This window comes from Varanus komodoensis, unplaced genomic scaffold (genome assembly GCF_004798865.1).
Source record: "Varanus komodoensis strain SLA01 unplaced genomic scaffold, ASM479886v1 scaffold9, whole genome shotgun sequence".
Taxonomy (NCBI): domain Eukaryota; kingdom Metazoa; phylum Chordata; class Lepidosauria; order Squamata; family Varanidae; genus Varanus; species Varanus komodoensis.
The window spans coordinates 36,037,097-36,107,883 of NW_025336598.1; the positions used below are offsets into that span (position 1 = coordinate 36,037,097).

The window sequence follows — 70,787 nt, forward strand, 5'->3', positions numbered from 1 at the left end:
TTTGTGCTCAGAAGCGCTAAAGTTCTGGGAAGAGCCTACCATGTGCCTTTTCTGGATGTCTGAAAGGATTCTTAAAAGAAGGGTCTTTCCCAGTAGTTGGCCTCAGTCTACCTCTGGTGCCAGTCGCTAGGAAAACTGTTGTAGAGAATAGCTTGAAGAGTTGGGGATCTCCAGAGGCATAGCAAAGCCTTTAACATATGTATTGTGCTTGCTGAATAGAAAAACCAAAAGCATGGAAGGAAAACATGTGGCTGGACATTTACTGTAAAAAAAGAAAAAGTGTTGTGCTCTTTTACTCTTTCAAACCAGAAAAGGTGGGTGGCTGCTTTTAAATGCTCAAACACCTTCCTTTCCTTCTGGTTTCACAAATATTTACAGTAACAAAGAGGCCTGTTGCCAGCATTGATCATTAATAATAAAGGACTCATAATAACCAAAAAAAATCCCAAATCCCAGTTATCAGTGTTCCATTAGTTGCGCATGCGCGCACATGCACACACACTGCAGAGAGGTTGGTGGACAACTATGAGCAGTGGGCTTTTCACCACCCAGAAAGCTTACCCAATAAGGGTTCACGTGCTTCTGGTAGCTCTCCGAAGAGCCTCCGTGAACCAGAAAAAAATCTCTCCGTGCTGAAAGGGAAGATTTCAAGCAGGAAAGGGCACAAGAAAGCAGCTGCTAGGTAACCAATATGTCTACTGTAACATAAAACTTTCTGCCCAAGTGATAATATAGGGTCCATTACTATAACGGTATATGAGTTCATATTTAGTCCTAAACATTAGTTTAAAATTTGAAAAGTAAAAAGGCTTATTGGAATGCTTCCACCAGTTTGGAAGGTAAAAACTAAAGTGAGCTGTTTTTGTGAGGTCTGGTGACCAGTTGTATGAGTCCATGGAAAAACTTCCAATTGCTGGTTTTAACTGCGTCAGGATCACCCGTGCTTCTGGGTACCTGCAGCTCTCACCTTCTGGTTATCCCAGAGTTACTAGAGGTTGCAGAAATGTCCTGATGTCTGCAAAGGTTGGATGTTCTGCTAACTAGTAAGTGAAAGAAGCTAACAAACTGTTTGAGCTGTCACAAAGTAAGATTGCTAAGAGGCTGACATTCAGTAATAAGTCATTTCGTTCCTTCTTTAAAGAGCAACAAATCTGACTATTATTCAGGTCTTGGGGTTGAAGACCTACCCCCTTGCTTCCCCAAGCCTTGGATCTGAAAAGGGAAAAGGAAAGGAATGTATTCACCATTCATCATTTCTTCTGCCCATGCTGTGCCCATGCAAGTCCATGATCTGGCCACATGGACACACCAAGGGACACACTGCCACCTGCCTTTAGATACCCACAGGAAAGAATCAAATCCTTCAACTTCCTGTCCTGTGTCCCCTGTGGTTTCCTGTTAGGATGGAGCCAGCCAGAGAACACAGAGCCATTGCCATGGCAATATCATTCCTTCATGCCCTCCCCCATCATCACCATGGTGATGGGAAAGACAGCAGCTCTTTCACCAGCAGATCAGAGTCCTGGACAGACAAAAGCTGCCATGGATGCAACCCAGACAGGTATGAATGCAGGGCCGGGGGACACGCAACGCACACCTCACAAATTCAACTAAAAATGACTTTCTCAAAATGATTGATCCCTGAATTAGCTCTAACACATCCAAGGATTTACACCAGGAATTGCAGCCACTCAGTTGCTTGTTCTCGGAGGCTGCTGGTGTGGGTGAATGCAGAAATTCACAATGTAAGTAGACCTGCACATCCAGGTTAGGACAGTTTGCCACTGTGAGGCCAGTTTTAGCAACATCCCTACAACCTGTATAACAGCTGTAACCATGATGCAGTTCTACCAGCATTCATGAGACTATTCCACCATGAATGGCTAAATGGATAACCCTACCATTTTACAAGGATTTAGCTAAATGAAGGCACTCTGGCCCCCTCCAGATGGCTTGGACTACAAGTTCCAGCAGCCCCAGCATTTGGCCATGCTACTGGGCTCAAATGAGATATGGTCTGAAATACCTACATGGCATTCGGTCGCTTGAAATTCTGTTATTTGAGAAAAACTAGCCCTATGAACTTTTCAAACCATGGTATAATACACAAACATGTAAAATACTTTAATATCCACAGTTAACTCTGAACTCAAAGCACTCCATCCATGTCTCATCACAATGCCCAAGATCAGAATGACCTTAACAGAAGCATCTTTGTAATAAGTCAAGCTTTCTTCATGGCTGCAGCCTCACAACTTCAGATATTTCTCTGCTTGCAAACTGCCATGTTTCAGGGCTGGGCATTTTCTGAAAGTAATAAAACTATGCCTCTGTAAGCTAACTTTCAGACAGAAAACAAGTTAGCAAGGCCAGGACAAGGACAAAATTACAATATTTGTGGGGGTTTGCCTAGCTGTGTATATTTTTAAAGTACCTTTATATGTTTTTGTCTTAACCTGAGCCCTGGGGATAAAAATTCAAACAAACAAAAAAAGAGTAACTGGAGAAGAAGAAACCACTCTTAAAGTAAGGAGTATAATTATAGTTGTAAAATAAAGCAAAGTACAGCATAACCAAGTTATAAATTAAACTAGGAATCTGAAAGCTAATGTGAATTTTGCAGTGATCAAACCCAGATTAGAGTTGCAATACAAAAATGGAGGTGGTTTGAAGTTCTTATACAGAAGACAAAAATACATCTTTTTCCAAGAGACTTCTGGAAAAAAAAAGCAGACTTTGAAAAAAAAAAGTGGGGGGATAGTCTCTTTTATCTTTTATGTGTGACTAATTGTTGTGAACTGCCCAGAGCACTTCGATATAGAAATGAAATAAATAAAATTGTTCCTTATATTAGTTTGAATAACTTTACCAAACTTCCTCTGCCCCTTACAAGAATGCCCCTGGGATGGGCTTCTTGCCTAGAAACAGATCTTATAGGCCCAGGAGAAGGAATGCAAAAGTTACTCCATTTACAAAGATAACATCTAACTTGTAATATTCATTCTTCAGGACAGCCCTGGGCACTTTGCAGTGCAAGATGGCACACAAGATGACTTCTAACTCCCTGTACAGAAACTGACCAGAGTGGCTCTCAACAATGGTGACAAGCTCATTAGGACATGTGTGGATAGACCTCAGTTCTGTGCAAACCACTCTGTGTTTATTAGAAACCACAGATCCACTGCACAGAGCCAGCAGCATAAGACACAGCTGCCAAATCAAAGAAATTTGGGCCTGCAAATGTGTTTGAAGTACCAGAAAGTGAAGGAACTCATGCTCCTTCCACACATAAAAGTGCTTCTTGTTACATACACTCCAGTGCCCATCACTTCAGCAGTACAGTTTTGAGGTGGGTGGGAAGTCGTTTTGTTGCCAGTGTTACTATTTGGAACCAGAAATCTTTGCTGATCTACTTCACATGGCCAGTAATCTACCAGTAGATTAAAAACTACTTTCTGTACACTCCAGCTTAAGGGAGGTGGTGCGAGCTACCTGGTCTCAAGAGCTTTGTCCTCCAATACCTCTTTGTTTCTTCCTGCTGTCAATCATTTGCTGCCTTCATACTGCCTAATAGTAGGCCAATCCAGCTTTCCAGCTTGCCACTATTATTCACTGACTATATTCAACAACAACAACATTTGACCACTCCTTCATCTACAAACTGGCATCCAAAAGGAATGCTCAGACAATGTCCAAAAGCCTCCTTCTCAAAAGATCCATAATCAACCTCCTTCAAAATCTTCATTATAATCTTATGGCATTATATTTCGGAGGATCTCAAGCAGGTGCTGGAGCAGGGGTGGGGGATGAGAGTGAAGTATTCATTTCTGAACTGAGAAGCACTAAATATCATCAGTTTGAGACTAACACCCTCCAGATAGCAAGCTCCTACCCCAGTCTCGGATATGCAGGGGATAGTTGGGATACATCAGTTGTGTGGGAAGAAAGCCATCAGCACATGCTCAGTGAACTTTCGAGTTTATTATTGCATCACATGTCCCTGGGCTGATCCATGGAATGAAAACAGCTACAAAGCCTCGGTTCGGATAGCTGCTGGCTCACTTGTAGTAAACACCAAAGATGTAGGCCTATACTTCTCCCATACTCCTTCCTATCACTATGGCCGAAAGAAAACCTGTGGATCAGTGTCCAAACAAAGGGACGAGGGACTCAAAGCAACCAGAATTCTTGACCCGCAGCTGGACTGGCTCAGACAGGACCAAGCACTTTGCACCTGGCCAGAGACACCGTCGCCTTCCCACCTGTAACATTATCCTCGCCTTTCACAAAAGATCCTTCGTCTGAGCCCCGGCGGGTACAGTTCTCGGAAACTACCCGTCCCGGCTTTGGTCATCCCTCCTGTGCCCCTGCTTGGGCTCTGGCAGAACCACAGAGAGGCCCGAACAAGTTCAGAAGGCAAGGTCGCCGGATCCCGCCGCCCGCCGCAGGCACTTACACTGTCCTGGCCGAGCCCCTGCTCCTCCGACCCCGTCGCCCCGCTCAGCCGCGCCTCGCCGCTTCCCCGAACAGGCTCTCCGGCCGCCTGAGCTGGAGGAGCGAGGAGGAGTCAGCATCGCCCGGCAAGCCGGGCTCGGCTCCCCTGCCCGAGGCGCGCAGCCACCCACGGGCTCGCCGGCGCTCGCAGCCCAGGCGGAAGTACGCGAGGGAGCGGGCGCGGCGGAGGCTCTTTGTCGGCCCAGCGGCGGGCGGGAGAGAAGCGGCGCCCCCCCTCGCGGAGACCTCCGGCTGCTCCGATCCCGCGCCGGGGCCTGCTCGCAGCCAGGCGGCGGTGCCCCGGAGGAACCGCCGCCGCCGCTAGGCCCAGATGCAGCCGCCGCCGGCAGCGCGGTCGCGATTTCGAAAGCCCCGCCCTCGGCCTGTCCCTGGCCGGAACGCTCTTCCCGCGGGTCGCCTCGCGGCCAGCCGTTCTGCAGGCTGGCTGGCAGGCGCACAGCCGTGGCCGCTCCCCGGCGCGGGTCTGAGCCGCGTCGCGCTTACCTCGCTCCTGCCCTGCCCCGCACCGCCGCCCGTGCCCGTGCGTGCCGCTCCGTGCGAGCCGGCGGCACAAGGCGAGCGTTTTCTTCCCGAGCGGCGCCAGGGGGGCCGCCGCGGCTTGCAGATGAGCACAGATGGGCGCCCGGCCAGCGGCTTCCCTCGCTTCTTCGTGCCGCCGCCGCGGCTTCCTTAAGGCGTGTCTCCCGGAGCACACAAGCAGGTTCCCGTAATGTCGTGGGGAAGGAGGGTGGAGTGCCGCTTCCCGCTCCTCCCTTCCCACACACGTGTTAGTGGAGAGGAAGCCCGCAGATGCGCTCCGGCTGCAAGCTGTCCTGAGAATGGGAGCCCTGCCTCTGCGCACAGTGACATTTGGAGCCCAGGAAACAAGGCTCCTCCTGCCCAGAAAAGTGTCCCCAAAAAGAACTTCCTTTAAAAAGTAGAGACGGCGACGGAGGGAGAACCTTCAGTTCCAACAGCCAAGCCCAGACACTAGTTCAAATGTGTTCTTGGCAGGTAGGACGTCTGGTTTTGTTTTGTTTTACTCTAGAGTGAATCCCGAGGGCCCAATCTGGATTGGAGCACCTGGATCTGCACCACTCTTTTGGAGTTCAGTCTTCTGCATGTTTAGAGAGGAAAAATCTCACAACTCCCAGGATCTCTCCAGCCAGATACTGTAGGTGCATGGATTTCTCCCATGCTAGGGTGCTGGCTGGGGCATGCCGGGAAGTGTAGGGAGTTGTATGTTTACAGAGAAAGAAATGCATAGGATTGCATTCTTATGCTCTCTGGATCCTTTTGTAGGTAACATAGCACCACCTGTGAGGTCAGAAAGCTGACTTTGAGAGGAGAACACTAGGTGTGGAAAAGACTGGAATAGGGCACTGTGGAAAAAAGTACAGCTGGTTGGTTAGAATGTTGAACAGAAGCACTTCATACTGCAACATTTTGTTGCAGATCCCACTTGTATAAACAAATCATCAAATGGAATTAAAAATCTCCATAGAAATAACCCTATCAAAATTCAGTCTCCTTTTCCTGTATTTCACCTCCCCCAGATATACCCTCTCTCCCATGTCCTATCTTTTCCCTCGTCTTAATGATCCTGCTTCATTTCCTCCCCTCCAAGAGGGTATTCTACTAGGGTTGACATGGAAAGTTAAAACAAAATCACTACTTTAAAATTAGAAGCAAGCTAACCAAGGGTCAAAGTAAATCCTGGCATAAATCCTGGCGAAATACCACCCCCACCCTAAATTTGGATTTGAGCCCTTGGACTTTGGTTACAGTTTGATTTAATCACCAGCCTGGTCTCCATAGGTGATCAGGATTGTATGCAGGCAGGTGAGAAGGTAGGCCAATAAGAGATACCATGTGTTATCCCCTTTCTGTGCCCACCACAGAAACCAAGTAAGCTACCAGAGAAAGGTATTCCCTTCTGTGTACCAGAATAGCTGCAGCTCTCCACCGGTCCCCAGTAGGTTGGTTAAAAAAGATGCAGGCCAGTCACCTGTATGGGCTTTTTATATGGCTTTAACCTGTAATTTGCTTTTAGAGATGCAGTGCTATGCCAGTCAATACAGAAAATAGTCCTACAACTCCCAGTATGCCCCAGCCTGGCGTTCAGTGAATTGTTGTGTTTTGAAGACTGTTTTGAGCATTTTTATTTATGAAGCAGTATATACATGTTTAATCAAAATTTGATTAACATAATCTGCAATGCTGCTTCTTTTTGAGCTGAACAAATGTTACACTTAAATGTCCCCAGAGCTGGCACCCCTGATTCTTTACATATTTGCATAATACAGTGTGCCTTTGAATATCAGGTGCTGGTAACACAGAACAGAGGGAGAGCCATCCATCCATATTTTGCTGGTAAACTTCCCAATTGTTTGAGTGACCTGTGAAAAAAATGGACTGCTAGATTAGATTGACCAGTTCTTATAGTCCATTTCATTATCTTCAGTAGAACCTATTTCCAAAGACTGCAGCTCAGTCTTGTTTGTAGTCATCTAAAATCCATTTGGAAGCAGAGAAGGGTACCCTCCATGCTTTTGCAGGTAGTCTGCATACTTTCTTTTTTATGCAGGATGCTTTGTGACACATTGCAAGCATCTGAAGAACAAATTGCATATTTTGTTTCCATTTTGTCCTTTGCAAATGTTCCAGAACCTCCTGGGCATAGAAGCAGCAGCAGAAGAAACAGAAAACAGGAGAAATTTCAAGAGTGAGTAATACCTTGGGATATTTAAGGCAGCCATTTAAAGGCCAAGCCCCTTTGGAGGAAAGAGCCCTGGAGACTTCTAATGTGTCTATAATAATCTGTTTTTAGTGTGCTTTTTTAATATACAGGTTGAGCCACTGGAGCACAGCTGCAAGCACATATCGAGAGTACCAATCCCAAAGGCACTGCATCTATCTATCTATCTATTTATTTTTAAAGCTTTTATATACCATGTACATTATCCAAATAGGTCTCTGAACAGTTTACAATAAAAATTAAAAGAAGACCCAATACACTTAAAAAATACAACATCGTATACATAGGTGTAGACACACCAGTCTCAAACCAATTAGAATAAAATACATAAATAGATAAATAATAGACAATAAACAATCCATAGTGATCCAATGACAGTACAGAATACAATATAAAATTGCATTTTTCTTATTTAACAATTAAAATACTGGGGAAAATAAAGAGGTTTAGCCTGGCACCAAAAATCCTAAAGACTTGGCACCTGGCACACCTCTGTGAGGAGCTGATTCCACAGTCGGGGCACCACAACTAAAAAGGCCCTTGGCCTGGTGGCCTCCTTCCTTACATCCTTTAAAAGTGGCTCCCGGGGAAGAACTTCAGTGGGTGATCTTAAGGTCTGGGTAGGCTTTGATTTCAGTAATCCCTAAACCAAGCTAGCTCACTTCACAGGAACATTCAAAATTATTAATCTTCTGCATCAAAATTGGAAAAGATGACTAGAATCCCAAGATAAACAGTAAAAAGTAATCCACATAAAACTTAAATTTAAATTACCATGCCCACATCAGTGAATATTGGCATTTGCTTCGTTCTGTCAATTTCTGTGGGTTGGCACTCTACCATGAATACTTTTGAAAAGGATGCAACTTTTAATCAGAGTGTTGGTTTGATTTCCTTGAGCTCTCTTTATATCATTGGAGCTATTTGTTGACTTGTTCTAAATTTTGGTCTTCCCTGCTCCAATTAGACATTTCCCCCTGTTCAGTTTTGCAAGTGTCACATTTTGCAATCGATTGGGATCTTGATATACTGAAACTGATAGGGCTCCCCCTACACTTGAAACAGTAAGAAAGGTGTGGCACTCCATTTCACATTGCTAAAACCGAAATTTAAATGTTGGCAAGAAAATAATTGTTTGGAGGACTTGGACAAATAGGCTGATTTTTACTTTGGATCAGCTTGTCAGCTCTAATGATAACTTCCTGCCATTTTCTGTTTTGTGTGCTACATAAGAATTGCAAGCTGCCACTGAATGGCAACACATGCAGCTGAAACATCTGTGGAAATCTAGGTTTAGCCCTGCCATTTTTGCAGGTTCAGAGCCCACTTTGGAAGCATTAAGGTAAAACAGCTGTACAGCCCACAATCCACATCTATAAGTATATGTTATTGGTGAACAAATATGATGCACAGGTCTTTAACAAGAACTAGAGTACCTGTTCTCTCCATCAACGGATTGCTTTGTTCGCATCTATTTCAAAAGGGGTAATGGTTCTTAAGTTACATTTAATTCAGCAAAAACTGATGTTTTGAATATACTGAACAATGCAACATCGTTTCAGTAAGTGTTTATCTAAACTGACCAGTTGTTGGAGGTGGCATGCAGTTAACATTTCTCTCACTCATACATTTTGGTAATACCCAGTGACTGCCTCCTTTTGGGAACAGGTAATGTGATACATTTTGCGATAAAAAAAAATCATTACTATCTACAGATCATCCCATGAAGCTGGTTGAGGAGAGATTTGGGGCAGATAACAAAGGAGTACTTCTTCACGCGTATGCAGTTCACTTCCATTAGATGTAGTGATGGTCACCAATTGAAAGGGGATTGGACAGATTCATGGTGTGGGAAGCTAAGCTAAGAGCCCCTGAAAATCCCGATGCCCTTATGCTGCTTCTGCCAGAGGCAATGCACCCATGTGTCCTGCTTTGGGACCCTGTGAGCAGATGGTTGGCCACAGTGTGAGCCGGATGCTGGACCACACAGACCCACAGTCTGATTCAGGATGACTCTTCCGGACATACTTGGGAATACTTCTCTCCAGATGTAGTGATTGCCTTAAATCTGAGTAAGCTGATTAATGAGATCTTACGGGGCATCAGTAGGTGGGCATCATTGGATCTGGGACGCTGGGGTAGGGTAAATAAACTTAAAATGAAATAACATCTCAAATGGTTTGTTTTACATCACTTTCCTCTGTTTATTCCTAGCAAGTATTTCCAAAACCATAATGCTGTATTACATTTGTATAGATTCTTTTAAGGGTAGGATGAATTCATTATTCACTTCCAGGGAGCTGAAGGAAGCCTACACTATCCTTCTCCCCAGAGAATCATACTTGGCTGTTAATTTTTTTATATGTATCCATCAAGTATGATTATGGGTTTCAAACCACGACTCAAGGAAGAAGGAGGTTTCCCACCACCGTTGGTCCTCCATGTGCAGAGCACAGCCATTGGCCAGCGGGAGGTTCCTCCTAGTGGAGGGCCGGTGTGGTGGTTAGCGTGTTCATGGGGGACCTGGCAGAGACAAGTTCCAGTCCCCACTCGGGCATGTAGTTCAGGGGTGACCTTGGGCCAGTCCCTCAGCCTTAGCCAAAGCCACCTCACAGGGTGGCTGGTGCAGGATGAGATGGACTGGAGGGAGGAGGACTCTGCAAGCCACTTTACAAGAGGAAAAAAAGGGGGGATATAAATGCACTAGAAGAAGAGCATGTGCTTGCACAAATGGGGGTTCCTAATGACCTGCCTACTCTAATTGGGGATTGATTTTGTACCCAGCATGTCCCCAAATCCTCTGGGAACATGCTGGAGTTACTCAGCAGACATGAAAAGTTGCCCCTGAGAGCTTGTTAAGACTTTATGGGTGAGGGCAGGAGGTTAAATAAAAATACTTTATAAGCAGAACTTCTCCTTTGGATTTGGAAAGCCAAGCCCAAAAGGGAGGTTGCTGCATCTGAACCAGTGTCATTCCCTTCAGCTGTGTCCATTCCCTTTCATGTGATTTTGTGACATTTTGATGTTTCTTGACAGTTTCATCACACTGACTATTGTCATTCTGAATATTCTCCATCATAAAATACTTGCCCTCTGAATTTCTCCACACACACAATTGCATTTTGAAACTCATTACTGCAGGATATGATATCTGGCAATCTATTAGAGAATAACACTGTTCTTTTTCTCCATCTCCCCCCACTTTCTGTCTCCCAAACATATGCAGACACGGCTCCAAATACTTTTGTCCCATTTAATCCGGGTGTTATTTAAACACTGTGTAGTTTATTATACATCTCAAACTGAATTTTAGCAAACTTCTTTGATTTGCCTAAAAGGAAAATGTCTTTCTGAAATGTCTGAAATAACAGTAACAAATATTTGGTCAAATTTCAGTAGCAGAGAACACTACCACTGGCAAGCAGTGCCAGGCTGGAGCATTGAGGAAACTAAGCTAAAGCCTGGTAAGCATTGTCTGTCTTGTGCCCCGTGTTATTTTGCACTCTTTCCATCTAGCAAAACATGGTAGGTTCTAAAGGAGCCTCTTTGTGGCCACAGAGCTTATTCCATAGCACAGCATTGGAAAATTTAGGTTTTAATGCACAGGAATTTAGGCAAACTTTAACACCAAGAATACTATTCTTTTCTGGACTTGCATTCTTGTGTTCTGGCAACTAAAGTTGAAATTCTTGCCAAAATGCAACCTTAAAACCATGTCCAGTTTGGAATACGATCACCTGGAATATCATCCAGCCAAACATATCTATTTTCCTGCTGTTTTTTTAAAACAACGTGCACAAGCCTGGACATTAAGTTACAAAGTTCTCTAGGATGGCAATGCAGAGAGAATTTCCCTCCTTATCTACCCATATAATAATTTTGTTTGCATTCCTGATCATCCCTGAACTAAAAGGTAACCAGCGATCAAGACGATGGCTTTGCATTAGGGACTGAGATAAAAACAGATCTGCAGCCCACCTCCTGTCAGCAGCATCTTAGGCAAGAAGGGGACAGCCACTCCCTGCTGCAACTCTTCTGCTCAGTTCTCTTTCCTTCCTGATAAGTATTCATTCAGCAGCCCAGGAACCGCATGCAGCTGCCCACCAGGAGTGCTCCTCTGCCCTCTTGCCACACGCCGGCTTTGTACAGGTTCGGGGTGAGCATTTGCTTGTGACCTGTTGGTGAGTTAACATGAGCAATATTATTATTGCTTGTTCACGCAGGGACCATAATGTTAAAATAGCAATAGTATCTTAAATTTACAATGTTTTATCCATTTATCTGGGGGGAAACCCCATTAAACCTAGTGGGACTTACTTCTGAGTAGACATCTCTGCAGTAGGACACGTCTATGTTCTTCTCAGAGAGAGACGAGTTAGCAAAGAAGGAACCAGATACTAGCCGTTTTGGAATGCAACTCCCATGATGCTTGCCCATTGGCCTTTGCTGACTGCGGAGGAAGGGAGCTGTGGTGTGACATATCTGGAGAGCACCAGACTCTTTGAAGTACAGACTCTTTCAAGAGGAGTCATATCTAGTGTGAGAAAATGAACAGTAAGACGAGGCCTATTTTAAACGTTTTTTTTTTAAATATGCTAGACTATATTTACTTCCTTGTGTCACAAGTTGCGCAGTTCCCTCTTGCACTCTTGTGGTGTCTGGGAGCCCTATCTTCCTTTAGTGCTGGTGGTGCTAATCATATCCCAACACAGAGTTTAACTTACATCAACACCAGATTTAGAATATCATGATGCATTTTTTTAGCACAGAATGTACACAGCCTGTCTAAAAGTACCGAAAACAAATATTTTATGCCTCTTGACAATTTCTTTTCATGACCTTTTTTCATGACAGCAAAATGCAGCTAAAAATAAATCTGTATAAAGAAATCACGGAGCGTCCATTCAGTGGCTTTTGAGTTTCTAAGAGAACTAAACAGAAGTGTCTCTATATACATATTGGTAGCAAAAATTTAAGCAGTCTCTAACATGTCGGGTACTTCTTTGACCTTTGACTCAGCAATATATACTTGTGAGCTCTTAATATGGAGAAGAAAGAGTAAGTGTGGGTATCACCATTTTGATCATGCATTCTAAACAGCCTACAGCTGCGATCTAATGCATGCTTACCTGGGGTAAAGCCAATTGACATTTGAGTAAATGTACAGTGGTACCTCTGCTCACGAACGCCTCAGTTCACCACCAAATCAGGTTGCAAACAAATTTCATAAAAATTTTGACTCAGGTTGCGAACTCCGCATTGGGTGGTGACTGTGATCGCGGCCATCTCACCCCCCCACTCCGAGTGAGGAGATGGCCGCAATCATGCTGGGGGGGGCGGGGGGGGAGATGGCTGAGATGGTGCCCATCTTTCCTGCACGAGCACAACCACAATCTCGGCCATCTCCCCCCCACAGCACGATCACACCCGTCTCCCCCCCCACAAGTGCACCCACGTTCACGCCCATCTCTCCTCCCTAGTGCACTCGCGATTGCAGCCTTCTCTCCCCCTGCCGGTATAATGGTTGCATGCAGGGATGATGGGTGTGATCATGGGCATGCTGGGGGAGCGGGGAGATGGCTGTGCTCATGCTCGGGGTGGTGGGGGGAGATGGCCGCGACCTTTGCTGTTCTTTGTCACTTTGCTTCATGTTTTTGTGATTAAAAAAAAAAAGTTACAGAACAGATTAACCTTATTTACATTGAACCTTATGGGGAAATTTGACTTGGCTCACGACCAATTTGGGTCACTACCAGAGTCCTGGAATGGATTAAGTTCGTGAGCCAAGGTACCCCCGTACATGGGATTGTGCTGTTATCGGTGGCTCACAATACTGCAAACTGCCAAATGTGTATTATTGGCATCTGGTCCCACCCACAAGCCTGGATTCCAACAGGACATTCTTTCCCTTGCTTAATTCCATAAGAATTCATGGTTAGACCTGGAGCGTAAAGCAGCAGCAGTCTTAAGCATTCTTAGTTAGAACTAGGTTGAAATGAAATCAACTGGAGTTGTTTCTAAGTAAGTGTATCTGGAGCTGGGGTGTTTGTGACCTTTTACTGTTTCATAAGCCTCTGTGCTCTCGCTGTGCTTAAAGGGACACCGTCAGAATAGGTAGGCCTAAAAACTTTAAACCACACTGACAAGTTCTACATGACAAATTTTACCGAGAACGTTGCGGCAATTGCCTTGCCGGCTTCCTGCATAAACCAGGCCTTGCTACAGGCTTTGCCCTGCCTATTTGTTTTGTTGTCTCCACAGATAGGTAGAGGGAGGCCTTTCCAAGCCTAAATCTCTGTTAGCTGTTACAACACAAAGTGGATGTACCTGTATGGCTCAGGTTATTATGGCGCAGCTGATATTTGTGATTTCCAGGGAAACAGTGTCAATATAATGTTCTAATGGAGGCCTTGAATAAATCTAATCGCCACCTAACATCTGTGTCATCTTGTTAAAAGATTTTATCTAGTACTTGCCTGCTCAAGCTTTGTAACATGTGTCAAAGTGAAGTGCCAAGGCAGGAGAATTCATTAAACAAAAACAACAGATAATTAAGCTAGACTTACAAAACACCTGGTACTCAGATATTGTCTCCAACAGCTGAGAAATGCTTCTACGAGCTAGGAGAATACCCACAAGATAGTGGCATTGTGTGAAGAAATGAGAACAAGCTATCGCTGTGGGAGCCGGCTGCAGCGCTTCAGCTTCTGTTCTTAGTCCTGGCGCAGGTGGCCTCCCCTCTTCCTTGCTAGTCGTCTCCTGGCCGCCTGCTTGCCTTGGCCCTTTGCCACCGGCCTCAGCTACCCCTTTCTTCAGCTACCCGAGTCGCTTTCTCCTTGCCGCTGGCTCCTTCCCCTGTCCTTCACTTCACTGGCCACCCTGCTTTCCACAGTCTGCCTTGCCAAGGGCCCACCCTCCAGCAGAGGCGTGTGGACAAGGGCCCACCGGAGTTGATCGTCCTTGTTGCCCCTGCAATTCACAGCATCGCCCTCCAACCCTCTTGTGCCGCCCATGACGGTGGTGAGAGGGAGAAGCAGCAGAGCAGCTGCCCACTTGCTCACTGCCTCTGTCCGCCATGCCAGCGAGTGGCAGCAATGGAGAGAAGGCAGATGTGGGACAAGAGTGGCAGGTGGCCCAGGCAGTGGCAGGCAGGCACACGGAGGGCCCTTAAACATGTGGAACCCCCTTTGCTCTTTGCACTCTTCCCCTTAGCTCTGCCATGGTCCATGGAAAAGATGGCCTAGGGCAGGGATGGCAATTAGAGACCGAGTGCCCAAACTGCAACCCAAAACCCACTTATTTATCGCACAGTGCCAACACTGCAATAAAACCTGCAAACTGAGGCTTCAGTTTAGCAAAAACAACGGACAACCAGTCCAAGCAAATATACATACATCCTTGCCAGCGCACTGACTGGCCATGCGAAAGCTCGGAGCGTCACGACTAATGAGTCATGGCACATGATGTCATCGCCTGGCACCGCTACTCCTTTCCGAGCAAGCACATGGCCCTTATGTGCACAATTATCTGATGCTGGGCTGCTCGGGCGGTGCTGGGGTGACTTGGCTCAAATACGGACAGAGAGGGCCCTGCGTGACCACTGTGGCACGCGTTCGATAGGTTTGGCACCACTGCCCCAACCCTACCCTGGTGCACACCCCTAACCCTAATATACAGCTAAAGTTCCATAGAAAAGGGGGCGATTTTGAAAAAACTTTCCTTGAGTAGCTTTTTCTGCACAGCTCATCATTTCTGCCCATTCTAAACACATTCCAACCATCAAAATCATACCAGGACAGCTCGTTTCTCTATCCCTAACCCAGTGATGGTGAGCCTTTTAGAGATTGAGTGCCCAAACTGCAATCCAAAACTCATTTATCACAAAGTCCCAACACTTGCAACAAAACCTGAAAATGGCCGGCCCAAGGAAATATGTGTATATCCTTGGCAGCGCACTGTCCAGCCGTGCGAAAGCTTGGACGAGTCACGGCTAATGTGTCGCGGCTCGTGACGTCCTCGCCTGGCACCGCTACTCCCGTGTGTGCTGTCCTCCAGTGCTCGGCTGCTGGGGCGATGCTGGGGCAACTTGGCTCACATGCTCACAGAGAGGGCTCTGCATGCCCACTGTGGCGCGCGTGCCATAGGTTCACCACCACGGGCCTAGGGAGAAGCAAATTATTCCAGGGGAAGCAGAGTTCCTTGAGAAAAAAAGAAAAAAGAAGCTGACTGTTTTCCAAAAACAGGCAATACTAAACCATTGGAGTCCAGGCAAGGGCTCTGTCGGCTGCTGGTCAGTTCTGTATTTCCCCTTTCTGCCTCGATCATTCATTTGCAGATGTTACGCAGAACATAGCATCTGAAAGGACCCTCGTAGAATGCCCAGCAACTTCTTGCCCCTCAGGTCTAGATGTTTGTACTATCGAAAACCTGAATGGATAAAAAGAAAGCTGTCTGCTGCTTTCACAAACACACGTTGATTAGGTTGGCATACGGCTGTGATTTTCATACTGGAAATGGCTTCTCCAAGGGCTATTAAGCACAGACATGTTTGCATATGGAAAGGATCTCTGCTTGGTCCTAGCAATGTTCACCACCACATTGCAGAGTACAAAACAGGTTTACAATGGCATAAACCAGCCTTCCCCCATCTGGTGCCCTCCAAGTGTTTTGGACTTCAGCCAGTGGTTAGGAATCCTGGATTCAAAATATCTGGAAGGCATCAGGTTGGAGAAGGCTGGAGTAAAGTTGCCATTTGCCACATGTTGCGGCCTCTATGCGATGGCCCCCATTCTGCCATTTGTATGTCTGAATCAGGTCACAAATTCCTATGTGTAAAGAGGGAATGAAACACACCTGCCTTTCAGTGATACTGTGAAGAAGAGAAAGCGTTCATTATGAAGTGGATAAATGCTTTATGAATGGAGTATTTAATCGTAGTAATCGTGTCATCATACAGATTGGGTAAGCGGAAAGTACACAAACTCTTGCAGGGCTATGCAGAAGTGCCCAAGAATGGGCATAGCATCGTATTGAAATCTCAGTCAGGTGTGCGCTACTGACATGACTCGATCTTGTGAGAGATTGCATGATTCTGTGAACAAGAACATCAGTAACATGGCGTCAGGTATGCAAGGCAAGAATATATGTGATGCCATGATTTGAGGAATAGTTCATAGTTCTTCTCTCATGGGCTTGGAACAACCCTCTTTTTTCCATTGTTTTGCAGGTTGTATGCTAACCTATCTAATTGTTGGCCAGCTCCTGAAATCTAATGAGCTACATACTTAATTACTCAAGTGTCAGTTTCTTTAAAATATTTTTTTTAAATCTAAAAATATTGGAAGATTAAAAGATATTGTTCATTTCTGAAACAAACAAGTTGACCAAATTACCTCTGCAACAACACTTTCCTGGCAGACCTTCTTGTTTCTCTTCGGTGCACCTCACTTTTCTATGCTTTCCTGACCTAGTCCATTCAGACTCCTCAACTTCTCCTGCTCCCACTTGTCCTTATTCTCCAGGCCACCTGTGGCACACATATGTAGCTCTCCACTTCCAGCTTTTTCAATTCTTCTCCAATTTGATAGCTTCATTCCTATTCTGAGATTCCTACTGCAAAGCTGAAATTTCAAGCATGAGAAGTTGCACAATGAAAGAAGAATGAGTATGAATGAATGACATAAAATGATATAAACCAAGCAGAAAAGTTTGTTTTCCCTAAGGAATGGACCCACTGCTCATTGTCCATGATGGAGACAATTTTGAATAATAAGCTAGATTTTAGATTTTCAAAAATGGAGGAGAGTCCACTTTTCTTGCCCCCAGCAATGTTCACATGAGCTCCAACAGTTCCAGGTAAAATCTGAAACCATCACATGATCTGCTAGGGCCTTGTGTGGATGCAGACCATTCCTCTATCTCAAGACTACGATCATCCAGGTGCCGTGTCTTCAATAGCAAGTCATGCATGGGGCGGGGGGGAGGGAGAAGGCCGCAATTGTACTTGCGGTGGGGTGGGGAGATGGCTGTGATCGTGCCCGTCTTCCCTGCCTGAGTGTGACCGTGATCGCACCTGTCTATGGCTGCGATTGCAGTTGTGCTCGGACAGGGAAGACAGGTGCGATAGTGGTCATGCTGCGGGTGGGGGAGATGGCCGCGATCATCTGGGGGGGGGGGGGGGAGATGGCCGCAATCTTTGTTGTTCTTTGTTACTTTTTTGTTCTTTGCCACTTTGTTTCAAATTTTTGTGATTAAAAAAATGGTTACAGAACGCATTAACCTTATTTACATTGAACCTTATGGGGAAATTTGACTTGGGTCACAACCAATTTGGGTCACAGCCAGAGTCGTGGAACGGATTAATACTGTACTGGAATTGCAGCAATATGGATTTTAAAATATATCAGACAAGAGCACGCTCCCAAATGCCCAGCTGTCATGTGTAGTATTCAGGTTCCCCAGTCTCCTGCTTTACAGAGGGCAATGCTATTTGGAGAGCTGCCAGAGGACTCCCTCTTTTTAAAGCATCTTCTCAAGCCTAATTTAAAGTTAGGATCTGCAATAAGAAGCAAGGGTGGGTGGGGATCCTGCAGTTCTCCGCAGCAATTAGCACCAGGGCAGGAAACCAAGCAGGTACAAAGGTTCCATGGTCTCAGCCTTCCCTTCTCTATGAAATATATTTCTATTTAAATTTTAATAATTCTAAATGTACAGCTATGCACATAAATTCACGAATGAAAATCTGTGTCCTCCTCCTCCACCACCTCCTTCTTTGGGGGTGGGGTGCATAAATGGCCATCCTAAGGGCGAAAACAGAGACTTCTTTAAATGAGTGCCTAGCTGTGATGCTTTCTTTTTTGCTTTTTACTCTAGAGTAGGTGATGGGACTTGATGAAAATCTTAAAAGTTCCCCTGCCTTCCACAGGCAGGTGTCCTATTTGGATAAGGGCCCCTGTGCCTATTCTACAGTACAAAAGAAGCAGCAGCAGCAGCTGTAGCTTCCAGACACATACTTGCATAATATCTGTGTTAACCTGAAGTTGTATGATTGTGTACAAGTAGCAGAAGCATACCCCAGCATGAGAAATCCATTCTGCTGGAAGGACTTGGGAGTAACTGACAGCATTTTATTCCAGCCTACACACTTTAAAGACGTATCTTAAGATCCATATGCCAGAATCTGAAGTCCTACTTCAGGCATACCCGGTTGGATATTGTTTTGCACAACATCTCCCTGCCATACAACTGTTAGTTCAAAAGCGTTGAATGTCTCCTGAGCTTCTAAAGGGTTTCATGAGCAGAGGGAAGAATGCTACTAAGAACAATCCCCAAATCCCTGCAGCTTGTAGAATTGGTGTAGTTCTTTGTATCCAGATGGTAACTCAAGTGTAGGCAACTGGTACCTTCCAGATTTTTGGAGTCACAAGTCCAGTAATCCCTGACCATTGGCCATACTGCCTGGGTCTGAAAAGACCTGTCTTCTAAAAGCTCTGGAGGGCCCCATTATTCACCTGAATTAAAGATTTGTTTTGTTTTTTTGTTTATTTCATTGGCAATGGAATCACTTTTTTTACTATTCTCTTTTGTTTTTCATTGATCATCTTCATGCATTTTGTCCAACAAGTTGTCAGCTTCCATTACTGGAATTTTAGGAGAGCAGCTTCCATTAGTTTCCAGTATTCCTCCCCAGCCCCCCTGTTATCTTCGTGGGGGGAAATCTGCCAGGTCAGACTTCATTTAAGCAAGTAGCAGAGCCCCTTTGTTGTAAAGGGAAATTACTACATCTTCAGGAAGCGGTTGAGCTGGGGAAAGCATCCTGCTCCTTCATTATAATGCCCCGTGATCCGACGTTGTGCTGCCTTATCTCAAAAGAGGATGTCTGTTCGCTGTGTGATTTAGATACGACAAAAATCAGCCTCAATAAGATTTATTCTTATTAGATGACTCTTTGCCCTGTGGCTTGGTTTTAGAGAGAGACTTCTATGCTTCAAGCCACAATTATATAGACATTAGAAAACCTCCCACCAACCCCATTGGAGTGTGCTGTATTGTTTGTATAAAATAATATCAGATCGTTTATTTCCTTTGGTCTACCCTACATTATTAACACAAGACCCATTTCTGTGTTGACGCTGAGTACAATTAAAATAAATCATTGCAAAGACAGAATTTTACATGTACAGCAGTGATAAGAAGGGTTTTTCTTTAAAGGACAGCTGCATTCGTAGAGCTGGAATCTCTCTCTCTCTCTCTGTTGTCTGTTCACTGTGTGTGTGCGTGTGTGTGTGTGTGTACACGCTTCTGAGAAAATTAATTCCAGTTGTTATAATATTTAGCATTTCTGTAGCACTTTGTTCAAAGCGCTTCGTATACTTCGTCCTAGTAATCTTTACCACAACCCTGAGAGGTATATTATTATCTCAATATTACAAAATAGGGAAAGGCCGATCAGTCTGCGTAATAGACTCATGGCTGAAGTGAAAATCAAACACAGAAGTTTCTGCCTCAGGGCTCATTAGCTTACCTACTATACCATGCCAAATACTTTAAGTTACTTAGATGCCTCTCTAAATGTTAGGGCAGCACCTGTCTAGGGCTTAAGACCTGGCTACCGAAAGGATTGTCTGCTCCCATATAGACCTACCTGCCCATTAAGACCTGGGCAGGAGGTTCTTCTAAAAGAGCTGTCTTTCAAGGAGATAAAAGAGAAGGTAAATAGAAGAAGGGGCTTCTCAGTGGCTGCCCCTCAACTACAGACCAGGCTTCTCAAAGAAATTTGCCTGGTGCCAACCTTGTTTTCATTTTGGTGCCACTTTTCTTTGAACAGTCTTGAAGTTTGCTATTTATTCTGACATCTAGCCAGAAGATAAAACAAAACAAGCACTTTATTAGATTCTGCATATGCTACACATGGTCATGCAGCTTGTTGATTAAGCAGAACTTCGCACAGTTTTCCATATGTGGTGGGGCTGCTCAACTGTGGCTGCAGTTTGGAATAAAAACGGAGAGGAAGCAGGGCAGGGTTGGAGGCTGGCAAAGCATGAGATTATGGAAATCTGGGGACTAGCCTTTGGAAACATTTCGGATCTCAGGGAAATTTGATTCTGTATTGCTGCCTGCCACTTAATCTGCATCAACCTCTCAATCTTTCCTTTGCCCCGTGTTCTTCATGAGGAGCAGAAGCTCATGGCACCAGAACAATATTGTAAAAGAGAATACTCCATTAACTACTTGCTGAATAACCTAGTACCAAAAATGACCAAGGCATCTATAGTTGCTTAATGGTATAACATTTCACAATGGGGTCTTTGAGGAGAGAGGCTGAATTTTGTATGCCAACATATGACTTGGTTTTGATGGACTACTTTTTGTTTATCCAAACCAGACACCCTTCCTGTTGTCACTGTTCCCTGCTCTGGGTGCCCCCATATATATGGATCTGCCCCTATACATGTTTACATCAACCCAATTAATTTATGCCAAAAGAAGATCTCATTAATTCAGCCAAAACAGAAATCGTTTAAGGTCTCCTAATTCCATTTATTGCTTATAAATGTATACCTTCCAAATAGCAACACTTGTGCACAAAGATAAACCGCATAGATCTTACAACTCACAGCTGTCAATCTGTGATACAGATCTCCTGTGATATAATTAGATTTTGCACTGATTTCATATTTTTTAATTTGGGGGGAGCACCCTCCCAAATTTCTCAATCTGCTGTGTAAAAACATCGAATAATTAATCCAATACTTTTACTCTCTTTCATGACACACACAACTCCCAAACTCTGCATGTTTATCATTCTTTGAATATCACTCAGTGCATCACTGTGTTCCAGATGTCTGGCAGGAATTACATTTTATGATTACAATGAGCATTAAAAAAAAAAACCTGGATACCACAGTACAAACCTAACATTCAGATTTTGCAACAGTTTTCCCATTTTTTTTAAATGACCTTTTGGTGTCTGGGCCTCTATGATGACATCAGAAGGAAATGGTGCTTTTTCTTCACTGGTAGTTTCTCTGATCCCATCCTATGATGATCCCCAAAACAAATGTATGGATGGCCAAGGGACATTAGTTTTTTCTAAGAAGATAAGGCCTTCGCACCTTCAGCTAGCAAAAGCGCTGCAACTCTTGCCAGGAGGGGCTCAGTGGCAGTTCAGCCTCTGGAGCACCAACCGTGCCATGGGATAAAGGGAGTTTGTCCATGGGAACGGTTAGCACAGTTGTTACTGCAGCTGACTCTCCGGCCATTGTTTATACACAGAATAGTCCAAGGGAGGAAGCCTTTGGCTGCCGTGAGACCCAATCTCCCTCTGCAGCCCAGATGACCAGATGACTCAACCCGTGCCTGGGTACGTTCCTGCGACAGAGGCTCTTGTGAGCAACAGCTTGGCAGCTTGACAGTTAGTTTGATGAAATTACCAGGTCTAGATTTTTACATAGCTATATCCTGATATATGTGGGTGAGAGGAAATTGGGCAAACAAATGCTGAAGAGTGGAGGGCCGTGGGATGTTCCTTTTAAGGAGGGTGGAAGGAAGACCTTACATGGCCTGCATTCACGGGAGGAGTTCAAGGAAGGAAGGAATGTTCATTATTGCAAACAGTTGAAAGTTAGAACCACCCATTTGGAACATCTTCAGAAGAATCAGTTAATCAATACCATATCACATTTGTTTTCCAGATTTCTGGTATCTTGAGCACAGCTGTTGTCGTTGTTGATGATGATGATGTTACTTTATTTTTGAATTCAGACCTTCTTTACTCCACTTTTTAAAAGCATATGTATTCAATACACTCCAGCTAATAGGCAGGCATGCGCCTTGAAATTCTGAGATCAGCCAAGGCATGTTGCTTCCCAGCTCTTTTGCTTCCTACAGAATCTGTGGCTGGGCTCAGGACTGGGACCAGGCTTTGTGGGCATCTCTTGACTGTTAGAAGGGAACCTTGAACCACAGAAGCCACCCAAAAGAACCATCTCAAGGAGCCTGCAGAGACTGGGTCAACACCGTCCTCCATGACTTCCAATGATCAGGCAGCCAGGTATCTCTAGACCCACTTGTAGAATGGAGTCTCCCAGTGCCAGTTCCAGAGTTCTGAGGGCTCTTAGGGAAGACCCTTTAATGAAATCCTCCTTCCACCAGCTGCTCTTAATCCTCCTCCTCTTTCGCCTCACCTACTTACTTGACAGGCGGAAGGCCCGTAAGCAAGCAGGCACTGGCAGCTACTGCTCCTCCGTCTCATCACCACCGCTGTCTGGCCCATAGCGAAAGGCAGGCAAAGAAGTGGATGTCATGGTGAAGAGGAGGAGCAAGTTCAGGAAGCTGGAGTGCGGCCCATGGCTCCTAGCCATGCCTACACAGGACACCTGCACCAACAGCCACAGAAGAGTGGATTCCTAGTTGCACAGGAAGCTGAGGTATATGCGGTCATCCCACAGGTCCATGTAGCACAGTACTGTTAACTATGACTGGCAGAAGCTGTCTGGGGTGGCAGGAATTTCCCCAGCCCGTCCCAGAGATGCGGGAGATGCTAGAGACCTGAGACTTCCTGCGTCAGGGATCCAGGGTCATTTCTCACCATGGGCACACTTCAGCACCTCTTGTGGGAGCACAGTTGGGAATCCTTGCTATAAAGAATCCTGGGAATATTCACCCCAAATCAGCGATTTAAAGGCCCAGTAAAGAGAACTCTTGATTATTCTTCTAAAGGGGAAAAACCCAGTCTGAAGGCTTTGCTAGCAATAGAAATGTAGCTGTAAAAGTCATATATAAAGAGGCTGGGATAGTTACACAGATTTACACAGATTATAAAGCAGAAGTTTCCAGACTGTTAAATGATACTGCTTTTTTACAGGCCTTTAATTTATAATCTCACATTTGAAGGCAAAAACAGAAGCTCACTTGGAAATCAACACAGCATTCCAATTATGATAGATCATTAAACAGGACATTTCATATTTGATTGGAAGAATACCTAATTAAAATACTCTTCAGTACCCTCTGCACAAATCCCGGAGAAAATATACAATTATTTACAATGTGTAGGTGTCATTTTAAAGTCATCAGCCTGTTTTATTGACATTCTTAAATTATACATCTGCAAAAATGGATATACCACACAATATTTTAAAGCTATACTGCAGATGTTTCTAATGAAAAAGCATATCCTCTACATTTGGTACAAATAAGTAGGTATTATATGTGCAATGTTTAGTTACTGACTGAATGTAAATTAATACTATCCCCTTACCAAGAATTAGTCAATTTGCTCCCCTGCAAAATTATTTACAATTTTACTAATTCAGCTACTTTATATTGGTGGATTGACCTATAACAAAAGCTAGTGGATACTGAATATGGGTGAACACTCTAATCCTGTGCTGCGATTCAGATGAGGCCTTTATAGCTCTCTTGCCTGCCGCACTTTACGGAGTGCCTATGTTCCGTGTTCTTCCACTAATCCTCTTGTGTTTTCCTATCATTATCCACACCACAGAAAAACCTATGCAGACTTCCAGGGTTATCTCAGGGTTATCTCTAGTGTTTCCTAAACTTACATGCTACTTTTTTGAAGTTTCTCCAGTTTGTTTTTTGTGTTTGTTTGTTTGTTTGTTTGAAGAATCTGCTGGGGAGATGATAGTGAGGCTAGTGCTGCTGCTTTATTTTACTGGATATGCCATTGTCTGTTTTTCCTGCTTTCTGTACACCCTTTTGACTTCTTAATATTGCCTTTATTTTAAATTTTATTTGCTGTAAGCTTCTTTGGTGAGGATGGGATTTATAAAAGCAAAGCAGGATTGTTTAAAATAAATTATTTAGGCAAGCCAAGTTTTTGGAGAAAATCTGATCAGTTCCATTATTTTGCAAGATACCTGACAAAACAATTTTCAGATTTGTTTAAAAACACTTAACTATATTAAGTAACTGGATTTTTAATAAAGATAAGGCTTAATTTTCAAATCACATACACATTGCTGAGTTGTGAAACATAACTTGAAGATTGCCTGATGGGAGCCGATTGTGTATTTTTCAGTTCTTTTCTAGGTATTAGGCACTAATGAACTAAAATGTGCCGAGGGGGAAGAAAACCAATTTGCTGTTTTGTATAACCCGTAACACGCCTACACCAGTTCTGCACATTGACAAATACACATTACTTTGTAAATCCGTGGCATTGTGAAGGTAACTCCAAAAGTGGCACTATTAGGCTATCCATGAATATGCACAGATAATTTCAGTAGAAGGCCTTTACAAGGTACCACATAGGTCAGTGTGGTGAATAAGTATGAGGCTTTCTGCAATGAGAAACACAAGACGAAATCCACAGACAAGGGGATTAGAACATGGAAAACAAGGAGACGACTGCCAAGTAGATGTTAAAAATACTTAAGGACTAGTATGGTTGAAAGTCATGAGTTAAAATATCAGCAAAATATTGATATTAGCCACTCAGGCCAAAATGATAATTCCCACAAAGTTACATAGGGAATGAGGTACGATCCAATCAAACAAAAGTCACCTACTACTCCTAGTCATTCCTTCTTTTTATCGCTTCCCAGATGCATCCAGAAAATTCGACAAGAGCAAAACTGAGATGTATGTGTCCATGGGGGTGGGGGGAGGGGAATCCTCAGGCCTAGAGACCAAATTCCGCCCCCTAAGTATCCCAAACTGGCCCCCTGGGGTATCCCAAAGAGACACACCTCCTTCCCTTGGCGCCACACTCGTTTTCCTGATGACTAATTATTTGGTGATTTTGCAGGTTTTGTACAGCTACTCCCCCACTTTCTAAAAGGTGGCAATGCCACTCCTTAATTACTGGCAGAAAAGGCTAAACTATGCTGGTATTGTTTGTATTTTGGCCCGACCCTCCATTAGAATGCAAGACCTGAAAACGTTCCAGAATGCGATTCACTGCTTGGACTGCAAGGAGTTCTACACGCGTGATGTATAAGCAGAAAGATTTCCTTGTCTTTTTTTATCGACTCCAGTGATGTCCTCCCACCCACGTGTTTGCTTTGAGGGGGGCAAAACATGAACCATACGCCTCAAAATCAATGCTTTTTAGAGAAGTTGCTGTGATGCTTTAAATCCTGGTTGCCTTCCTGCGTTGGTTAAGAACGGAGCCCTGTCCTCTGTAATATGGAGATCATTCTCAGATGTTTTCTTCATTATCGTTTGCTGGGCAGCCAATAATTAATGCAGGGTTGAATGAGCTGTGATTCTGAACAGTGGACAAAATGTGAATGATATTTGTTCAGAGTTAGTAGTGCTTTTTCTTTCAGATTATGCACTTTGCAAAGCAAGCATGTTCCAGGATGTTACTAGAAGCCTAATTAGGAATAATATGGTCTTAGCTTGAAAACTGTGGGCTAATTATAATTGGCTACTGAAAAAAACAAACCATCGCCCCACCAACTGATTTAATTTTGCTTTCTAATGATCTCGAGTATTGAAATTTTGTGATAAGGAGACTAATGCATTCACATTTGCTTATTGTATCAATAGAGTCTAATTTTGTTGGCTCTTCTATTGAATTATCTGATGGATATAACAAGCACTTTTGATTTAGTGTCATTCATTTTTTTTATTTATTAAAGTTCTTTGGTCTGAAAAGCAATATGTTTGTTTTCCGTAATAATATTAAATAGGAATCAATTTTCATATCATCATTCATCTGTTTTTTTCATATTGAATAGCCTGAACTCATTTAACTGAAGTATAACAGATGTGAGCTGAAGTTCTTGCTTAATTCCACATACACTTTCTAATGCCCCCAGCGATCAGAGGCACCCTTTGGCAGCAATATTGGCTGTTGAAACAAAATGCCATCACTTACCATGCCTCTGCACAGCGCTGCAGTGGACACGGTATATCGAGTCTTCCCAGATCATTTGATTTGGCATGAGCACACCCAAAATCTGCATTTGCACACGTGTTAAAATATTATAATAGTCTGGTATGGTTTGGATTCCAGCCAACTCTTTCCAAATGGGTGATCAGTCCTGTAAAAACTGACACCACTAGCCATCTTTCAGAAAAAGGGCACAGAAATGCAGTCATATAGTACACAACCCAAGCCCTTTGTTTTGTCTGTGTATCACTCAAAATGCATATGATGCACCAAGCTGAATGAATTCTAGTAGTGGTGTGTTGCGGCCAGCTTCCTCGTTGCTACTGCAGTCCCAAGCAAAGGGCCAAAGCAGGGAGCGTCTAAGTCCTGAAAAGCCAAAAGAAGTGTCTTTAAAAATCTGAAAGTGGTTGAAGTAGTTGTGAGTTGGCTGAAATGGAAGTCTCTTTAGTCTCTTTGACGATCTAATGAAGAATTAACAGCTATGCTATCTGCTTAGAGAAGACTGTTTGCCCCTACTATTTTGTATTGTGCCTGCAAACACAGTAAAGACTTCAAGGTCCCTAGTGCTCCCTTATCCATGTGAAATTAAACCCTATGGATGTCTCACCACCAAGAAAGATGAGCAAGCACATAGAAGAGGATAAAATAAAACCCAGCCTGCTCTTGACACCAGCATATTTTCTGCTACCTACAATTATAGTTTAAAATCTATAAACTTGTTTTCTCAGCAGTACATCACTTAGATCTCCCATTTTCAAGTTTTAGAAATAATTAACTACTTTAGCTAGAATTCCTTCCCATTGTGTATTCAGATGTTTTATTAAATGATAGCAACAATGTTTAATACCTGTTTTCAATAATGTAATTCTATACATAAATTATCTAAGCAATTTCCTCTTTTTCCTAGCTAGGATTCCAACTTAAAGGGTTGAAGGTGCTTCCAGATGAGGCTTTTCTTGTGCCATCCCACTACTTCAGTCAGCAAATTTTACCAGGACTCCAGACATCACCTTCCATTTGTAGCCCTCTTCTGTTTCTCCACTTCTTCCATCCTTTTTCTCAATGGCAAAAATTCCATTAAGGAAGAACAAAGAGAATAGCTGCACAATTCCATTTGATTAGTAGTAACAGGACAGCTGCATCTGGAATGCCCTGATTCTCCTAGCCATTTATGAATCTAGCTTTCATTACCTCTAGTGGCAGCTAAGTAAATACTATGCACCAGTTCAGACATTCATACTGGTATGCTAAACTATGGTTTATCAAGCCAGGAATGAGTGTCATGCCTCAGCACACCTACATTACCTCCATCCTTGGCATGCTGGCTTTGGTACTTCAGTCCTGCTCTATTTCATAATGTTTTCAATCACATCTGAAACAGAGAGATGACATTTTAAATTACAGTTCACCAAGCAGGATCTTAATCTAGGAACAAACTGGTTATTGGTAGTTAACTGACGTTAAATCAGAGCTGTGCCAAGTCTAAATCAAGCTAGGATTTTTGTTTCATACAAAAGAGGACTTCACAAAGAATCAATACAAGCTTTTTAAAAGGACTCCAGAATATTTGTCAATCAAAAAGCATTGTCCGTACCTGGAAGATCTCACACAAGCCTCCTTCATTTGATCCGATACGGAAGTAATTCATGCCACACAATAAAGTTTGCTTTCCGTGTTCCTGCATGCACAGATATTGGAGCCAGGGCTAATTCATCTGCATGATGATGAAGGTGGGTCCTGCCCATTTAGCACACAGACCCCACTGATGCAAGTGAGATGTGAAGAAGATGAGGATGCATCTTTTTTCTAGAGCATAATATTGTTAAACACCCCACTTTCCTGGGCAAGAAGTTTTCTGCGCAGGGCAGCCCTCACTGGATTTAGTTTCCAGTTGAGGTAAGATTACTGGGGCCATTCTTATCCCCGGCCATTGCAGCACAGTGATCAACCAGTTATTACGAGCTCCCCAAGTATATTACAAAGTCACATGTTAGTTTTGGCACAATAAATTCTATGCATGAATGGTTCACCCTATCATTTTCACAGTGGAAGGCATTTGTGTGGGGAAACCCCGCACAGGAAAAAGAAATGAAAATGTTCTTAATGTCGACTGCTTCTCCTGTGCATATGTTCATTGCAGACAGAACTGTGCAGATGGAACGAGGAATCAGGGCCGGTCCTCCTGGCTCCATCTCCAGCTACTACAAGTTCAAGGTATGAGTTCCACTTGAATCAGTGCATGAACTTCCGAACTCACGTGTACCTCCTACACAGTCTGTTCTCTCCAAAATGGAAGGTAACAGATTATGGATGATAGGAAGCCTGCACACATAAGTTTTTGTGGACCCATCTGACACATTAAACATTGATTGATTATCTGAACCATTTTAATCCAACTCTTCGGCTAAAGAACTCTCCAAGAGCTGCTTAACAAAAATCAGTCATAAGGCAGTTCTTGTCCTCAGTCTACAATCTAAAAGTCATGACCCAAATGGAAAAGGGAAAAACAAACTTAGGCCCTAGTCTTATTCACAAAGTTCTTAGAAGGACCAGCTGAAATGGAGAACAAGTGGAGGAGCCAGATGCCAGTGGTCCTTCAGTTGCACTGACAAAGGACTCCAGTTTTCTTTCTCTTTCAAATGGAATGGCAGACTTTCCCTGATGAAAGAAGAGAAATGATGGAAGAGGCTTCTTAGCAGAGCTGTCACTCTTAGAGCTGCTACTACTGCAGCATGGTGAAATGGTTTAAAAACATGCGGAGGCGGAACACATTTTTAAAAATGGGATTGAATCGAGCTTCTGCTTTCTGTTGGCAAAAGGGTTCCTCTTATGGAAGGTGCCCTTGCCCATCCTGTGGGAATTGCCCCCTTCCTCCACACCCATTGCAGCTCAGCTCACTCTGCAGGTCTCCCCAGCCCTTGGTATAGCATCCCAGGGGCATAGAACAACTGCTGTTGGAAGGAGCAGGTGAAGAAATCTACTTTTGCCAGCACGTGTCTAGATCTAGTTCTGACTGGCAGCTAAGAAATTGGCAGTGGGCAGTTGAGAGAGTCAGTCTGTGGTAGTCACAGAGGGAGGTTTGCTAGTTGGCTTGTGACGTCTTGGAAGAACAAAGAGAAAATGACTGACTAAGGCTTGGAGATTAAACTGTTCCTTTTCTGCAGGATCACCAGAGACCTGAACTTCACCAGCCATATATGACCAAGTAAGTCATATGAAAGCACCACATGACCAAGTAAGTGTATGTAGGACTGGAGCCCTAAATATTGAATATTTCTGGTTTGGTCCTCATCACTCAATGAGTATAAAACAAATACGTTGTGCGCATTGCATGGTAAGTCGTCATCATCAACATCATCATGACAGAATCAGAGTAGTAGAGCTTGAAGGGGCCAGGCGCCCACTGGGTCCAACACTCTGCTCAGGGACTCCACACTGACCATTCCTCTCAGATGGCTGCCCAGCTGCATCCTGAATGCTTCTCAGGTGGGAGAGCCCACAACCTCCCCAGGTCATCGGTTCCACTGTTGTACTGCTCGAACAGTCAGGAAATTCTTCCTGATGTTCAGCCAGAACCTGGCTTCCTGTGACTTGAGCCTGCTATTCTGTGTTCTCCACTCTAGAATGATTGAGAAGAGACCCTGTCAAGTACTTATAGAATGCTATCATATCTCCCCACAGTCGTCTCTTCTTGAGGCTGCATATGGCCAGCTTTTTCAATCTCTCTTCACACAGCTTTGTTTCCAGTCCCAGGATCATCCTTGTTGCCCCTTTGCAAACTTTTTCCAGCTTGTCTACATTTTCTAGATGAGGACGAACCATTGCTGAGAAAAGTGGAACTAGTAGTTCACACAATTTGAAAGTGATACTTCTATTAATGCAGCCTAAAATAGCATTTGCCCTTTTTGCAGCCACATCACATTGTTGACTCATATTCAGCTTGTGATCTTCAACAATTCCAAGAACCATCGTCATCAGTATATGGGCGCACAGTGAAGCAATCATGCAACCTCTTCTTCCTAACCCCAGACTGGCCTGGAATCACTCAATTTATCTGCCCTTGCTGCGTTTGTTTGGTTTCAGGAATTGGACCCAGTTTTTCATGCTGATATACATTAAGGTTGAACAGTTGGTGTGATTATTCTCTGTTTGGTTCTGCTTGCAAGTACTAACATTCATTGCCAATCTCTTGTGAGGCTTAATTTCACTCATTTTATTTAGCTTGCAGAGAAACTTCAACAGAGTTCTGCAATTGATGCCACAGCTTTGCTTCTTGTGGAACTTATTTTACATACCTTTGTCTTGACTAATATTTTGTGAGACAGACTTAAATATTGCAAGAGTCTTGCGATGACGTGGGAGTAAAGGTTTACTAACAGCACACATATGTGCACCAAGGATTATAATCCATCATATGAAATGAACTCTAGTCTCCAAAAGCTTTTGCCAGGGCAAATGTGAATATGCCAACATTTCTTACTACTTTTCTAAAAGTTGCATTCACATTAGGAAAGAAAAAGCTACTGACTAACCTATTAAAACAACTCACTTTTCCTTTCACTCTTACTAGGTGAGATAAATCTGCCCCAACAGAAGGGGGCTATCAGAAGGCATTAAGATGAAAAGGTGATAGAGGGATGCGGTGTGGACTGCTACATAGTAGGACAAGCATTGTTTAGTGATTGAAAGAAGAGTTACTGGCTTTCAGGCATATTTCTGTGATCACAGATGAGTTGTACTGGATGTACATGCTCAGTACTCAGTACACGCTCAACTATCTTACATGTCATTTTACAGGCTCCAGCCAGAGTCCTGCCATTTAAAGTTGGCAAGCAATAATTCTTGTGGAGGTTTCAGCACTGCACAATGAGTTATTGAATATAAAACAGACTATTTCAGAGGGAGGCATATATATGTCCCTCTCAAAACTGACTGCAACATCCAAAAATCATTCTTATTCATGTACATATTTATTTATACAAATGCTAGAAACCCACAGGTTTAAAGGACCAGAGTTAAGCCTAGCCTGGAGAACCTTGATCCAAACTCTCAAAAGCCAGGAAATCGAAAGCTAAGGCTGATGAGAACACCCTATGATCAGTGATGATATTGTGCAACATCACAACTTTTGCTGGCTTGTGACTTATCCTACAAGCACTCCATTTCTCATTTAAGTTGCATATCCAGATTGGGAGGCTTAAGAACATAAGAAGAACCATTCTGGATGAGACCAAGGTCCAACATTCTGTTCACACAATGGCCAACCAGCTGCCCATGGAAAACCCACAGCCAGGACATGGGTGCAACAGTGCCATATTCCTCAGCAACTGGGGAACATAGGATGGAGTATCTGGGACCAGCAAAAATGTTCCATGTTGTCCATCTAGCATTTCTTGTATTAGGTGCTTCAAGAATCCACCTAATAGCACATATGAGCCAGATGAAAGCTATCATCAAATGCTGCGGCCTAATTCACATTTTCTTGCTATATCCACAACTTGAGATTTGGGTATCCTTTGCCTGCAACAGATTTAGGTAGGAGGCCAGCTTTCAACCACACCAAATGATCTACGTGGTCCAATCAAATATGATTTAAAAACTGTTCCTTGAAGTTAAGCAAAACATAACAAAAACAGAAAGCCACTGTCTATCTCTCACAGACATCATCATCATAACATTATATTTATGCCTATGTACAGGCAAGGGTTTTTCCCTCTTATGCATGCATGAATTTCACCTCTCGTGCATATATGAGAAAAAGGATTTGACTGGATGACTTTGCCAGTCATATACTCTCACTTTAACCTACATTACAGTGTTGTTGTGAGGATGGGGGGCACAGAGGCAAATAAACACAAGAAAGCTTTACTGTTCCAGTCCTCTGTTGATCTATCTGGAAATAAATCCCTCTGAAGACAAGAGAATTTACTTCCAACTAAAATGTACATAGGATTGCAGTGGAAATAGAAGAATCAGATTAAACAAAAACTCTTAGACAGGGATAAGCAGAGGTTGGAAATACTATTGTGAGGCAGTGTGGTATAGTGATTAAGAGCACAGGACTGGGACTCAGATGATCTGGGTTCTAGTCCCTGCTTGGCCATGGAGCCAGCTAGAGATATTGGGCCAGTCACAGACTCTCAGCCCAACGTACCTCACAGGGTTGTTGTGGGGATAAGGCTGAGAGCAGCAGGAGGAGACTGATGCAAGCCACTTTGAGTTTGTTGTAAGAAAAAAGGCTATAAAACTAATAAACAAATATTTATAGCACAATCCTACGTGCATGTAAATTAGCTTGCACCAGAATCCACATCCTAACAAGTATAGTTAGAAATGTAACTTAAAAACATTTTCACCCTAACCCTAAAAAGGCAAATTAAAGCTATGATCTGAAGCATACTACTAGGGAGTGAGCCTCACTGAACTGTGGGAATCACTTCTGATTTCAGATGCTTAGGACTGCACTTGGGCACATGGAAAGCTACAGGTGAGGCAGCAGTAAGGGCGGAGGAGCAGCTGAGGGAGGCGACACAGAGGAGTAAAGGACTGGAAGACACAGACAAGTGTGGGGAAGGGGCAAGTGGCACACTTGGGCGAGGAAGAGAGAGGGAGCACAAGTGGCGAAAGGGTGGAGACCAGAAGCAGACCTAGAGGGTGGTTCACTAGAGCTGGAGCCCCAAATATTTCACGTGGAGCCCCTAACCTTACTGAAATAAAGGTACAGAGGCCCTGATGATCTCTGTTGCATCCGATCTTCCTGGATTAGCCGGCATTTTGCCCACATGTGCTTCACCTGATGCCACTCAAACCTTTCTGGGTTTTTTGTTTGTTTGTGCTTGCTTTTCTGAAATCAAATGACCTCTCCTCTGCCCATAGATCTCTTAGAAGACAGGGTCCAGTAAAAACAGAACCTTTAGAACACATGTAAATTAATGTATTTGTTTGCTTATTTATTTATGTCACTTCTGTGGGCCTCTTTCCATACCTAGTGGGGATGGAGCCAAGCACCAGGAAGGGAATCATGAGCAGATGTGGACAAGGGAGGAAAGCAACCAACGGAGAAAATTGTGATGCAGATGACCGAACAGAAGAGGTTGGGATGAACTGCTAGAAGAAAGGGCGGTGCACAGGAAGTAAACATTTCCTCCTTTCCAAGCCACCCATGTGCCCCAAAACAAGGTTTCCCTCCCTCCTCTAGCCACCCTTTCCAGCTTGGGCAGTCCAGGAAGGCACTTTTCCGTGACAGGGAAGAGGCTTTGCACCTACAGGGGATAGCAGAGCTGAAGGGAAGAGTGAAAGAAGTGGGGATCCAGGAGCCTCTGGATAAAACACCTTCGACAGGCCCCTTCCCTTCAGTGCAGCTGCTTCTCACCACCATTGCCAGTGGCTGTTCTTGTTCCGCATCTTCGCTTTCTTCACATTGCTACCACTTGTGTGCTTGGCAGTCGATCTGCTCCAAGTGAAGAGAAGTGCAATGGTAGTGACTTCGAGCAACTCCAAGGGCTCTTGCAGGGCCCTAGGCAGATGCCTTGGCTATCCCCTTCTTTGCCCTTGACGCCCGACGTAGCCCTGATAGCAAACCAGCAGGGAGGAGGGCGAGCCACCCGCGCGAATGAAGGCCAGTAGGTGAGGGGCTGCCCTTAACTCTTTAACCAGTCTTTGACTGGGGGAGCAAGAATTGACACTAGCAAAGGGCAGATCTGAAAACGTGCATCCGAGCTAAGATTCCGCGCAAAGATTTCTGTAACCTGACAAGCGCGGGAGGAGGAGACGCCCTGCCTGTTTTAAAGGACTGTGCACACCTTGTTTCATCCCGCGTGGCCTTAGCCAGAAGCGGCCGAGCAAACTGCGGCGCGCACGACTGAGGACGAGGCAGAGCGCCCTCGCGAGCCTCTCACTTCTGGCGGGAAAGCGGAAACGGGGAAAGCCCTGCAGCGCGGAGCTGGCGCCGGGCCAAGAGCACGGCTAGGGCGGCGCGCGCGCTCCCGCCCGCTCCTACCCCAAAGCCATTGTTTCTTTTCCTGGCGGTGTCAATGGAAACTACCCCCCCCCCCGCACGCCCGGACTGGGCCGGGCTATTTATACAGCTTGGCGCTGCCGTCACGGAGCGCGGCTTCGCTGACGGGGGAGCTGACGCTGTTGGCTGCCGGAGCCGGGCGCGCGGCGTCTTTGGGGCGGCGACAATGGACGCTCTGTGTGCAGCGACCGGGGCGCTCGGAGGGAAGGCGGGGAAAGGAAGATGCCCCCTCGGCGCGCCGCAGCTCTGTCGACGGAGAAGACGCGGCCCGTCGCCCCCTGGAGGTGACCGCTTGGCCCCGACGCGTTGCGCTGGGCGAGGAGCCGAGTCTAGCCGAAGCCGAGCCGACCGGGCGGGGGAGCGCGCGCGCGCCTGGTAAGAAGGGCGCCAGCAGGCGGGTGCCAGCGAAGTCCGGGCTCGCTCGGGGCGCCCGGGACCAGGTATTGCTTGGGGTGGGAAGGCCGTTCGCTCGGGTCCCCCCGGAACAAGCCACAGGAAACCAAGCGGCACAGGAACTTCTTTCAAAAGAAGCCTTCTTCTTATGGGGAATGAGGAGGAGCTTCTCTTCCGTCTCTCCACCCCAGAGAAGCCCCACTTCGTCGAGATCGAGGAAGTCTTCCCCCTTGTGGGGAGGAGGGGCTTTTCGCAGCGCTGAGAAGACGGACGAGGAAGAGCCTTTTCAGGACCGGCCGCGTCGCAGCGGAAGGCGCGCGCGCGCGTTATTCCTGCCTTGCGAGGGGTGGGGGTGGGGTCGCGAATGCACGCGTCCGCATATCGGTTGCTCACGGAGCCCAGGCTTTTCCTCGTTCTGCTATCATTTCTTCATGTCCAATAGAACACTTGGTCTCCCTTTTACGTTTTGGTTTTTAAAGTCCCCTTTAAAGGCTGAAAGCGTATCGAGATCTTAATAGCGTTAAACCCAATTCTTCTGGTACTGTAGGTAGTTCTGTCCTGACAATAGTTTTCGGCGCAGCTGGATTTCCACTGGGTGCAGATGTTGCTAATGGCAGCTTAAGCACGGATGGGCAGATAACATATGGAATGCAACATGTTGCCATATGGTCCCTTTAGCCTTTCACCTCCAAGAATATCAATCAGATATATTCTGGGAGGAAATTTAATGACTCTGAACAAAAAGATGAATTGCTCTGTACAATTTATATTCCTTGACCTGAGACTTTATAGGACAGTAAGTGGATCTTGCAGTCTGTCTAGTAAAGCATGTGAACTAAAATGCAGGAAGACTTAAAATGCTATAAACATCTATTTGTCAGGTGGGATCCAGGAAGCTGTCAGACGTGTCATATGGCCTACTTCCCTATAAAATAACCTGACAGTATAAAGAATAATTGCATTAAATGTATCTATAGGCATCTTATTAAAATGTTATTAACACCCCTTTCTTATTTTGTGTCTGTATGTAGAAATTCTACACTTTTCTGTGTTCCTGGAAAGGGGAAGGAGAAAATACAGTACAGGAGAACAGCGGGAAGATTTAGAAAATGAAATTGATGTTGCCAGATAGCTCTGTTGTGTTCTCATCTACAGCTACATTTTCAGAGCAGTTTTATAGCTGTTTAATTTTTATGCATTTATCTTATGTTTCAAAATGGTTAAAATTTATTAGGTCTAATCATATCAGTTAACTTGCCTTAGAAGTAAAAAGGTATGTATGCATTTTAGAGATCAAGGTTTGTTCATTGGTGCTTCTGTCTTGTATGCTGGAAATAAAATATTTGAAAACTAATCCAAAATGTTACCTGTCCTTGGGTACAGGATAGCATTCATTGGAATTCTCTTTCTTAGGATAGTATTTCTAAAATGTGTGATTGTGTTGTCTTTGTCTGCCACAACCTCTGTGCAAGAGAAGAAATGCCCCTCACTTATGAAACCAAGATTTTGCAGACCTCAGAATTCATAACAAGGATTTTTGCGTGGTGGTGCTATCAAGCTGTAAAGCTTGTAGGAGCTATACTAAGAGCTGCAATTCTTTTTCATCTCTGCCTTAGACATTCTACCTAAATGAGGGAGAAAATAGTATTTGAAGAAGATGTTGCAATTATTCATATGCTCATGTACAGTGCTGTACATTTCTTTTACTTTGTATTTTTGGAAGATGACATAGAATATAACTGAACACATGCAAGTATAATGATAGTTTACATACTATACAACCTTATCACAAAACCAACCGGATAACTTATTACAAGAAACACTATCAAATATGTGCATCGTATTAGGTTATTAGACTTTGGCAAACAGGACACTCATGCTTTGTACAGTAGTCATATCCAGTACGTTTGGAGAATCAGATACTGAATTCTGATATAAAAATGGTTAATGAAGAAGAGAAACTGTTTTAAGCAGTTTGAAGCAAACTATTTGATTTCAGCAGGAAGGTGGATGAAGCTGTGCTATTAGTATATAATCAGATATTCTTTCAGAGCACTGTAACATTCAGTTTTGTGGGAGCTACATTATTGATGTGAAAGCCTATTGCCTACATAACGAACTATGGAATGAATCATTTAACATCCAGAGATATAAAAAAGGAGTTGGTGATCCCTGGTCCTGCTTAAAATAGCAATGTAGATTTAAAGATTCACTTGTCTGTCTGTGCTAATGACAATGTATACTGTGTCATGCAGACCTCTTCTTCACTGCGAAGTACCCACAAGATGTGGCACTTTGCAGCAAGGAATGGGTTAGAACCTCCTCCTTGCCGCCCTTCTGTGCTGCAGAACACCTTTCGGAGTAAGCTTTACTACAGGGAAGACACTTAGGGCTGTTATGCATAGGTGCAATGTAATGTGTAGTTTAGCTACGTAAAGCATGGTTAGGTCACTCACCCATAATAAACAGCCATTTATGATTAGCCATTTATTATTATTTATTTATAGAACTACCATTAATAGTTCTATATTGGAGAGTCCTGACCTGGGAAGATTTTTAATTAGATTTTTTTTCTTTAAAGAAGAGTAAAATTTGAATTCATTAGGTGCTTGACTGCAGATTTAGCCAATTAAAAGGATAGAAAGCAATTCTTGGTCCTAAGAGGAAGCGCTGTTACTAAAGACAAGCATGAATGTATTGATATGGACCTTCTGAAATGTAGCTTCCAGTGACCCAGGGGAGTTCATCATTCATGGTTTTTATCTGCTAAACTGTCAGGAGACAATAATGCCGATGACACCGTGTCATACACTTTCCATTATGAGGGAAAGCAGAGCAAACTAGGGAAAAAAGTAACAGTTCGTATTATGGTTTCTAAGGGCATAGTTTTATTGGTAAGCATTACTCTGATTTCATTACAATCACAGATGTTGTCTTCCTGATATTTCTATTTAAGCATTCCTGCCTTTTCTTTTATATTAATCATCTTAATAAGTGATTAGCATCCTTTCAAAAAAAACATGCAGTTTTAGGACTTTCCTCAGTAGAACAGAATACATTTCTACATAGTTTTTGTTTCTAAAATCAAGTCATTCTAAATCATAATTCCACATATAACCTGTCAGGTTTTAAGTGTCCTATGCAATCTTAACATATAATGCTCAAATTTGAGGGGGTTGCTTTTACAGGACCAAAATACAAATTGTGAAATTGTACACAGCTAATATTTTCAACAGATGGTTACCATTTAATTGTGTTATGTGTATTTAGATCCCAAAATGCTAAATTTTGCTACACCTATAGAACTGTTTGCATTTATTTAATATAGGTTTCTTTTTGAAGCATAGAGCCATGAATGTTTGTGCTCCCTCTCTTTTTTTCACATCATTACTCTGATACTGCTTGATTAGCTCCCTCCCCAGTCATGATTGGTAATTAAAATAGGCATTAAAATTAGTCACTTAGCAATTTTGCTGTTCAATTGGCAATTAAATTACTTAATTGCAATTAAAGTCCTAATTTTAATTGGCAAAATGATAGATGTAGATTTAAGATAATATGTATAAATACTTTAATAAGTGTCTATATAAGGATTACTTAATGACTCAACTTCAAGTTTATGTTGTTAACTTCAGAACTTTAAAATGAGCAATGAAATTTTATATTAACATCTATTCTAAAGATATGGTAATTAGGTATGCAACTTGTCACTATAAGGGCCCAGCTATAAGTTACTTCTGTAATGTACTCCTACAGCAAGGGATAACCATCAGGATAATCAGCAAGGCTTGGGCCTGCTTCTTACTAGGCAGCACCATTTCAATGAATAAAGCTTACTTATGAGCATACAGTTCCAGCATGTAGTTGCTAGACAAACTCTAATAACTTCCTCACTGGAACGAGAGCCTGCATTGCTGAATCACATCAAATGCTTCCAAATAATAGCCATATAGCAGTGATACATGGGCAGACTTTCACAGCTGTCTTTTCCTGTTTGGTCAGTACTAATACATTACTGGGACTCAAGCACTTCAGAAGTTGTATAGCAGCTGCTGTATCTTTCATGTAAAACAGGATATTTGGATGGAACGGAATTTGGAGAGTTGTTGAGGGGATGGTGAGGGAAGAAAAGCTGTACCTAATGAAATTCTCTTTTCTGGAGAAGTTAAGGAGCTCTTTTCTCCTTTGTTCTTTTGCATTTGTTCTTTCTTCTGTGGACACAGTTTATAAGTATTTATTTCTTACAAATACATAGAGAAAAGATTGGAGAGTGGGTTAAACATACAGACTTGCCAGTAATAAATAATTTCAGCTTTTCAAAAACAATGAAATAATTTTCTGGTGAGCTTTTTTTTTTTTTTTTAGAATCCAGCATCACTTACCTCTAACAGTTTTTATTGGGTGTGCTATTATTAACTTTCTATAGCACGCAATTCTCCATTCAACTTATTTTCTGTGATGTTTCATATTTTTTCCATAACTTAAATGTGGAGCTAAATATTATTAAGCTGATTGGTCATAATTAATAGTATCAGCTGCATACTACATAAATATGCATCAGGTAAAATTTTGAAGGTTGTGGTTTCGTTCTCAAATCTTAAGAGTCAGTCCAGATTTTATTGTTAAATTGACGTGCACTGCTTGTTTATGTTGAACTATGCCAAATAAAACATGCGTCAAAAATAACAAGTGCAGGGTTGCATCTTATATACTTATTCATTTATCCTTGACATACAGATTGTCTTATTATACAATAGTAGTCATGCTGTGTTCACTTTCACATATCTCTAATCATGTCTATTCCTAGATACTACAAATAAAGCCCTCCTACTGCCTATACTCATTTATATTTCAGTGAAATTAAAATGTGCTTATATCTGAGCATAAGTCAGTATAGGAAATGAATTCAACTCACTCCTATGACAGGTCAGTGTTTTAGATAATACTTCTAATTTGCAGAGTGCTATAAGACTGCTGTGCTATACCAAATTATGTGTGAGAAAGTGCCGCTGAATTCAGTGATGCTTCTGAATAACATGCATAGGATTGTTCTGTTATACATCTTATCACATTCATCACTTGAATGAACCACAGGATGGTCTGAACCTGTCTGCTGCTATTGCAGAGTTTTAAGTTAAACAGGGCCCAGTCTGGTCAGTGTTTGGATGAATGACTGCCCAGAATCCACAGAAGCCACGCTTGTGTTTTCTGAACGAATAAATAAATAAATATGCGCAGTAAATGTGCATGGAATTTACATATAACAGGGAAGGAACAGTCTTTCATAGACTCAGAATAGCAGAGTTGGAAGGCGCCTATAAGGCCATCAGGCACATCCTGCTCAATGCAAACCTCCAGTTAAAGCGTCCTCAGCGGATGGCCGTCCAGCTGTCTCTTGAACGCCTCCAGTGGGAGAGCCCATGATCTCCTCAGGCAACTGGTTCCATTGCTGTACTGCTCTAACAAGTTATTTCCTAAACTTGCACTAAATGCTGTGGACCAATATATTCTAGATTGCCAATCTATGTATAGCATTTGGATACTCATTTATATTTTTTTAAAGAGAAGTATGATCTTCATTTGTCCATGCCTCATTTTTTTTACAAATTTTGTCATGGAGATACGAACACACTTCTCACTATAGCACTCCTATCTTACAGCCTTAAAATTTCACTGTTTAAATTACAAACTGAAGCTGTGATCCCAGACAAGAGGTAGATCCTAGTAAGTGCTACACAAGCATGTGCGAGGGATTATGAATGGATACCTCAAGATAAATGCTAGCATAGCTATCTTTCTAGTGAAACATGACAGTCTGGTGTTCTAGTGCTTGCTTTGTGGCACTGCGAAAAGACTTGCAAGCATAAATGTTTGAAGAACTAGCTCTCAAGTCACAGTGACACAAGGGCATCATCCCTATCCAGTTACTCAAGGCGATGTGCCATAAGTGATTTAATAATTGAATAAAAACACCTATTAAAACCATAAAATAGACTGGCAATAATGAGGAATCCAGCATCCATAGTGTAACAGCAAAATAATATTTCAAAATGATTGTACAGACAAGGTTTTCATGACACCATGCTGCACTAGTGGGAAAAACTGACTTTCTCTTAGAAAATGTAACATCCCTCCCTACCTTTTCACTATTTATGCAATACTTCTGTGCTCTCAGCTGAAACTGTGATTAAGATTCAGAGGTCAAAAGAAATACAACCAGACTATATAAATGATCCAAAACAAAAGCTTCAGATAATAAGACGTGAGATATCTGAGTTTCACCAAAATGCAAACAGGGTATATACAGCTCTATCTTGTTCAGCTAATAGTCAACGATTTACCAGAGCACATTAGAAACATCACTCAGATTTTATTAGGCCATTCAAATGTAGTCCTTACTTTGATTGTAAAGTCGAGCCCCCTACTGCCAGGATTGCAGAAATGCAGTAACTAAGGACTATACTAGCCAACTGAAGTATTTTTAGTTGGGGAACTTAGTATCAACCTCAGATTGTCTTCTATGTGACCAAGAGAGAACAAAAGGCAAATTGCCTGACTGGCGAAAACTTCAGGGAGGGGGGGCCGGGGAGTAGCCTTGATGAATAGGTCAAATTTTGGATAACTGCAGATACCTGTAACTTCTACAGGCTAACTAAGCTCTTTTTTGCGAACTAGAATTGCTCCAGTACACAATACTGAAGACATATTCTTTCATCCGGTTGAACTGAGGTAAAGAACAGGTTGCAGCCAGCTACTGCAGTGCAATTCTGCTGCATGTGTACTCAGAACTTCTGAGTCCCATGGGTCTGACTCCCTGGAAAGTCTTGCACAAGGTTGCAGCTTAGTTTTCCAGTGCCCATGACGGGCTGCTTGCAGAAATTATTTCTGCGTAGAGAACTAGACAACAGAGTTCGCGTAAACCTGAGGCGCGCCATTCGAAGCCCTGCTCAGGCCTGACATCCACCAGGTGCCACAGGTGCCAGGACAAAGAAGAGGGTCCCATCGACAGTGCAATAGCCTAAGCGCCTTCTGGGGGGAATGCAGTGCGCGTGCCACTTTTCGGAGCGGCCGCAGACACACACATTAAGCGCAGCTGTGTTTCCATGCTCGCTAATCATGCACAGGATGGCGCGCTCAGCCTTACCCCTGCCTCTGCGCACCCATCTGCCCTTAGGGGGGCGCCAAGCGAGAGGGGCGAAGTCGCGGGCTAGGGCCGCCCGTACGTGTCATCTGCGCCGGTGCGGGGCGAGCCACTTCACATCCACGCCCCCGAAGACGGAGCGCGACGAAGTTCCCCGCGTCAAAGCGCCGGGCCAGGAAAAGGTTTAAAAATAACCCCTTTGGGCTGCTTTCGAGTTTCCGACTCGGGGAGCCTTAAAATAGCCCAGCCCACTGCCAGGCTGTTGCTTCCCCCTCTCCGAGCGCGCAATGGAGCAGCCGCCGCCGGGCCAAGCTGCCGGGGCCGCTACTATTTTGGGCGCATCCCGACCCTGTTGCGTCAATGGCCCCGTCCCCTTGCGTCACGCGCGCGCCGCCCCGCCTCTCCCCCCGCCCTGCTCTCACTTTTTCCCTTTCGTTCGCTCCAGCCCACGGGCGGCGGCTGACGCGGCTGCGCTCATGCTAATGAGCTCGCGCTTTCTCTCTCCCCCCCCCCCCCCGCTCCTTCCAGGTCCTCTCGCCCGGGCCAGCCAGAGCTGGAGGAGGAGGACTTAAGGTGGCCGCTCGAGGTTCCCCTCCCTCCCTCCCTCCCCCACTTCTCTCAGCCCCTGGCTGCGGCTCCCTCTCGCTATTTATAGAGTCCCTAAAAATAGCTCGGGGGGAGAAAGAGACTTGGCTCGCCTGGGAGGGAATCCCACTGGCCGCAGCAAGGGAAAGGCCGCTAAAGGAAGCTGGGCAGATGCTCCCGAAGAAGTTGCCATCCCAGCTGGAGAGCGATGCGCCGGCCGCTCTGGCTCCAGGGGGCCTGATTGCTGCTCCGAAGTAAAATAGAGGGAAGTTGACGGGTCCACGCGTACTTCCCGGGAAGCGTGCTTAGGATCCGGCTGCACGGGGGCTCTTTGGGCAGGCGGGGACTATGCCATGCAAGACAAGACGTTCAAGAGCCTTGGACTCAGTGAGGCTCCTTTGAGAGTTTCCGAGCAGCTCGGCTTGCCCTGTGCGGCCGGATGTCCGACGCGCTCCCTCTTTCTGGACTTGCCGGACGTCCTCCCGCAAGCCAAAGCACGGCGGTGACCGGCCGGCTGTCTTTGAACGGGTCACGTGCAAAGACGCCGGAGTTCCCCGGCCGAGGCAGCCAGTCGACCGACTGCGGGGAGACTCTTTGACAAGAGAGGGCGAAACTTTCTCCGCCTGGGCGGGCGGGGGAGGAAGCCGCAGGCGCGCGCGGGGGAACTGGCCCGGCCCAGCCTCTCGCTGCTCCCAGAGCGTCCCAGGGAATCCACGCGGCCTGGCAAGCCAAGCAGCTCGCTCAGCCTAGGTAGTGGAAGCCTCCCTCCTCCCTTCCCACAGCTCCAACCATGCGCCCTCCTTTTGCCCGCTCCCGATGTGGCCAGCGCCGAAAGTGGCGGGACACGCGGCCCCGAGATGGGCTAAAGGCAGTTGGTGGTCCTACTTGGAATAGGCCCATGACAACGCGTGGGTCTGAACAAGAGTTACGACGAACTCGCGCCCCGTGCATTACAATGTAGGACTAACGGATTCAACTCTGTGGTCCCTTCCTGAGGCAGCAATCCGTACCTGGATAAACATTTACTCCCAAGTAACCCCTCACAGCTTAACTGAGCGGAAGTTCCAGCGTAACCCCTCGCGTGGTTACTCGGAAGTCAATCCCAGCGTGTGCAATGGGACAGAACCCCTAGCTGGCATGATCGATGAAGCGTACACCGGATCGGACTGCACCGATCCTAAGCGCGATCTTCCCCTTCCCGCCCCCACACTCGCGCCCGCAGTTCTTCCTCTGAACTCAGCATCGCAGCTCAGCTACGGGCAAGTGGGGTTTCCCCTGGGCAAGACTGAAGCGCCGCTCCGAGGCTGGCATGCAGCGCCCGCCGCTTGTCAGGAATCCCGGGCGCCAAGGAGCGCAGGTCCTGCAAGCCAGCGCTCTCCGCGGAGTCTGGGCGCGCGCGCGCGCTCCCTTTCCTCCAGAAGTGATGGCTTCCTGGACAGTTTTTTAAGCAGTTGGAGCGCAGCCGGCGGGGATGGGGGAGGCGGGAGGCGGTTATGCTTCGGGACGTAAATCGGGCTGGGAGAGATTGTGCAACTGCTTGAATACGTGGTCTCGGCTTTAAAAGGCTCGCTTGGGTGCGTCAATGCATTCCACGGGTCTCTGTACCTGTAAGGCGCCCTGTTTCGAGTGAACGGAGGAGGGGGAGCGGATCCGGGATGAGACGATATACGCCCGGGAGGGATGGGTGAAGACCGAGTCTCCTGAATGAGAGAGGAGGAGAAAGAGGCAGAGCAACCTCAGGCATGTCTACTCGGGAGTAAACCACACTGCGTTCAATGGGAGCTACTGCCGGGCAAATGTGTGTATAGGATCGCAAGCTGAGATCTGAAAAGCGGACGTACCTGCAAAGATGCGCACGTGCTCCGTGTGGTCTGGCAGCCTAGGGAAGAAGAACACGTTCAAACAGTGGGAGAAGGGGAGCGAGGGCGAGGGGGGTGGACTGGCCGTGAATGGAGACTCGCAGCGGCGCGGCGCGGCGCGGCGCGGCGGTGGGGGCGGGGAGAGGGGAGGCGAATTGTTCTTTGTTTACAGCCCCGGACATCTCGGTGTCCCAGAATTTGGAGCGGGGGCCGGGGGAAGAGGAGGGCCCTGCCCCTATTTTGGGAAGCGCGGCAGCGCCAAGGTGAAGGCAGCCGGCGAATTGTTTCCCACCTTAAAAGCGCCACGCTTGGTGATGTCACGTCGGAAATTTACCAAAGCAAGAACTAGCCAACTGTACCGAGAGATCCAGCCCCTTGACTGGCTGATTGGGCGGGCAGCACTGACGTGCACTGACGCTTGGAGACTTGAGGTGCATGTTGGCTGTGGCTGTGGCAATACGGAGCCCACATAAACAAAGGCACATTGGAGGGAAGGGCCAGTCCGTCCGGCTCGCTCGCCCCGCGCTGCGCTCGCCCCGCACTTCCTGGAGAGCTCGGGAGCGTGTCTTCGCCTGTGCGCGTCTGCGTGTGTGTGTGTGGCTGCGTGCGTGAGTGCGTGCGCCTGGTGCGAAGGGAAGGGAAGCGGAGGAAAGAGGCAGAGAGGCAGCGAGAGCGCCAAAGCCGAGAGGAGCGGCAACACCGGCGGCGGCGGCGGCGGCGGCGGCGGCGGCAGAAGGGGCTCCCGCTCCTCTTTCTGCGCTCCCCTCGCCGATCCGCCCCAGGGAAATCTGAGCTGCCAGCAGTTGAATGAATGAAAAAGACGCCGCCCAATAAGTAAGTGGATCGCGCCGCTCGCCGTGGCCGCTGACCGTCGCCATCTGGATGGGGACCCCCAGTTTTCTGGAGGCAAAAGCACATGGGGCGGGGGGGAGGAGGGGGAGGCGACGGAGAGCAACGAAACTGCCTGTCCAAATTTCCTAGAAATCTGCTCGGCCTTTAGGTGCGGGGATTTCTCCGGGGCCCCCGCCCCCACTCGGCTCCTCCATATGCCTAAGCTGCTATTTATCACGTAATAACGTGGGGAGGGTCAACTTTGGGCTTAGCCTGCCCTCTGCACTTTGTTCCGTAAGGTCCGAGCGTGTGAATAGGAATCCCCGGGGCGGGCGGCTGCGATTTTGTCCAGGGTTCAATTGCAGGAGAAAAGTTGCTGGGCGGATATGTGTTGCTTGGGAAACGACTTTGATCTCCGCCGGTTCCCGGGCTTAGCTAACGGGGCCGGCGCTCAGTCCTCAATCCCTTCGCGGCCTTTCATGTTTATGACTGCCGGAGGTGCGGATAGTAAATGTGTGCATCATACGCGACTTTTATAGAGGCGAGGGGGAGGGGGGAGGGATGCCGCCCCCCGGACTTGACTCGATGGGGCGGGAGATAAGCTGGAGGGGACCCCACCTCTCCTAACAGCCCCGGCCCGAATTTCCGAGCCCTGCGGAGGCGAGCAGGCAGAAGCGGGGCCGGGTGGGGCAAGCCAAGAGACCGAGCGCTTCGGGCGGGATGCGGGTTCCGGGGACGAGGCTCTGGAGCGGCGGCGCAGCGGAGCCGCTCGGTGGGCTTCGCGACCACGGCTTCCCCGCGTGCTGCTTGGGAAGCCGGCTGGCCGGGCGGCGGGCGGCCTCGGGCTGGTCGCGAAGGGATGCAGCCCTCGCAAACGCCCGACGCCAAGTGGGTTTTCGTCAGTTCCGAAGGCGGAGAGACGTGCCCCTCTGCAGGCACATCGTAACGGGCATCCAGGGACGGGGGCACGAAACAAGAAACTTCTTCCGCTCCCGCGAAGGCGGCCGTGTGGCTCCCGCTGGCCGCCGCGCTGGCCTTTAATTGCCTTCGCTGTGCGCGCGCGCGCGCGAGCCTCTGTGCTTGAATTCAGCCACTTTACACCGGGCGCGCTCCTTTTGGAGCAAGCCTTTGGATGCTATCCGGTCCAGTGGAATTCCCAGAAGTGGGGGGGTGGGGTGGGGTGGTCTCTGTTTCTGTTATTTCCTTTAATTAAACTGACACCCCGATCCTAAGTGCAGATTTCTTCCTTTTTAATCACCCTCAGCATCAAGCATCTAATCCAGTTGATATTTCAGAAGACCGACTTCCTTTTAAATGAGCTTTCTAAGGCTGCGGTATTTTATACTTATAACTGTGCCTTTGCGTGTGAAAGCATGCACACGTGTGCACGCGCACACGCTACTTGGGAGTGGGAGGGGAACCAAACAAAATTTTGGTATACTTTTGTTTGACAAGCAGGACCCTAATAATGGGGCATGACGGCGCTTTAACAAAGCAACGAGAGAGTTTCCTCCTGCCATCCTCATCCTCATGAGCATTTTAACTTCTCCAGGAAGCTATGGGCAGATTATCCGCTGGTTTTTCTAGAAGACCGTGGTGTTGAGCCTGGCTTCCCCGCCAGCCTGTCCCAGGTGAGGCTGAAAGAATACTAAGTTTCCCCTCTCCCGTGTTTGCATTTCAGAGAGAGCACCTCGAGCAGACTGGACTCCGCAGCGCTTCGCTCAAGTCTCAGCAACTCGTCCCTCCGCTGAATTCCGACGCTGTCCGCCTTTAATCCCCCCGAAAACGCCTCTCGCTCGGCTGAAGGTGGGTGCTGCTCGCTGCGCCCCCTCCTCCGCCAGCGCCCCCAGCACGGCGGGCCCCCGGCCTGCAACCTCTCCTGGTACATCCCAGGAGTGGGGCTGTGCTCGTGCCAAGCCTCGGGTGGGAGGGGGCCGATCCGATGCTACGTGGGGGTGGGGAGCACAGTGGGGAGGGAGGATGCATGCTAGGGGCTGCAGTGCTTGCAAGGCCCCAGACGGCCCCTCTTCTGCGGGCTCAGAGGAGGGCTGCCCCCCATCTCCTTCCCACCTGCGCCGCTGCCCCGCTCCCCGCGCTCCCCCCCTTTGCCCCTCCTCTCCCCATCCCACCTCTATATAGTACGCCCGTTTCCCTGCCTTCCTCTGCACCTGTCCCGCCACTTGGCTGCCTCCCTCCGTCCCTGACTGCTCCCTCCCTCGACACTCCTCTCTCTCTCTCGCTCGCTCGCTCGCTCGCTCGCTCCCGCGACTCCTCTGGCTCTCGCTCTCGAGCCAGGTTCCCCTTCTGAGCAGCATCTCCCTCCCCGCTCCTCGCTCGCTTCCCTCCAGCCCCGCCAGCCACGCTTCTCGCCCCGCTCTCCTCCGACTCCTCCCCCACCTCTCCTAGCCTCCTCTGCCCAACCCCAGGCCAGTGCAGGATCCTCATCCAAGGAGCGGGCGGTGGTGAGGGACGAGGGGCAGGGCAGGGCAGGGCAGGGCAGGGGAAGAGGCGGCGGCGGGGGGCTGGGGAGGGTCGCCCTGTCGGGGCTTGCTGTTGCCAGGATCGCTGAGCCATGTTGTTGTTGTGCCGTGTTTCATTTGCAGCCATGCCCTGCGTCCAGGCTCAGTACGGGTCCTCGCCGCAAGGAGCCAGCCCGGCCACGCAGAGCTACGCGTACCACCACTCGGCGGCTGCCGGGGAGTACAGCTCGGACTTCTTAACGCCCGAGTTTGTGAAGTTTAGCATGGACCTGACCAACACTGAAATCACTGCCACCACTTCTCTCCCCAGCTTCAGTACCTTTATGGACAACTACGGGGCCGCCGCCGCCGCCGCCGCCGCGGGCTACGACGTCAAACCGCCCTGCCTCTACCAAATGCCCGCGCAGCCGCCGCCGCCGCCGCCGGCGCCGCCCTCCATCAAGGTCGAGGAGCTGCCCCTGCACGGCCACGGCCACGGCTACCCGCCGCCGCCGCCGCCGCCGCCGCCGCCGCCGCAGCAGCAGCCCCCGGCCGCCGGGCCGCCGCCGCCCGACGAGCTGGCCGTCTACTACAAGGCGTGCTCGCCGCCGCCCGCCGGCTTCGCGCCGGGCCAGAGCGTGTGGGACGAGGCGGGCCCGCTGCACGGCTTCCACCACCACCACCACCCGCACCACCCGCAGGCCTACGGCGGCGCGGCGGGCGCGGCGGGCGGCGGCGGCGGCGGCGCGCTGCACAAGGCGGCCCCGGCGGCCGTGCCGCGCCTCTCGCTCTTCTCCTTCAAGCAGTCGCCGCCCGGCACGCCCGTGGGCAGCTGCCAGATGCGCTTCGACGGCGCGCTGCACGCGCTGCCGCTCAACGGCGGCGAGCCCGCGGCGCACGGCGCGCACCACCACCACCATCACCACCACCACCACCACCACGACGGGCAGCCCTTCGCCCTGCCCAGCCCCATCCGCAAGCAGGCCGCCGCCGCCGCCGCCGCCGCCGCCGCCGGGGGCTTCCCGGGGCTGCAGATCGGGCACGCCTCGCAGCTGCTGGACGCGCAGGTGCCCTCGCCGCCGTCGCGCGGCTCGCCCTCCAACGAGGGCCTCTGCGCCGTCTGCGGGGACAACGCCGCCTGCCAGCACTACGGCGTGCGCACCTGCGAGGGCTGCAAAGGCTTCTTCAAGGTGAGCCGCCGCGCTGGCCCGGCCGGCCGGCGTGGGAGCGCGAGCGAGCGAGCGAGCGAGCGCGTCGACCCGCGTGTCTGGCGCAGCGTGCGCGGGAGGCGAGGAGCGGACTGCCCCCTGCCCTGCCCTGCCCTGCCCTGCCCTGCCCTCCGCCGAGGCACCCTCTCCTCCCCGCGCACCCCTTTCCCCTCCGTGTGGCCACGTTCTTTCCGTCGGGACCCCTTCTCCCGTCCTCTTGACCCGCGTGAGACTCTAGGCAAGGCTGTTCTGCTTTCCAGCTTCGGTCTGGAATGGTAACTAACCCACCATGATTACCCCGACTAGGAACTCTGCTGGGATCGGTGGTTTCGCCCAACCTCTGATCAGGGACATGCCCACAAGACCAGGCACTTTCATGCGTGTTAATTACTCCAGAATAACTATCACCATCTGGTTGCCTGTCTGCAGATGTGAATTTAGTTCAAGGCCTTCGTTTCTTTTTCTTGCCTTTAAGGGGCAGAGACAGACAGATCATGGTCATGTTGACAGGTGCCGTGTAAATGGCCTCAAATTGTACAGGTCTCAGACTGTAATCTGCTTCTCCGTAGCTCCCAGGCCCTTTAATATTGTACTGGCATTTGCCCCAAAAGGCCTGAAATGTTCACTACTCTGCCAGGGGAAATAGCAGGACCTTCCGAAACACCATATCTTTCTATCCCTGTCTCAGAAATTATCTTTATTCTCTGCTCCCTCTAAGGAACACAGATGTGTTCCCCCCCCACAACTCACACTTCAGTCACTCTGAAAGAAGAGCTACACCCAGCCTCCTCTCCTCTCCTCTCCTCTCCTCTGCACCTTTTGCCTACCCTGGTGCTCTGATGGGCAAAGTAGAACAGGATTGCTTGGATGGGGTTGTGGAATCATTAACCACATTGGCAGATGATTCTGTAAATATGGGGAAGGGGAGAGAGGCCCTCTCTTTCTCCAAATCGTTTGCTTCATGAATACAGAGCAGACAGTGTCAGGCCACTGTGCAGACATGGACCTCAGAGGTCAGAAAGGTGCTTCATGGGTGGGCACAGGAATAGCTCTTCAGTGATCTTGCAGATGTGTGCATGGACAGGAGGGAGAAGGTGCTTCCCGAGTCCAGATTTCTTCTCCTGACCCCTCTTCAGGCAAGTCCCAGCAGGAACCAACCTGCACAGTCCCAGGCAGGAATTACAGGAGCGCCAAATACCACAACTTGGGCAATTGTTTTCAGCGTAGTTGCTCCTTTCTAGTAATGCGCTGGGTGCTGTCTTGGGCCTGCCCTCTTACGCAGAATATATTGAAGCAGACATTGCTTGGGACAACAGCAAAAGCTCATTGTCAGTGTAGTCTTCATCCCCTCCCAGCTGTCTGTGGAGGTGTACATTGTGTCCAAGACACCCTCTAAAAAGTAAAGGGGTCCTGGAACATTCCCCTCCCTCCCTCCTCCCAGGGAGGAAGAGAGAGAGAGAGAGAGATGCCAAGACCTTATTCAGAAATGTACAGAAACAGAGAGGGCTGTGAGCTTTCCATCTGCATGTGCTTCTCCTTTCGCCTTCGGACTGAAATTGGTTAGGACAGAGAACCGTGTCTAAGCTAACCAAGTGGAACAGAATTCCCTATGGTCAAATTAAGTGATCTCTTTATTCCCCCCCCCCTGCCCACATCCTGATTGAATAATCTTATCATTTGAAAGAGAAGAAGGTCTCCGAGGAATGTAAATAGTATGAATGCCCACGGATTTGTATTTACTGAGAGTAACCTTGTTCCTCTGCTTGGCATGTGAGGCATTGGCAGGGGGTCCTGCAGGCTGAGCTGGGAGGAAGAAGGGGCCTCCGTTTGTGTCTTCCTAAATGTTTAGGAAAGAGAAGAAGGACTGGAGGGGGAGGGAGGCGGGGGAGGGAGAAAGATGGTGGAGGATGAGACATCCTAGCTGCAAATGCACTTTCACCAGTGGCGCATTCCTCAGGCTTTTTCTCCCACCTCCTACCCTGTCTTCACAGCGCACGGTCCAGAAAAATGCCAAATATGTTTGCCTAGCGAATAAAAACTGCCCTGTGGACAAGCGCCGCCGGAATCGGTGTCAGTACTGTCGCTTTCAGAAGTGCCTTGCAGTCGGCATGGTCAAAGAAGGTATGGCCTGCGTGTGGGTAGGTGGGTGGGCGGCCATTTCCCCCATTTGGACACCCCCAAATAAAAAGCAAACACACACACACAAACACACACGGTCTCCCTTGGCTGCATCGGAAAGTGCCTGCTCCTTCGCCTGGTTGGACCAGCAATTCCACCGAGGCTTGGGCTTAGATGGATTCGTGATCGTATTTATACCCTCCCCTTTTTCCTCTTGCAAGAACCCAAGGTGGCTGACCTGGCCCGCCTCCTCTCCATTTTCTCCCCACAATGACCCTGTTAGGTAGGTCAGGCTGCAGGTCACTGACTGGCCCCAAGTCACCCAGTGAGGTTTTTAGCCAGCTGGGAAGGAGGACCTGCCTCTCCCAAGTCTCCAGCTGAAAGTCTCACCATGACACCCCGCTGGCTCACCACTGAACTGAGTTGCCAGACACTGCTCCTTGATGTGCTGTGGATAAGTCTGTGGAAAGACACTATCGTTGCGCCTCCTCCCTCCCCTTTAAAAAGCTCTGCAAGATAATCTCCTGACCCTGGAGCCCAGTACTCCTCTTCCTAGACAGGCAGATTCCCACTGGGGTTTCCCACTGGTGTAAGATAAAGCAGGAAGGGATTCCAGGAGGAGCAGAATAATGCTATGGCAGGCTCGGACTGTTGTGAGGGGCTGCCAGCACGCTTGGGCTTAGAGGCCGCCAGCACAAGCATCTTCCCCCTGTCAGTTCTAGCGGAGCCCCAGCACTTGAAATAGGGGTCTGTCTGTCCCCCAGAGCCAGGGCAATTTCTGTGGGCTGTGGGATGGGGCCTTGGAGGAGGGCCTGCCTGAGAAAAAGGGACGAGTCCTCTCACTCTCCTGGGTGTTCTGCCTCATGCTTGCAAGGGATGCTTCCCAGAGTGAGGAAGAGATCAGAAAAGCACCCATCACCACTGGGAGGAATGTGTTGTTCTGCTCCTTGCTGCTGCTAGGAGAGCTAACCTCGTGTCTTTCTTGCAGTGGTCCGCACAGACAGTTTAAAAGGCCGGAGGGGTCGCTTGCCATCGAAGCCGAAGAGCCCCCAGGAGCCTTCTCCCCCCTCACCTCCGGTGAGTCTGATCAGTGCCCTGGTGAGAGCCCATGTCGACTCCAACCCGGCTATGACCAGCCTGGACTATTCCAGGGTAAGCTGGAGACAATATTCACCTAAGGGTCCTCCTTGCAGGGAAGGAACACGTGGCTAGTCCCTAGCAAGGCCGGGGCTCCCCAGGGAGGAAGGAGCTTCTGCTCTGAGAGATGGGGCAGATGCCATGGAGAAACTGGCCTCCGATAAAAGCCACCCACTCTGAGGGATGTGGTGTGGGGGGGGGCGGGTGTAGGTGGGGAGGGCTTACAGCAGAGCTGTGCTGCAGCCCTGGATGCATTCACCTGGGAGTAAGCTCCATCGAGCATGTGGGACTCTAAAGAAGCACGCAGAGGGACAGCTCTGTGCAACACCCCCCTTAAAAGTACTTGCCCCATTTTCTGTTTTGTACTCTGGCTCGGATGTACTTTTAGGTGTGCCTGCTTGACGTTGATAGGATTTACTCCGTGCAAGCTTGCTCAAGGAATGCATTTCCCTGAAGCTCGCCAGGGCCTTATTCCCGAAGGAGGTTACTGTAGGCTGTGATCCTCCAAGCCCTTCTGGCCTCAGTAGGCTTCCTGGGAAATGGAGCCTGTGCCGCGCTGGTCAGGGCAGGTGTGCGTGTGCCCACTCCCATGGGGTGGGGAGAGGCACCTTAATGTCCAGAGCTGCTTTTTTCCGTCACCAGTAGGGTATGATGCCAACAGACTTGTTATTAATGTTGTAAGTTATTAAAACATTAATAATTCCCATCCATAGAACTGCTCCCAAAGTAGAGCCACACAGCTGTGTATATAGCGGAATAAGTCAAAAATTAAAAAAATAGTGATTGGCAAAAGTACCTTTGTGCGTGTGTGCATGGGCACACACATGCACGCATGCATGGAAACACACATTTGTGTGTGGACACAGAGTGCCTGTCGCCTGTTCTGGATTCACATTTCCCTAGGCCGGGATGGGGGGAAGCTGCTCGGATCTGTCTTTGCCAGTCCTTTGGGGCACCTTCCCAAGGCCTTTTCAGCTGAGTCTTCCTGGCCAAAGCAATTTCCTCCCTTCAAGCAGCCACCCCTCCTAGCACCACCCCTAATTGAATTAATTGCCCTGGAACAACTAATTTCCTTACTGGCCAGAGTGAGGTTTAATTGTTATAAAAACCTGGCTCCCCTCCTGGAAATGGGGTTAGCAATTTCACGGGCTATATATTTTAGAGAACCTCATTAAATTGCTGGGGTCTCTCTCTTTCCTTCCATTCTTCATCCTTTCCCTCCCCGCCACCCCCCCCCCCATATCTTCCTTGGAATGGAATCCCAGTTCCAAGCGAACCCGGACTATCAGATGAGCGGTGAGGACACACAGCATATCCAGCAGTTCTACGATCTCTTGACCGGCTCCATGGAGATCATCCGGGGTTGGGCAGAAAAGATCCCTGGCTTCACCGATCTCCCCAAACCAGACCAGGATCTGCTTTTTGAATCTGCCTTCCTGGAGCTCTTTGTCCTGCGGCTAGCCTACAGGTATGCGGGCAGGGCCGGCTGGGCTGGGGGGGGGGGGGGTCAAAGAAGTGGGAACATATAGATATACATGTATGAGTACGTTGTGGAGGCACTTTGTGATCCTTTCTGATGAGGAATCCCGGAGCTGTTCAAGGTCTGCTGAGCTGCATTTTATTAACTCCTCGGTAATTAGGTGCCTCTTAAACCCTCCATTTATCGCTTGGAGAATAATTAGTTGTTTGCCTTTTCTTTCTGTCTCTCTTCGCCTGTCTGTCTGTCTGTCTGTCTGTCTCTCTGGACAACCCGTGTATCCCTGGGTAGGTCCAACCCAGTGGAAGGCAAGCTGATCTTCTGCAACGGAGTGGTCCTGCACCGGCTGCAGTGCGTGCGCGGGTTTGGAGAGTGGATTGACTCTATCGTGGAGTTCTCTTCCAACCTGCAGAACATGAATATAGACATCTCTGCCTTCTCCTGCATTGCTGCTCTGGCCATGGTAACAGGTGAGCACCACCTTCTCGCTTGGCTTCCCCTCATGCTGCTTCTTCCTTATCTCAACAGGCATCTTTTCTTTTCCCCCCATTTCCCCTCCAGATTAGTTAATTTGAAATAAGCCCCCAGCTCCGCACTCACAGTGACGAATGCAGATTAGAATCCCTACATGAGCTACACAGCTCGGAACTTTCAGTTCAGCTGAAAAATCTAAAAAAAAATTCACAGAGTTCCTAAGACCAGTCAGAATTCCCCTTTAGATCAGGCGTCTGCAGCTATTTATTCTAATTCACAGTATCCATGCACACCTCCATTTCAAATTTGGATTGGCCACTACAAATTAATGCATTCGTTATATTTTGTTCCCGAGATTTTTCCTGCAAAGCGCTCAAGGTAATTTACACAGCCTTCCTCTCCATTTTATCCTCACACCAGCCTTGTGAGGTTGGTTGGTCTGAGAGCCCATGCCTGGCCCAAGTCACAGCTTGAGTGGGAACTAAAACTGGCATCTCCTGAGTGCCAGGCAGCATCCCAAGGGCTACCCTCCCTGGTCCAGTCCTTCACCCACAAGCTGCTGCCTTTTCCTCTGGGATAAGCAGAGATATTGATTCAACCCATCCTGCTCTCCTACTTCTTAAGGTAATTAGAATGCACTCGTTACCTTCCAGCTGGGCTTGAATTAATCTGCAGGGATAGGGAATTGGATGCCCTCCGGATGTCATGCTTCATAGCTCCCATCAACACCAGCCAACATGGCCATTAGTCAGGGATTCTGGGAGCTGTAGTCCGAAACTACCAGGAGGTCACATTAACTCTCAGTTGTAAGAACTTCTCCATCCCACACTCCCAGTTGCTCACAGGGAATCCAGCCCGGAGACCCCTCTCCATGCAGTCGGGGCTTCTTGGAATATTGGGTTACAATTCCCAGATTCCCTGACTGTGTGGCAGGAGTTCCTATTCGTGTGGCTTCTGCAAGGTCTGTCTTCTTGCACACTGGGAAGGACCCCACTGGGTGGACCTGGCACTCAAGTTGTTGAGCATAGGATTGTAGGATGACGGGGCAACCGTAGGTCCTGCAGCTCTGCTTGCCCAGCTCCCCAGGCTTAATCCTGGGGAAGTGGGCATAGGCTCGCAACCACCCTCACTGCAGCTGCAACTACAGCTGCAGCAGCAACTTTTTCTCAGATTTTTGTTGACTACTTATAGATGGGTTTACCATCGTACTCGTTTTGCACTGTCTTGTATTGCCTTGGTCCTGAATGTTGCCCTAAGAGGATCCCACCCTTAAAGGAGGCCTAAACAAAACAAAGTAAAGGCAACCGTTCCAAACAAATAGTAAGGAAAGGTCATTTCATTCCACACAAATCATAAGGAAAGCAGATTATCTTCTTGTTATTGAATGATGCGCAGCTGGAGTCTTCCCGGAAGGCCCTTTGCCCCATCGCCCCAGCAGCCCCGGCCAGTCTAACGCGCCCCTTGTCTCTTCCAGAGAGGCATGGCCTGAAGGAGCCCAAGCGGGTTGAAGAGCTCCAAAACAAGATCGTCAATTGCCTCAAGGACCACGTGACGTTCAACAACGGCGGCTTGAACAGGCCCAATTACTTGTCCAAACTCCTGGGCAAACTCCCAGAACTGCGCACCCTCTGTACGCAGGGCCTGCAGCGCATTTTCTACCTGAAACTGGAAGACTTGGTGCCCCCACCAGCAATAATTGACAAACTTTTCCTGGACACTTTACCTTTTTAAAAGGAAAGGAAAGGGGGGAAAAAAGCAAGAACAAGCCGAGAGAGAGAAAGAGAGAGAGAGACTCTGCTGCTGCGCCTTCCAAGAGATGAACTTTGACAGCCTCACGGGAGGCCAAAAAAGAACGAGAGAGAGCAAATCCAGGGGCCCTGAAAGAGCGAGAGAGCGAGCGAGCGAGAGCGCAAGACAGAGAGCACACCTGGCCAGTAAGGAGCACCTTTGGGTGCTGGGCGCCCATCCCTCCAAACTGTGGCTAGCCTCTCCTGGAGAACAGTGACTAGGCACCCGCTGGGGCTCTTTGAGCATCTTGGACCTCGTTCCTTGGACTGCACACAGATCCCATGGTACAAGTTTTTTATTATCACCTACACAAACAAAGAGTACCCTTCACTCCCCCCCTTGTCCCCGAGCAAAGCAAGAACCCAGAGTTTATTACTATGACTATGGTGGTGGTGGTGGTGGTGATGATGATGATGATGATGATGATGATGATGAACAAGGACTTTTGAATTAGAAAGCTGAGCCTGGTTCGGTCTTAGCTGCTGCTGAAGGCAAGAGTGTTAAGAGGACCCCACACGCACAGGCCTCCCCCTTGATTAAGATGTTGGAGCGTTTTTCTGCTGTAAAAGGAAAACTGTAATATATAGACTACAAAGTTGAGGTGGGGGGAGGGGGAGGGGGGAGAGGGGGCAGCATGAATCGACAGAAGGCAAAGGATTGTACATTTATCAGATGCAGTCTGGCTTTTTCTTTCTTTCTTTTTAAAAAACAAAACCTATTCTGTGCCTATTGATGAATAAGCTATTCAAACCGATTCTAAAAATTTAGTGAGAGAGAAAGAAAGAAATCGTGAGAATAAATCGAAGGGGTTTGGACTAAACGTTTCAAGACCTAAGCAAGAGAAAGCCCGATGATTCTAGGAGGACCATGTTATTATAGGCACTTGCTATTTCAGTAATGTCTATATTCTATAAATAGTTATTTCAGACACTATGTAGTCTGCTAGATTTTATAAAGATTGGTAGTTCTCTAAGAAGCCTCGAACGTTTTTCTCAATTGTAAAATAGGTGGGCACACGTGTTAACACAAATCCAGACAGAACCTCTCCCAATCTCCTCAGAAAAAAATAACCTTTCTGAAAGGGACCCAGAGCCCCGTTTGTAAACACCGTCCAGCATTCCTTGTTTGTAAGTGTCGTATGTAATTGTTGAAGCTGATTAAAAGAAAACAGTTTATATCTTGATTATTTTGTTGTCTGAAGCGAAACCAGTCTTGCATGCACGAGCTTTTTGACTGTTTCCAGAGTGGTTATCTCCTATTCAGAACTCCCTGGAAATTATTGAGCACTTTGAATTTTTATTTGGGGATTTTTGTTTGTTTGTTTTTGTATTTTATTATTATTTTATTTTTATTTTTGGAAAAAATGTCTAAAACTGTCGGTTAATATATTATTTTATGTTTCAGTAAGAAAGCTTTTTTTAAATATATATAAATATATATATGCCATATTCTGTAGTATATTTTTCTTTGTATATTTCCAGTATGGCACATTCTTAAGTCATTGCCTCCCCTACCCACCAAAAAACTCTCCGTATGGTGTATATGGCAGTTAGACTTGGACATTTTCTCCCTAAATACTCTCTCTTTAGAGAGAGACAATTTTAATGTTTACAGCAAATAAATCCATGTAAACGAACAGAATCCGGTCTTCTTTCTGTCTAGTCGAGCCGCAGCCCCCGCGCCCCGAGAGGCAGGTGGCAGGGCCCTGCGCGGGCTCGGGCTCCGCGGCCAGCTCGGAGAGGGGCGGGCGCTCTTCCCGGGAGCCCGGCGACCGAGCCGGCCGTCTGCGGAGCAGCCGCCACGGGCTCTCTCCCCGCCCGAGCGCTGGGCGGGCCGCCCGCTCGCCCCGCTCGCCCCGGCACGGCGGGGACGCCTGGGCGAGCCGCGAGCGCTCTGCGTGCGCCATCGCCGGAGCCAGGGCGCCGGGGGGCGGGCGGCCGGGGGGCGGCCTCCCCGGGGCCCGCGAGCGTTGCCCAGCCCCGTCCTGAACACGTCGGCGCAAGCCGTCGGCCGAGCTCGGGGAAGCTTCGCTGCAACAGGAGTACGCGCGCAGGAGGCGGCTGCAAGGCCCCCGGCCCGACGCCGCTTGAGGTCTTGGTCTGGCAACGGCGTCTGCTTGGTCTTACTCGATTTTATCTGGTCCTTCTTCCTCTAGAATGGACGCAGGCTTCCCGGTCCGGATCGGAAACCCGGCGCGGCGCGCAGCGGGGAAGCTTTTAAGATCCGGATCAGGCCCCCTGCACCTAGCCTAGACTTAAAAATGAAATGAAATGAAATGAAATGAAATGAAAGAGGACGCAGCACCTAAGCCCAGAATTGAAGCAGCGCCTGCTGCAGCCCTAACTGTCCCCTGGCGACCGTGCTGGGGTCGGGGCAGCCGCGTCCTTTGCCCAGGGGCGAGCAGCGAAAGGGCTGCCCAGAAGGCGCGCGTCTCCCTCTTTGCGCGCGCGCACGCGCCCGGAGGTGAAACGCGTTGCCTCGGAAGTAAGATTCCCTGGTCACTGTGTTGGATTACTTTACTTAACTGCCCGGACCCTCTTCCCCAATAATAATAATAAAAATCTTGTTTATTTAGAAGAAAAACCCATGGAATTCAGTAGGATTTACTGTTGAGTAAACAGGCTTAGTTAGGATGGGGCTGTAGATCACATTGAAATCTATGGGGGCGCAGTCCCAAGACAGCATTTAAGATCCACGTACGGAGTAATCGTCGCTGCTAAACCTGTTCATAATTCTCGGATATTCGTCTTGTAAATTATACTTCGATTGTTCCTTGAATGAAAGACTTTCGTCCTTCCTTTAAGAGAGAATCGACGGAGCATTATTAGCCTGGCAGTGAAAGTTTCTCTCCGAGGACGCTTGAAACAAATACGGGAGGGAGCGGTTATCAATAAAGGACACCGATCGTTCGTCGCCCCTTGCCCTCCCCTCCGCCGGAGTTTCAGTATCCATCTCTCGCTCACGCCGGTCAATGCGCGTGGACGCGGGGTTTGTTAACCCCGAACCGAAATAGATGAAGCAGGACGCGGCGACTGCGGGGGAGACGGAGCAGCATTGTCAGGGAAAACCTGCGAGGACCTGCCTAGTTCTGGGGGCAGAAATGCTAACTTTGCGGGTAATCCGGGACAACGCCTTTCTCCCACGTCCTTTTCTTCCAAGGCAGCTAATTGCGACCGCACACCTCCAAATCTCTGTCGGTCTCTCTGGCTGCTGCTCCATCTTAAATCGACTTAGTAGCGGGTTTCTGTCTCGAGTAGCGAAGGGTCGGCTGGAAGGGTTTTTCTCCTCCGTCTTTTCGGAGGGGGAAGACGTTGTGGTGGGGGGGCTCTGAGCTTTGGAGAGAAAGTTAGGGAAAGAGAAGTCATTCGAACTGGTTCCGCTGGAGGGAATCCCTCGGAGCGCAGCTCAGGGTGACCTGCAAGTTTCAGCTGATGCTCCGAGCAAGGGAGAGGAGGAGCGCAGCTTTGCAGCGCAGCCACCTGGCCATGTCTACTCGGAAGTAAGCCGCACTGATGGGGGCCCTGCTGCTCGGTAAGTGCGCGCAGGCTGGAGGGCTGGCGCGCTTTGCGCTCCGCTGGGCGCTGGCGGCCGCTTCCCTTTCCCCCTCGCCCTTCATTTGCTCGTTTGTGAGCACTCCGGCGCCCCGAGGTTCTCTCTGCCCCGGGGCAAAGCAGGAGCAGGAGTCGTGTTTAAGCAGCGTGCATATCCTTGGTCTGCCTGCAGAAGCCTGTCTCAGCCTGGTACCCTCTCTCTCACCTTCCTGGCGCGCGTGGATCGGCCTTTTCCAACCTGGTGCCCTGCAGGGCTGCTGGGACTTCAGCTCCCATTCTTCTGGGAGTGATGCGCCCCGCCGTTCCTCACTTCCGGAAGGCCCCAGGTTAGGGAAGGCTGATCTACCCCGCGCGGGTGGGAAGGCATCGTGTCCTCTCCTGAGGTCTCCAAGCCCGGGAGAAATCGTGCAATTCCCTCCGCTCTTGAGAAGGGATCCCAGAGGCCTCTCCCTGGCTCACCCTCCGGCGACCTGCTAAGCACGCAGGGCGAAGTGCCTGGCCCCGCGGAGTACTTTTTCAGGCAGTTCTTCTGACTGCTTCCCAAAAGGACGCCCACCCCCGGCATCCAGAGAAAGGAGAAGCTCGAGGCAATTTAACTGCATGGTTCTTAGGAAAGGACAGTCAGGCATCCCATGCAACTCCTGCGACTCTGCCGGGGTCCCTCGGGAGGTAGGAGCCTGCGGGGATTTTAGTTTAATCCTTGCTGGCATGAACTCCCCGCCTCCAGTAGCGGTCCCTGTTGGGAAACTGCCTGGCCTGCAGCATAAGGCAATTATTCTGAAGATACCTTGGTATAACTGATCTGCAGGAAGTTACTCAATAGAATTACACTCAAGGTTACTTAAGCCAGAATAGTTACTCCTAAATACCTCTTATCCAGTCTGTCAGAAGGAAGAAGGTGTGGCAAGGTACTCTTCCCTTCCCGGAGTACAGACATTTAACTCTAACGGCAATGGCATGTACACCCCGCTACTCATTGTGGGTCGAGAGAAAGTGGTACCTATTCCGGATTAATTAATGCGGAGTAGAAGGCCTACGGCGTGTGCCTCTGGCCGCGTGTTTGTGGGTGTTTGCATAACCTCCGTTACACGGAGGTTTATTTAAAAAGCCAGAGAACAAACAAGAACACCCCTTAGCAGAACCCAGCTGTTAAAACGGTCTCACATGCAAGAGGAGGAGGAGAGCAGGTAAGAAAGAGGAAAGTTCCACTGCACGGAGGTGAGTGCGCTCGAGACACGAGGAAAGGGGTCTGGCGCTCCGTGGACCGAAGGCCGCCCGCGCCCGCGCCCCCGGCCCTGCCTGAGGCGGGAGCGGCACTCCCGGTGCCCCTGGGATTGCGCAGCCTCTCCACTCCCGCCGCTGGAGCGGAAGCTGCTGCTCAGTGAATAATTCCCTTTGTATTTCAGCTCGCGTCTGCCTCGGATCGGCCTGAAAGCTGGGGACACAGCGAGGGGCTTTGCTTGTATTTATGGAAGTGATTTAAGGATCCACTTGTGCGCGTGTCTCTCAATCGCTGGGAATAAATAGGCCATTCTCCCAAGCGCAGGCTTCCCTGCTAGGCGCCTTCTGCCCGCGTCGAGCGAGGGACAATTAGAGCGAGCGAGCGAGCGAGCGAGCGAAGCTGGCGCTTGGCGCCCGCGAGGCTGAGCGAGAGGCTGCGGCTCCCAAGCTGCTCAGGAACGGGGAGCCGCCGGAGGAGCCCTTGGAGAGCGGAGCCCAGGAAGGCGCTGCCCCGCGGAAGGCGACTCCCACGCCGCTGACCGGGAGAGGAGGCCGGGCAGGGGTGTCCGCAGCCTGCGCGGAAAGACCCCGCAGGGCCGGGCGGGCGGCTCCCATGCCCCGTCGGGGCGGGCGGGCGGGCTGCGGCGGGCGCTCCACCAGGGCGGCACACGCGGCAGGGAGGCGCGCTGCTTTCCGATCCCGGCCAGCGCCTGTGCGACGCGCGCCTCGGCCAGCCCTCCCGGGAGGGCGACGTGGCCGGCGGCGGAGCGCGACGGAGCAGGCGCCCGGCCCCAGGCCCGCCCGCGGGAGCGCTTCTGCGGCGGCCCGCCGTCCCGCGAGGGCTGCCAGCCAGGGGGCGCGCGGACCCTCCAGGGGAGACCCGCCTTCTCCAGCGGGCGCTGAGGCGGCCCCACCTGTCGTGCCGAGAGCGCCTCCCGCATCGCGCAAGCCTTCCTCTCCGCAGCTGGCGGCGGGGACTTGCGCGCCCTCCGGGGCCCGAGGGAGGACCGATCCATCGGCCCGCCAAGGGGGGGGGGGGGGGCGCTGGCCGGGCTGCCACGGGCACGGCTGCTCCACAGCACGAGGCGCGGCCCGGATTGCAGCGCCCTCGCCCTGCCCACGCCCCCGCGCCCGCTCTTCGGGAAGTGCACACGCCACCGGTTCGGAGCGCGCGGAACGCTTTTCATTTTATGCTCTTCTATTTAGAAAGTTTCCCCCCGACTCCTCTTTCTCCTTTCATTTAAAAGAAAAAGAGGCACTCTTTTGCATCGACGCCCTGCGATTTAACACGCTTTAAAAACCTGGGTGGCTGAGGGAAAAAAACCCAGAACGGGGTTTGATTTCACTGATCTGAACACGATTTTCACCAGGGAAAACCTGGGGCGATTTCGCACCCTTCTGTTCTGCCTTTTCCGCCTCGTGCTCCTCCGCCTCCAGCTGCTCGCTGCGCGGCCTCCTGGGACACTTCAGAAACCTGCCCAGGTCGCCGCTTGCCACGCACCCCCACTGCGCTTCCTGGCGGGGCTTGGCGCCGCCTGTTGCAAAGCGCCCGGGCTTCTTCTGCTCTTGGGCGGAAGAGACGTTAAAGAAATAAAGGAGACCCCCGAGAGGCGCATGCCTCACAGCTCCGCCTTGGAACGGCCCTGATCCTGCACCCCTTCAGCTGAAAGCAAGCTCCATTCAACTCGGGGAACCGTGGAAATGGCGCATGAGGAGCGCGATCCTGTTCATGTTTAGACGGAAAACCCCCGACAGCTCCAAAAGTCCTGCATGCTGGCTGGGGAATGCTGGGAGCTGTAGGACTGTTCCTGCCCAAACTTGCACAGGATTGCGCCCTAAGAGCGCAGCCCGCAATGGTTGCCTCTGCGAGGTGGAGGATTTCGAAGAAGTTGTGCCTTTCCGATCCGGTCACCCGCACAGAACTTTTCCCGACGCAACAACTGCAGTCGATGGAGGAGGGAATCCCTCCTTCCACAATGAACCAATCAGAAGTGGCGGATATTTCTGCCTTCCGTCCGTCCGTCCCTCCTGCAGGGAAGCCACCTCGCATCCAGAGGAAAGGCAGCGAGGTCTTCCGGGTTTCTCTTCCCAGGAACACGCATTCTCGTTCGTTCCGGGGTCCTCCCGACTTGGCTTTGCAACGCGCAATTCACAGCCAGGCTACGGGAGCTCGACAGAGCGATTTCTGGGAGGCCACGTCGAGGAAATGTCATGCTAGCTGAGAGGGAAGAAACCCGGCCTGTCACGTGCCCCTGCACCCAAACCACACCGTCTGCCTGAGCCCAAGGCGAAGCGCGTGTCCCACGTGCAAACCCGGGCGCGTGTCCCACCCAAACCCCAAGCCCTTATTTCGCCTGTCTCTAAAAACAACAAGGAGCCATCGAGACAGGGCGAGTCCTGCTTCGCAGCGGAGCTCGCGCGATAAGGCCACGAAGAGGGGCAGCCCGGGCCCCCAAGGGCAACGCCAGGGAACCCCCGCCGCCGCCGCAGCCCCTTCGCAGCCTCCGCGCCTCCTGCGTCTGCGTCACACACGGGCGAAGGCAAGAGCCACGCTGGACGGGCCCAGCGCCGCCGTGGCCCAGCGCGCCCTTCTCACAACGGCCAGCCCGCGGACCGCCGGGAACCGGCAGCAGGGCAGGCGTGCCTCACCCCGCAGCGCCTCTGCGCCCGGAGGTTGCCTGGAGCCACCAGGACCAGGCGCCACGGACGGCCTTCCGCTCGAGAAGTCGCGCAGTCCCCCTTCCACGCCCTTCGAAGCGGTGCCCATCGCGACTGCTCAGGGAAAGGCGGCTTGGCAACCTCTCCCGGAGGAGGACCGCGCCCGCCCGAGCCGGCCGAACTGGGGGGCGGGGGGAGCTTGCAGGGAGCTCCTCGTCAGGGTCGTGTCCTCCGAGAGCCAGCGCGCAGCTAGCGCCGCGGTGGTTGATGGCCACGGAGGGCCCGGACGCCAACGCGAGCGATTTAGGCATGCGGTTTTGCACTCTCTCACGGGGATCAAGGGGGCATCCAAAGACGCCACCGGGTCATGGTTCTTCTAGGACGAAGGCAGCGTTGGGGAACGAGTGTGTGTGTGTGTGTGTGTGTGTGTGTGGAGCCCAGTCCCTATCAGCCCCCGCCAAGGTAATGGATGATGGGAGCTGGAGACCAGGCACAGCTGCACTGCTGTCCCCGGTCTCCCGCTGTCCTCCAGCTGGGCCTTCTGACACTGTAATTTGGATGACCGCTGGAAGGGGGTGTTGAGCTTGCTTGGCCGGGAAGCACCTTCGCGGGGGCGCCTTCGCGGCAGCTGCGATTTCCCGCAGGCGGCCGCTTGATCCGGCCGCTGCGCGTTGACTCGGAAGGAAGCCCTTCGGGGGCCGCGGGCTTGCGTCCAGGGAAGCGCCCGCGACTGCGATCCTAGCGGACCTGGCACGGAGCCAGCCTCAGGGCCCGGGGATGAGCGCCCTGCGCCGCTCGCCTCCCCCAGCCCGGCGCCTTCCATCTGGGGCGGCCCGCAGCTGCCGTGCCGGAGCCGTGCGGGCTGGGCATGAGGACAGCTGCAGACGGAGAGATCCGGAGGGCCAGGGGCCCCAGCGGGCCTCCCAGTCGCGCTGCTCAAGCCCTCGAGGCCTTGTCAGGAGCTAAAGGAGGCTACCCGCCCCCCTGCGACACGCGTGTTGCCAAAGAACCGGGAGAAATCAGGCTGAAACCTTGACATGCGGGGACTGGAGCCCACCCGGCGCTCCGTCGTGCTCCTCGGCAGGTGGGGGCTTAGGCCCCCCGTGTCTCCAGGTTCCGCAGCTGTGGGGCCACGTAGGCGCCGAGAGCGAGGGAAGCCCTGACGCGCCGCCCCGGCGACTTGAACGGCGCGCACCAAATCTGGTCCGCTCCACTCGTGCTGGGCTACAAGTCCCACATCCAGAGCAGCATGGAGGCCGCGCGGGCCGCGGGTGCTGGAAGGTGGTGCCCCGCACGCCTGGAGGGCTCCAGATCTGGAGACGGCCGCACTAAAGCAAAAAGACTTGCCCGGGGCGAATCCCCTTTTCTCAGCCTCAGTTTCCCCTGCGTGCGTCTACCTAGGCATTGAAGGTGGAAGCGCGAAGGTTCATGGCCAGATCGAGCGACCGAACTACGACGCAGCCGGGAAGCCGGGAGGAACCGGCGCCCCTGTGGCGGAGGGCGCCCCGTCCGAAGTCGCGCTCGACCTCTCCCATGTGCGCGCGCGCAACCTGAAGCTGCAATCCGATGCATTGCTCCAGTTATTGAGAGGGGTGTACCGGGGGGGGGGGTGTGTGTGCCCCGGATCACTTCGATTTTAGCCAAATCATGGCCAAATAACTTGCTTTAAGAAAACGGTGCAGCCTTCCACTTGGCTCCCTCGCTCCTGCCATAAGGCCGTGCGGCGCACGCTCCTTCGGCCCGCCCTCCGAAAACCAGAGGATCGTAAACGCGGGCCTGCGTAGGATCGGGCGGAAAGCTCGCAAGCGCACACCCTTCCTGGGGGCGACCAGCGTGGGCAGGACTGGGCTCCGCGGGGCCTTGGGCCGGTTGTCCGGCCGGTGTTCTGGCGCAACGTTGGCTCGTCTAGATGAGGCGTGCGCAGGCGGAGTTGCGCCACGTGGAGCAGCTGAATGGGCAGAAGCCTGATTCGGATCAAGCCCCGCCGAACTCGGCGCGAGTGACAGCGCTCGGGTCGGGCTGCCGCGAACTTGCAGGCATTTTGTACGAAACCGCACGTCGGTGAACCGCCTCTAACACGATCCTTTATTTTTAAAAAGTGGAGGAGTTCTGCGGAAGAGCCTCTTTGTGCATTTACTCGGGAATGAGTCCCGGGGGACGGGGAAGGCGAGCGGGACTTGTTTCTAAGCGGGGATGTTTCCCGCTGGAGTACAAAATCCGCGGAGGCAAAAGGCTACAACCGAGCCCGTCAGCGGTGTGGGTTTGCTGCTTCCATCATCCCCAGGCTGCTTGGCCGATGGAAAGCAACGACCAGGACGGAGACAATGTGTAGCTCCCCGCCTGTAGAAGCTCTGAGAAATCTCGCTTTCTACATGTTATGGTCACTCCACCCTGCAAACTTTCCCTTTTTGTAGGATCAACCCAAGGACCACCTCCATGGAGTGAGCCCATGCGCAGCATCTATCTCCAAATATTTTGAAAGAGGGAAAGGTACGGATTGTGAGATTCAAGAACCGCTGTGCTGAGCAGGTCTCACTCCCATGTGGAGGCTCCCCAGGTGCACTTAAAAGGAAATAAGCGCCCTGAACCCGTTGGCGTTTACTTCCGAGTAAAGCTTGCAGAGTCTTGTTCCTCCAAACCCTCCTAGAATTGGAGTAGCTGACTAGTGTGGAGCCGGGATACAAACCTGTGTGCACGTACCTGACAGCGGACTCATGGGATGCAGAGGTGTGCACTGAATGGCTGAACGCCTGTGCCCTGTTCCTTACTTGGGGCATCTTTCCTGCCTAGGCAGGGGCTTCGCTGCGTGGTACCCGGAGGCGTCTGTCCCCTTGAATGCAGAGGCACTTCCTCCTGAGTCAGCAGCAGCCGTGGGATCGGGGCTGCCTCCCTGCAGTGCCTTCTTGTCTACAGGTGCGCTTTCGGTCAGGTGGGGAATTGCCCTCACAGGATGCTGCCTTCCACTGAGCCAGGCCTCCGGTCCGTTTGGCGCAGTACTCCTGACACTGCCTGGCAGGTTAGGCTCTCCAGAGGCTGAGGCAAGGATCTTTCCAGCCATGCCTGGAGAGGAGCCGGGAACAAAGCTGGGGCTTTCTGCATTCAGAGCAGTGGCTTCGTTGCAATGAGCCACGAACTTCCCTCTCAAAGTCCATCCAGTTCTAGAACTCGCTCGCTATCCACTTGGAAGCACTGGCTGGCACTGTGGGGGAATGCAAGCAGGAACTGTTTCTAATCATATCGATAGCACCCAGAGAAGCAGCAGTGCAAACACCCAGAAGGTATTCTAAGTGCAGCCCTATCCTACGCACACATATTTGCTCAACTTTCAAGGTAACACATCTGGGAACTGGCTAAATGGTGCGTGTGTGGGAAATAGCTTTTCATTACCTTGGTGTTTCTGCCAGGGCCCCTGCAGCCTTAACCACAACCCTGAAATTCAACAGATGCACCCATACTGCCCAGACACAACTGCCCGGAAGTTCTGAATTTCTGTATGTCAGGGAACTTCCTAAAGATACAAGGATCCTGTTGGAAGAAGCTGGAACAAAGGCAACACTAGTTTGCCTTTGGTTGCTAATAGGACATTTGCTAAAGCAACAGCACTCTAGTCCATGTGAAGAAAACAGTTCTTATCAGAACATACTATTTTAGCACTAGTTATGAAATAGGTCAGTATTTATGGATCTGGAACGGCTTTAATACAGACTAAACTGTAGCACTGCTGTTGCTTTCAGGACAGCAATTAATGGCTTCCTACAATATATTTGTAGGTATTGGGCACAGCACGGATGTGGTTCGCGCCCTGGTGATGGTGAGGACAGGGACTGAAAAGTTCTGGAACTTAAGCCCAGGAACAAAACTAAATGAGCGAACATTTGCATATGCTCATTCACATATGTGCTAAAGTTTGTTTTTGTCTCTCTCTAGAAAATAGGGGAAGAAGACATTTGATTTCAGGAAAAAATCAAGCAGAAGGATGGGGAGCAGCGTGACGTGAGCGGCATGTGGGCAAGAAGCCAGCTCATCCAGGGGCACCAGGGGCATGCAGGTCCCTGCAGCTTCAGTTCAGCAGCTGCTCGGGGACAGCTGGGTGGAAGGCAGAAGACTCCCTCCCGACTCGGGCTTTGAGCGAAAGATTCAGGGTCTGGCCTGCTTCTGATGGGGAGGTGCAGGTGGAACTGGGGTACGAACAGTTGGGCAATGGCTAAGAAGGAAGCTCTGCATTGCCTTCCAGAAAGAACCATTTTCTGGCCACAGTCTGTGGGGGTGAGTGTCTTTCAGAAGCAGGTTCTGCTGGTTTCAGTGGATTTTGGATTGCTCCAAACAGGCATCCCAGCATCAGCTTCTGGTCTGTTTTTCTGGTGCCTGATGCAGTGCTGTGGAAACAACTTCAGAAACATGGGATTCAATGCAATCCTGTATGTATCTACTCAGAAGTAAGTCCCACTGGATGCAGAATTGCTTATTCTCAGCTTATGTGGGCATACTGAATTCAGGAGGACTTAATTCTGATAAAACATACATAAGGTTGCATTGTCTAAGTTATACAGATCCATCCTTCCATTCACTCCTACATGGGGTGCTTGACTAGGAAGGTCCTGAGATGGTCACCCCAAGAATCAGTACTCAGGCAAGAGCCAATCCTCACTCAAGGGTGTGTGGAATGGTAGGGCAGGGGCCAAACTTCTTTGTATTTGAAAATATGCATCGCATTTCTTTTCCAGTCTCTGGAAAAGGAGACAACAGAGAGAAGTTCTTTTAGAGAGCAGGGTTCTTCCAGGCCAGAGCTCAAACACAGATATTTAAGGCAAAAATAAAGGCAAAGAGGCTTCTGAGCTTGTGGATTTTTTTGTGGGGGAAGGACTAGGTGCTCCCTTCAGTCCTGGTATTCAAAATGAATTCCTGAGCTCAGAATTTTCATTTTATTTATTCCTTAATTCTAAGGACACAATCCTAGGGATGGTTTGGCAGAAAAAATCTGGCAACTCCCTCTGTCTCTCACCCAGCTGGCTGAAGTTTTCAGGCATTTTTCTGTCTAAAAATCCAAGACTAGGCCTTAAATGTGTCATGTGCACTAGGCTGATCTCTAGGTTTTAATAAAAAAGAAAAAAAATCCAAAGTCTATTCCACAAACTTAAGATTGCTCATGGTTGTTCTAGTACTTCCTTGTACGCAGCCATGTCTTCCAAGCTGGTTTGACCTGCCTCTGATTGACTTAGGACAAATGAAGCATCCAGAGGTCCCATTTCACACGGAGTGCTTTTATTTCAATCCTGCCAGCCAGCCAGGCCTGGCCAAATCTTTTATCCAGCAAGGCGCATGGCTAATGCCTACCTAATGGCAGGTGTGTTTTCTTGCTCGCCTGTTCTAAATGGGATGCGGAGCTCCTTCCCCTCCACTCCTCCCCAGTATATTGCAAGCGCAAGCCTCTGCCTCTCAAATGACAACTCCTGGCTTAACTGCACAACCACACTCCTCCTGTTCTAGGGAATAGCAGGGTGAGCAATACAGAAGGTTGCTTGTTTTGCTCTAGCCTGCTTCTGATTGTCTCTAGCAGATCTCACAAGAGTGGATGAGGGATACAGACATTCACGGAAATACATTTCTGTACATATTCTTAGGAATGCTCTTGGTCTCAGTATTTTTCTCAGGCTTGCTTTCTCTGGATCCCTAGGCTCTGGTGAAATACTCAGTATTTGGCCCTACAGACCCAACAGCTAATTGAATGAAACCTGATTGGCAGCCAGGTCCAAAGATTGGTCCTTTTTCCCATGGATGAGCCACCAGCCAGCTTTGGGCAGGAGTCCTAAGGGCTTGGATCTCCAAAGGGAGGTGTTTGCTCAGCCACTCCAAAGCCAGGATGCAAACCAGGCATTGGAAGGCTAGGAACATGCCTGACTGATGGAGGTACAGTGCCATCTTGAGATACAGTGGGTTTGTTCTTCCAGTCAGTCGTTTGGTGGGGTTTTGGCTTTTGCGCTCACTCCATCCTCAGCATTCCCAAAGGCTGCAAAAGGCCTCTGAAAGTTCACCACCTTAACTGTAAGCAGAGAAATGGGGTGGGGATGGGGGCAGTGACACAATTTCTCCACATTTCTCTGGGTGGAGGAGAAATTCTGCCCTGCTTTTTCACAGTTAAGGTTCAGCCTCAGCAGGGGTTGTGGCACAGCCGCTTCCCCCTGTGTGTGCTATCATGGCAGATGACAACAGCAGCAACTGTGTCGGCAGCTGGACTCATTTTGCATCTTCCACAATCATTAAGGGTGTTGCAGGAAGCAAGGAGGTGGCCAGCGTGCGCACACACTGCCGAAATAAAATTCTGCAAAGTTGCCCCCGTTTCTAGGGGACTAAGAACAGAAACACCTCAGATTATACTGAAATAAAATGCCTTCTGAGAAATTCCGGCTCAGCTTTAGCTATCATTCTCCAAGGTTCAGCCCCCTTTCCAAAAGCGTCCAAATGTTAAATCCCTGAGGGGTGATTATGCCTATATCCACAATGCAGATGTGTGTAATCGTCACTGCTATAATAAAGCCCTGAGAGAAGAGCTGCCTTATGAGGACTTCGTTTGGCCTTAGCTGAAGCGTGGGAAGCTGAGGAGGCTGCCGGCTGCCCAGGAGACGATTGTGCAATGAAAGACAGGGCATTCCTACGCACTGGCTGGCATGCGCCACTAAGGTAAACAGAAGAACATTCATCAAACTCACGAGAATGTCTAGGAAAGCTGCTGCTTCCTCTCCATCCTGAAGCAATTTCTCTTCTATCAAAGCGAATGCGAATGGTTGAAAAAAAAAGCAAGGAAGGAATTTTTGGTGCAGTGACTAGTTGAAATCCCTGTCCTAAGACTTGGTTACTGGCAGTAAGAATGTGAAGCTGAAAGATGCTTGTATACTTTGGTACTGTGTCCCCTTTTGCTATTGATTGACCCACCCCTGGAATCTGGTAATCGCTCTGAACTGGAATTCAGCTCTTCAGCTGAATGCAGTTCTCCATCCCTGATTCAGAGGATACTTAGTAGAAGACTTACTCAAGATACAGTCTCCAGCACTCGATGAATTATGCCCTGTGCCCCTGAAAGACCTTGAGGGTGTTATTTCAGGGCAGCTGGCTGCAATCTGTATGGCATTTTGGAGAACAGCTAAGTTTCCAGAAGACTGGAGATGGGCGAAAGCACCCGTTTTTCCCGGAAGAGAACAAGGTGGGTCTGCAGTTGGCTAGCGCAGCCCATAAATACCTCATTGATGCTCTGCATCAGTATGGAGGGAGGTCTTGAACGAAGGGCCTCAGAATGCAGTGGCTGCCCCTTTGCAGGTCAACGTTTTATAAATGACTTGAATGATGATGTAGGGGATCCGTCAGAGGCTGTGGATGGAGCAAGGCTGGGTTCCATAACCAGCACCACAGAAGGCAGACTCAAGACGCACAAGGCAGAACCAATAACTTTTGCCAAAGGAAGGAGCACTGCACACCATATAGGCTCATGCTCTTAATTCCATCTTGTTCCTGCTAAGTCAAAGGGAATCCAATCAGCATTAATGAGAGATGTGCTGCGTCCTTATCATTTTGCTTCTGTAACATCAATACATGAGTGTATAATATTTTAAGTAAATACACATTGAAACAGATTTTTTTCCCTAGAACATGAAATGGTGTGCTTCTCTTCATGGAGATTTTGTGTTTCTTATAACGTATCCTAAAATACTAATTTAGAAAAATAACCTGAATTGATGTTCTTTGCAAAACATGGTGGAGA

General features: G+C 48.9%; 2 protein-coding genes and 2 long non-coding RNA genes across 8 annotated transcripts in view; 2 read left to right on the forward strand and 2 right to left on the reverse strand.

Moving 5' to 3' along the window:
- GPD2 (glycerol-3-phosphate dehydrogenase 2) overlaps positions 1–5,184 on the reverse strand; it is a 93,529-nt gene extending 88,345 nt beyond the window's left edge. For 2 of the 4 annotated variants that reach the window (XM_044417804.1, XM_044417803.1), the window contains exon 1: positions 4,999–5,184. The gene's annotated coding sequence lies outside the window, so the exon portion shown is untranslated. Of the gene's footprint in view, positions 1–4,456; positions 4,603–4,998 lie in introns of those variants that run through there. The other 2 variants (XM_044417801.1, XM_044417802.1) reach the window with 2 other exon arrangements.
- Positions 5,185–20,770: 15,586 nt separating this feature from the next.
- On the reverse strand, positions 20,771–44,232 carry LOC123017119. 2 transcript variants are annotated; one of them, XR_006413540.1, is made up of 3 exons: positions 44,095–44,232; positions 27,423–27,489; positions 20,771–26,483 (listed from the first exon to the last, which is right to left on the reverse strand). It is a non-coding gene; the product is annotated as an uncharacterized LOC123017119 (long non-coding RNA). The 2 variants fall into 2 exon arrangements; XR_006413539.1 differs by lacking the exon at positions 44,095–44,232 and adding an exon at positions 41,672–41,960.
- LOC123017120 lies at positions 34,511–35,878 on the forward strand. Its single transcript, XR_006413541.1, has 2 exons — positions 34,511–34,574; positions 35,559–35,878. It is a non-coding gene; the product is annotated as an uncharacterized LOC123017120 (long non-coding RNA).
- A 520-nt stretch (positions 44,233–44,752) lies between the features above and the next one.
- NR4A2 (nuclear receptor subfamily 4 group A member 2) lies at positions 44,753–56,247 on the forward strand. The gene is made up of 8 exons (XM_044418467.1): positions 44,753–44,946; positions 46,625–46,749; positions 47,547–48,592; positions 50,602–50,731; positions 51,717–51,880; positions 53,131–53,333; positions 53,634–53,812; positions 55,291–56,247. Exons 3-8 carry the CDS (start codon positions 47,549–47,551, stop codon positions 55,545–55,547), a joined length of 1,977 nt encoding a protein of 658 aa, XP_044274402.1. The 5' UTR covers positions 44,753–44,946; positions 46,625–46,749; positions 47,547–47,548; the 3' UTR covers positions 55,548–56,247.
- The last annotated feature ends 14,540 nt before the right edge of the window (positions 56,248–70,787 follow it).

Coding starts and splice junctions, on each gene's coding strand:
- NR4A2 (XM_044418467.1), top strand. CDS start 47,549: ATGCCCTGCGTCCAGGCTCAGTACGGGTCCTCGCCGCAAGGAGCCAGC. Junction 50,732..51,716: donor AGTCGGCATGGTCAAAGAAG/GTATGGCCTGCG, acceptor TCTTTCTTGCAG/TGGTCCGCACAGACAGTTTA. Junction 53,334..53,633: donor GTCCTGCGGCTAGCCTACAG/GTATGCGGGCAG, acceptor ATCCCTGGGTAG/GTCCAACCCAGTGGAAGGCA.